Source organism: Ranitomeya imitator, chromosome 4 (genome assembly GCF_032444005.1).
Source record: "Ranitomeya imitator isolate aRanImi1 chromosome 4, aRanImi1.pri, whole genome shotgun sequence".
In the NCBI taxonomy this organism is placed as follows: Eukaryota; Metazoa; Chordata; class Amphibia; order Anura; family Dendrobatidae; genus Ranitomeya; species Ranitomeya imitator.
The window spans coordinates 646641206-646713294 of NC_091285.1; the positions used below are offsets into that span (position 1 = coordinate 646641206).

General features: G+C 44.5%; 1 protein-coding gene across 1 annotated transcript; it reads left to right on the plus strand.

Moving 5' to 3' along the window:
• Positions 1-4450: 4450 nt before the first annotated feature.
• Positions 4451-53144, plus strand: DOK2 (docking protein 2). The gene is made up of 5 exons (XM_069767002.1): positions 4451-4972; positions 23957-24244; positions 32850-32949; positions 38644-38816; positions 50055-53144. The coding sequence occupies exons 1-5, from the start codon at positions 4910-4912 to the stop codon at positions 50703-50705; spliced, it is 1275 nt and encodes a 424-aa protein (XP_069623103.1). The 5' UTR covers positions 4451-4909; the 3' UTR covers positions 50706-53144.
• The last annotated feature ends 18945 nt before the right edge of the window (positions 53145-72089 follow it).

Genomic DNA, 72089 nt, shown 5'->3' on the forward strand with positions numbered 1-72089 from the left:
TTGTTGTGGCGTGACCCACAGATGATGTTGCACTAATCAAAAGCCGCAACAGGGATCCTGGAAGGTATTTGATTCATGAGCCTCTCTTCCAGTGGCCAGAGACTACTGACTTTGCAGATGGACTTGTGTCCCGTGAATCAATCCCCCATCTCTAGTGAAAATGATGAGAAATCAAGTTTTGAAGCCTTTTAGTTAAGATCAAGTATAGTATCTGTTCTTACCAGAACTAAATCTACATCTCATGCTATAAATACTGAAGACCTCCAGGAAGAGTTTTTCAGACTAACAATCATCCAGAAAGTCTTTCAAGATCAAGCCTTCGAAGAAGATGTCTAGCCAATAAGAAGAGCTTTGGTGAAGAAGAAAAACTAGAGTTAATGAAGATCTCAAGGAAGATGAAAAAAGCCTTCAAAAAAATTTAGACAACATACGCCAAAGCTTAATGAAGACCTCCTCCAGGATCTTCGCCAAACAAGAGCAGAAAATTTGTCTGAAGGCATGTCAATGCAGTTGGAACACATGACACCCCCTGAATGCACTTTCAGGGTAGTTTACATCTGGCTTCAAAGCTTGACTTGTCAGCGACGGCACATCAAATTATTATAAAACATGAATCATTGTTATTGTTGTTCTACGACCTGCACAGCCATAGCTTGATTAATAAAACCGTCCTGACAGGTTCCCCTCAAGCAATGCTTCACGTAATCGGTGCAGCTAGAAATTTGTAGCTAGCACCTAAAGTTCTGTAGGATTCATGAGCTGCTCAGCATTGTAAACAGTGAGGGCAACACTTCAAAGGCCAACATGAGGCGGGCCTGCATTTCAATGCAGTGTTTATTTCATATTTGTTCTTCAGTCTTCATTGTGTGCACTAATAGAGTCAGGTAGGTTGCAGACGATGTGCTGCTTTCGGCAGGAGACATTCATCATGTTGCTGTCCAGCATGAATGCGCCAGGTTTCTGGGGCATCGTAGACAGTCTTCTCGATTAATCATCTGTGTATGTAAGTTTCTATCCTTGTGTCTATTTCAGAAAGTTCTCTTTTCTTTGTCTATTTATAGCCTACATACATATCTATATGTGTAACGGAAGTAGGCTTTCTGCTAGATAACGGGGAAGTCACCCCTCCTCTTGGTTTGCATGTTCTACATCTGGCACTCATAGTGTTAGTATGGGAGTGGTGTGCAGAGATGGTCACCTTTTGTCGTGCAAGAAGATACATCTAAAACGTATGCGGTCAACCATCTAACAAGTCCTGTATAACCACGTACAAGCCTAAATTTTGCCTACATTTTGCGTTTTCATTTAGCATAGGCTTGATGTATCATAATAATAATAATTTTATTTATATAGCGCCAACATATTCCGCAGCGCTTTACAAATTATAGAGGGGACTTGTACAGACAATAAACATTACAGCATAACAGAAATACAGTTCAAGACAGATACCAGGAGGAGTGAGGGCCCTGCTCGCAAGCTTATCATATTTACTTTTATTCATCCCCTATTTCATGGTGACGTACATAAGGTGGATCAGCCATAAGTAGAGGACAGATGGAAGGAAGAATGACTTCAGGATCCGACTACAAAGAATTGTCATTATTGAAAGCGCCAGACAAAGCACTCAAATAGGCCACTTTAAATTGTGTAGACAAAACCCTCATCTTTATTGGTCTGTGTACCAGTATGGTGAAGATAACTAGTCTTGATTCCTTCCAATTGGCAACAGTAAAGGTAAACCATCACTTCTTCCCCAGACTTTCTCTGAAGAAGAGTTGGCAAATCTCCCATGGCGCTACAGTAGCCTCTGAGGTCCTGGAACACATTGCCTCCCTGCTGTGTTTCGCTTCAAAATGCTTCTTCCTGAGAGTAAGCTGCTTCATCCAGATGCACATTATGGGGTTGGAAACGTAACAGAAGGTGCATGGGTTTGCAAAGAACCATAGGTATGCTCAAAAAAACCTCAACTCTCCTCCAGAGGTATTTTAAAAAGTTGGCAAAAAAAGGTTTTATATGGCAAACAACAGGAATACCCATATATTTATGTCTGGAACCCATCTCAGGCCAATTTTAATAGAACTGGAGTCCACTAGGGCGATTTTTCTATGGTAACTGTTTATATGGGCAACCTGCTCTTCTTTATCATTTCCTGCAGATTTCACCTGTCAACCTTATAACTTAATTGTGTAAATATTCTGCTTTGTCCAGTTTTTTTTTTAATTACCAAAAGGAAGAGGAACTTAAAATCATCTGAATTCCCAGACTCACATTTCACTTATCCCCAGACTCCAGTTATTGAGAGAATTCTCCATACTTAACTATTGTCCTTTTTTTCAACTAATGAAAGCCAATGGAGGTATGGACAAATGGTACATTTACCTGATTTAGAAGATGCTCAATATTTACTTTAAAATCAACATACTCCATAATGTCTTACTTCCACGCTTTGCCCATTTTTTTTCTGAACTCTGCCATCCGTACTGCCCAAATTTATATAAAAAACACCAAAAACGGAAAAATTCAAGAAAACACACCAAAAACAGGCAGAGATGCTTACCTGTCTGAATGGGCCTCAATACAATTGCACAGACAGGGTGCAGCGGACCCAAGTAAAATGGCAAATTGCACAGGTGCAATACCTAATGAAACAGCCAGCCTTCAATCAGGGATTGGCCGTGTGGCACACCAATGCACTAAGATATATACTCTGTATGTGTACGCCACATACACGGTGTACCACACGGCCAATCCCTGATTAAAGGCTGGCTGTTTCATTAGGTATTGCACCTGTGCAATTTGCCATTTTACTTGGGTCCGCTGCACGTTGTCTGTGCAATTGTATTGAGGCCCATTCAGACAGGTAAGCATCTCTGCCAAATTTATATGGGCAGGAAGACTTCACTCCATTGGATTGTTGGCTGAGGCAGACGTAGGGAAATTAAACAATTAGAAAATGTGCAATAGAATTTTCACCAAACTCCACTGCAAGACTTTGACTGAACTAGTGATCCCCAATGGACACATTTACTGTATATATCCTACTATTGGATCCACACTGAAAGTGGCTTCCCATGGCTATCATTTATCTAACTCAATTATTCTCCCATGGAAATCCATCCATTCCAACCCACAATGGAAATTGGCACATTTCGAGACTGGATATTAGCTAATCGATGCAGGAATAAGCATTTTGTGAAAATTGGACACCTACTGAAATTATCTAAACAACATCACATCTTCAGCTCCTCACTGGTTGATACACCATTTCTATCTCACCTGTGTGAGACATCGGGTATCTTCCACCTTGATCTTTTCAAACCTATTTGATTTTGGTTTCCCACAACTGATTCTCCAACCTCATCGTACTCTACATGCTCAATTGGGGGAGAGACTTAGGGATTTCTTTTTTAGCTCATGGATCATTTATACACTTTAACACAATTCTTATACTGCAGCTAGGCTACAGGAGGCACAATAGTTTAAGGTAGCCTCCAGACTACACACTCCCATGCTCTCCTCTATGTTGGAGATGTGAACGATGAGTTGGGCAAACGTTCCCTACTTTCTGACATCTGATATTAGAAAATTTTGGTTAGACGGATGGCAGAAAACTTCATCGATCAGGAGACTTGGGCCATGTCTTTTGATCTGACCATGGTCCATGTTTCATGAATGAATGAAACTGGCCTTAACCTAAAACCGATTTTTTATTTATGTTTGTATTTGTCTTCCATAATTTTGCTCTCCCGGGTCCTCTAACTTTCTAACAGATGACACTTTTCCTTATCTCTGCACAGGCCACCTTCTTAACTTCCAAATTCTGGTTTTCCATTTCCACAAACATCAGTCTCCATCGCTTCTCTGCAGAAGGACACTCTAGCCTTCAACAAGTGAACAGATCCTGGCCTAATAAATGTATAGACCCTTTAGGAATTCATATTGTTAGTTCACACTTCCTTAATTAGTCTCTCCAAAGCACTCCCTTGACAATGTGGTAATGCAGTACATTGGCATCTCCTTGCTCTGCCACTAATTTGCGTAGGGCTTTTCCTTGGCTTCGCGAGTTGTTATCTGTAATGTGACTGTCACCTAGAAGACTCTCATTGTTTGTCCAGTTACAGCATCAGTGCCCATCATCCAGCCAAACCTGCAAAATAAAACATATGCAGTGCAACATAATGTATATACATGACAACCAGTAACATCTCAATTGGCTTTGGTCATTTACAATGCTGCCCAGCATGAGAACACTGCAGATACCCAGCAAAGAAAGCCGCTTAGTAGAAAATCAGTGTTAACTCATTTTATAGTATGAATAGGTAAGCAGCCAATATGCATACATACATATTGTAGAAACACACTTGTCACCAAATACAGCATAGGTTTTAAAGCGGAAGTGTGTTCAATAGAGGGAGGAACTGAGAGACAACAAAAAGGCAGAAAGACAAGCCTTGCACAAGAGATACTGCAAACAAGAAGAAGGGAACAGTGGAAAAATGCAGAAAGAGTCTGCAAAGTAAGCTTCGTATTGAAGGGCAAGAAACGGTCAAGAAAGAAAGAGACATTAGACGGGCGGTGCAAAGCAGTAGAGACCGCGCAAGATATGGGCTCAAGGATTGATGCTCTCAGGAGGGAGCAAGTGTAGAAGTAGAAGAACAGAACAGTGCACCATAAAGTAGCAGTGTTGACGTTTGCGGGAATAATGAGAGAAAATCATCAGAGATGATGCGGAAGCCTTAAATGTTACGTAGAGGAAGAGGGACTGAGGAGTAGAGGTAGAGTAGATAGTAGTGTTAGTGGTGCCGACTGTGAAGAGACAGCTGTCACATTGCAAGACGGTGGGTAACACTGCTCTAAAGAGAGGAGGCGAGAGTGTTCCCTGAAATACGCAAGCCAATTGGAATAGGTGATGGATGGCGGTTTGGTGAAACAGGGGTCTCTGTATGTACAGCATCAGCAACGGTTTGGAAAGGTGAGTGCACCACCATGTTCTTCAGATACCCTCTTTCCACTTTACTGCTTTGCTTTGTGTCTCCATCCTATGTATTAGTGTACATGGACCCCTCTGTTTATCAATGTTCCATGTTGTTTTGGTACACATTTCAGGATAATGTACCACATAGTAGCCCAGTGACTTGAATAGTTGTCATGTAAATTGTGCCTTTTGGGCTGAGTTCACATGACTGCATAAGAAAATCTACTGATTTTTATCCAGAAAATAATTTTGTATCTGTATTCTCATCCACATGCCATGTGTGTGTCCATTTGCACATCCATATGGAATCCGTTTTTATACATCGGCAGCGAATAAGACCAAATACAGTTTCCCATGTTAAGAATTCTAATGTATCCCTAAAAATCGGATGCTATACAGGTTGATCCGTATTAGATCTGATTTTTTTTTTCCCCACCCATATGCTTGAATGGGCGAATGGTCAAAAGACACTACTGCATGCTGCTTTTTGGTTTAATACAGACATTCGGTCATCTGAACATCCCTATGGAATAACAATGGGTTCAAGTGCCGTCTGCGCGAGGTCAATTTTCTTTCACGTACAACAATGAGACCTAAAATACTGTAGTGTGAACGTTGCCTAAAAATGAGGATTGATGTTCACAGCCCCTTTAAACGAAGCCCCACCTTTGTAGCTGTGTTAATGAATTAATAATGCAGTTGTATAACTAGTAATTCCCTGGTTTATGTTATGCCTATTAGATCACTCTCAGCTGTACTCACTGATTTCGGCAGCATCGGTCAATGATCTAAGGACTCATGCGGCTTGCAGACTTCCATGCGTCATGGTCCGAGCATGGACCACAATGCAAGCACTGGCCGCGGGACTCCAGACCTCAGTGACAGCTTCATATAATTTTAAGAGTTCTTGTTCTTGTAATCGCTAGGAATCCTAGCGTTTTTTTCCCCCCAGCGATCAATAAGTTATCCCCAATCCATAAGATCAACTCTAACTGGAAGTTCTAGGAATAACCCAAGAAGGTGCCACTGCCTACACACATTAGAGCCAAGTAGACCAACCATGCCAATTTTGGCAGGACTTGGCAAATATGTGTATAAGGAGCTTTCTACATCTCTCGGAAAGATGAGCAGTAAAGACAGATGGGTCATGTTGAATTTTATTGCCTGACCCTTGGGTATATTGAAGCCAGCGTGAATTGGTCACTTGGACTAGTCACTTCTGCCATAACCCAAGTCCATTGTATTTTAATAGTAAAGATTTGTATTTTTCTAGTAATATGGACCTCAGTATCATCTGTTTTGTTTGGTATGCTAATACCAGATACAGATAAAATATGTATTTGTTCGTTTTTGTGCTGCATGTAATTGCTGAGCACCTTGTGTGTTGTAGAGTGAAGGAATGATGCACTGCCATGCTCTGGCAAAGTCGCCGGGCAGGAGGGATGGTAATTTGTCTTAATTCCAGCTTCTAAAGCTGTGCGCAAACAGAGCTTTTCGAGGAGCTGTTGGAGTAGAAACGGAGTGGAAACTCTGCAAATCTGTCTCTAAATCTCAAAACTCCTCAAAAATGTCAGCTTAGTTTACACTCTCAAAACTATGCAAAAAGGCTCAATGTGCACATACCCATAGAGGAGGTTTGTGCATCACTGTAGGCCTAGGAGGGCCCTGATAGAAGATTTAGTGCAAAAATACTGGATAGCAGCACTGATCAGATGGGGATAACAGGACATTATGTGGGGGAAGGGTTGGGCACCAGGGAGTGATTCTTTACTGCGGAACACCTGCAGTGCCATATGGGAGAGCGTGAGCCTGAACCTGTCCATTGAGAAGCCACAGTTGGGCTGAAAGCTTTGTGAAATCTGGGCCTGCTCCCGATTTATGTGGGCCTTTGAGTGACAGAGTCCTAGTGGTCCCCTTTATCCTTTTTTCCCCCTCTCCCGTTGTACCACGGCTTGTTTTTTTGCAATGTGAGCTGTAGTTTTCATCTATACCATTTTGGGGTCCATATACCTTTTAGATCTCTCTTTAATACTTTTTTTGAGAGTAAAAGTGACCCAAAAACAGCGATTAAGCCATTTTTTATTTCAACGTTCACCCTGTGGGAGAAATATTATGATAATTTATTGGTTTGTACAGTTTGCCTGGAGTGATACTGGATATGCTTTTTTTTAATTTTTAAAAATTTTTTCTTTTTATTGGTCCTCTAAGGCAGAGGTCCCCAACTCCAGTCCTCAAGGCCCACCAACAGGTCATGTTTTCAGGATTTCCTTTGCATTGCACAGGTGATGCAATTATTACCTGGGCAAGACTAAGGAAATCCTGAAAACATGACATGTTGGTGGGCCTTGAGGACTGGAGTTGGGGACCCCTGCTCTAAGGGACTTAAACCTGTGATCACTAGAGGTCTAGAACACTGCACTGCAATACTGTAATAGTGCAGTGTTTTGGAAAATTACCTACAGTTGAAACCAGAAGTTTACATACACTACCCTGTTTCCCCGAAAATAGGGCACCCCCCCAAAAGTAAGGCATGCTAGGGGGAGCACTGTGCCTGCTAATATAAGGCACCCCCCGAAAATAAGGCATACCTTGTTCTGTGCATGGCGCATGCAGTTGTGTCTCGCTCCCACTGTCCGGTGCCCGCCAATGTTCGCAGGAGTTAATCACAGCCTCGGAGCTGTGTGCCGATCTCTGCCCATGAGCCCTGCACCAATCACAGCGCAGGAAACATGGGCCAGCTGACATCATCCATAGCCTCTGATTGTTCCTGCGCTCTGATTGGCCCAGGGCTCATTCAAGGACATGACATGAGCGATATGGGCCAATGATTCTGAAAGAAATGGAGTCACAAGAAATTCCACAGGAACTTCAGAGTTTGGATTGTTATGATGATGTTCCAGAAGATGATGACATGGTTGTCATTGAATAAATCTTGTTTTGTGTTATTAAATATTGAGATCAGTAAATGAACCACTGTTCGTTGTTTTACATGTTGTACTTGGAAATACCGTAATTATACGGTAGTAATAAGAAATTCTTGGTACGATTCACAGTTTATTTGATTCTACTGTTTTGTGATGACTACTTTTCAGCATACGCTGGTATGTTAATAAATGTTAATTTTTTTGTTCAAAAATAATTTCTCAATTCTTTTTCTTGAGAAAATAAGACACCCCCCTGAAAATAAGACATGGTGCAACTTTCGGAGCAAAAATTAATATAAGACGGTGTCTTATTTTCGGGGAAACAGGGTATATAAAAAGACACATCTGCATGTTTTTCTCAATATCTGACATGAAATCAGAATAAACCTTTCCCGTTTAAGGTCAATTAGGATTACCATAATTATTAATATTGGCCAAATGACATAAGAGTGAGAGAGAGAGAGAATGTTTGAAGGCATTTTTATCACATACTGCAAAGTTGATGGCTACCAATAACAACCAGCAGAATTGTGAAGGCAGTTCTGGAGTGTAGTACAGGCTGTAAGGCTGTGTGCACACGTTGAGGTTTTTTCGCGTTTTTTTCACGGTTTTTCCTGATAAAAACGCTATAAAACCGCATACAATAAGCATCCCATCATTTAGAATGAATTCCGCATGTTTTGTGCACATGATGTGTTTTTTTTCCGCGAAAAAAACGCATCGCGGTAAAAACCGCAGCATGTTCATTAATTTTGCTTTTTTTTTGCGGATTTCCCACTACAAAATGCATTCGGAAATCTCCGTAAAAAAACGCGGCAAAACCGCATGCAGATTTTTTTTTGGATTTCTTGCAGAAAATGTCCGGTTTTTCTCAGGAATTTTCAGCGAGAAATCCTGAACGTGTGCGCACAGCCTCAATCAGGTTAAGTAACATAATGTAATGTATGTACCCAGTGACTCCACCAGTAGAGTAGGGAGTGCAACTGTACTCGGCTTTTACGCATGGTAGGTAATTACCACTATGGTCTCTTCTGAAGCCACTGTGTGTTCCTGTGAAGCAAGACCTCTTGATGTGAGAGCTTATACTCTGTCTTTCCCAGGGAGGGAGTGGGTCTATGGATATGAGTAAAGAACCCAAGGTCATGTTCTCCAAACCAACCTGACGGGGGAGGCAAGAGAAACAAGCAACCGTCCCGAACACCAGGGAACTCGGGTGAGATGTTCACGGTAAGGCCGGGATCACACATACGCGTGATACGGCCGAGTCTCGCAGGTGAAATCCCTCCTCTGGCGCCGGCACTCCGGAGAGGAGCGTGCAGCCACACAGCAACACATGGAGCTGCACGCTCCGCTCCCAAGTGCCGGCGCCAGAGGAGGGATTTCACCTGCGAGACTCTGCCGTATCACGCGTATGTGTGATCCCGGCCTAATGTGGCTACTACTGTTCAGGGTCTGTGAAGACCCAGGGAAGCCACATGGCTTCCAACATGGAGGATAAGCTACCAAGTGATCATTAGAGTGACTATTCTGAAGGAAAGCTGAGGCCAAACACATGAAGAAAGGCTGTGGCGTGCAGAGGCCCCAGAAGTGTATTTCCACCTATGGCTACCAGGACATGAGCCACCTTGGTGAGTATTGTCAGGAGGCTCGAGTAGGAGTCATGATACAACAGTGCCAATGTTGATGGGGCCTGTAAGCAGAGGGAGACGCAACTCCTCTCTGAGGTAAAGAGGAAGAACACAGAAGGTGGTGAATGGGACGCAAGGAAGGAGTTACTCCAAGAATAAAGTGGACCTTTTCTGGAAAAAACTACTGAATGAGGACAGATTCAGAGAGATGGCTAATAACAAAGAGAAACAAGAACCACACTGGATGCAGAATGAAAAAAAAAAAAAAAAAATGAATTGCATAATTTGTGCCAAAATCCTCATCGAACCTTCAATGTGCCAATTTGAACTGAGTTGTAACACCAGTCCAAACTCAAGGAGGAACCTCCGAGCCTGGCCATTTAACCTTTTAAATGCCGTCGTTATAAATCACCACGGCATCTAAGGCGCAAGACCAAAGGAGGTGGTCCCCTGTTTTGGCACATTAGCTCTCCACCGTTCCACCGTGTGTGGAGCAGTTTCTTTCTTTGGCCCCTATACATAAGGCATTGTGCCCATGACCAGTGAAACAAGCAATGACTAGGAACCTCCTGTACCTCATATTTCGGCTTCTTTACATCATTCTGCAAATTTCAGTTATTTATATTGTGATCACTGACGCATCAGTTTTCACTTCCTGTGCAGACTGGTGTATGGCATCAGATGTGGATGTTGCCTTTCTAATAAATTATTTTATAAGATTATATTATAGGGAACAATAATAGATATTGGTTGCAATTTAGAATTTTCAGATACAGAGGAATCTTTTGGGTGGCTTACCTTTGTTCGGTTTGGTAATATTGTGTAGAGTGAAAATCGTGCGAGGGATGGATCACCCGACATATGGGGAAAACAGGCGCAGACAATTTTAGCTATTCCCCTCAAGATGATTTATGACCCTGCAGAGCTGGTATTCCGGTTGGTTTCTGTGCTTTGAAAAGTCGCAAAATTTTGGCGCAAATGGAAGCTGCGGTAAAAGTTTGCAATTTTTCGAGTTTTCACTCCACTTTGACCAAGTTATTTGCAGCGACCAACAGATAAAACAGAAGTTCAGCTGCAGCCCGAAACTCGTCATGTTAAGCCCCTACTTGTGGACATCACTTATTTTCTTTAATCTGATTCCTGGCCACTGTATTTTTAGCTTTACTTTCTGAAAGGAACTAACAGTTGGTGCAGACTGGGCCAGGGGTCTGCGTAGATGGGAGACAGAGCATGTGAATTACGTAAGCGCTACTTCCCCAACAATGTGAGCAACTCCTACCCGAGCAGATTCTTCACTTCCTCAGTAGCCGAATTTCAGTACCAGAATTTAATTAAGTCTTCCAAGAATATTCTGCATGTGATCAGGACATTGTTATTTTCTTTTATAAATAAAAAGTGATTTCATGATTTTTCAAAATAGGGGCTAAAAGTAGGAAATGTGATAAAGCAATAAATAAAATTACGTACTTAAAGACAACATTACATACAACAATAAAAACTGAATATTGAATATTCCGGGGAACAATGGGAATAAAATAAGAAAAAAAAACCGAATCACTTTTGGCCTGGTGACAGTTTTTTTTTTTTTCAATTTTTTTTTAACATTCTATGATCATTTTTTTTTTCTTATTTTATTCTCACTGTTCCCCAGAGTATTCAGTTTTTTATTTCTTTTAAATCCTCCATATGGTTTCAGAGATATGGACCTTTTTATTTAGTGTTGATTTTATGGTATTTCCTAAGGGGGCGTAACTCACAGGATCCTCTGGGGCTTGTCTTTAGATTGCTCTGCTTAATTACCCTGTAAGCAATGCCTTCTTGGTAAAAACCATAAAAATGAACAGTAAATAAAAAGATCCATGTCTCTGGAACCATATGGCAGGTTTAAAAGAAATAAAAAGCAGAATATTTAGGAAAGCTGCGGGACTAAAATAGGAGCAAAAACTGGCACTTTTGATTTCATGATAGATTCTCTTTAATTGCTAAATAATTTCATTTCTTTGGGATTTTTTATACTGATGAATAATCTGTTTTTTAAAGAAAACAGAGAAAGTAATTACTTCAGTCTTGGTGTCATGATCCAGTCCGGGTTGTGAGTCCTGTCTGCCCTTTTCCCAGGCTGATCATGTCAAGGGTTAACTTTGCTCTGCCTCATTCTTGGTTCAGGTTTGCTATTTAACTCTGCTGCATCCTGCAGCCGATGTCAGTTATAGTTTCTGCCTACGGCTTGTGTAGCTGACTCTGCATACCCTGATTCGTCTTCTGCTTTGCTGACTGTACCCATGTCTGTTTATTTCCTTCTTCCCGTCCTGACTCTGTGTTTGGATTCCCTCCGTGTTTGGATTCCCTGGTACCTGACCTGGCTTGTACTCTGACCTGCTGGCTTGTTTCTTGTCTTTGGCATATCTGCTCCTGGTATTGACCCATTTGGCTTGTTTCTGAATCTGTGCTTGGTTATTCCTTTGGTACTGCGCTACACACTAATATCGACCCCGCTTGTTTTACTATTCCGCTGCCACCTAGTGGTGGCCTCTCTGCTGCGCTGCAGGTCTGCTCCTGATGTGTGCAGTACACCCTCCACTCTATTGCCATCTAGTAGAGCAGCAGTGTGACATTTGGTGCATGAATGAATGTAGGAATGTTGACAGTTAAGCTATGCAAATAACATATGAGAAATTATCACATAGATTATCTATGATAATATCGAGTCATCAGGAAAGATGCAATAATATATCCAAACTAATTATTACTTTAGATATTTAATTTTAAGATACAGAAAGAAAGGTAGGAACAATAGAAAAAAGAAAATGTGGATTAAGGGTATGATTATCCTAAATAAGTGTCAAGTGCCTCTGTTACTCACCTGTCCCAACTCTAGCCTCTCTGCTCTCATTCTGCCTCGTTCGGCTTCTTCTGTGCATCAGGGTGGCATGGTACCCTGCCGCGCTCCACTGAGGTCACGCTTTCAGGACACGCAGGCTGGCTCTAGTGGTGCATACTGCCTATCATCACTAAATTCTGCCACCTGATGTACCCAATTCTGCTACATCCCTGGGCTCTGCTACCTTGCATAACTCTGCTGATCGTCTCTACATTGAGTCTCCTCACATACCCAGTTCTGCTACATCTCTGGGCTCTGCTACTTTGTGCAATTCTGCTGATTACCTGTATATTGAGTCTCCTCACATACCCAGTTCTGCTACATCTCTGGGCTCTGCTACTTTGTACAATCCTGCTGATTACCTGTATATTGAGTCTCCTCACATACCCAGTTCTGCTACATCTCTGGGCTCTGCTACTTTGTGCAATCCTGCTGATTACCTGTATATTGAGTCTCCTGACATACCCAGTTCTGCTACATCTCTGGGCTCTGCTACTTTGTGTAATCCTGCTGATTACCTGTATATTGAGTCTCCTCACATACCCAGCTCTGCTGCATCTCTAGGCTCTGCTATACTTCTTACACATGATGCATAATATTCCAGTATATACTCTGCTTAGCCTCACCGCTGGGCAAATAGCTAGATTCTGCTAACTAATCTGCTCCTCTGGTTGTTGCCCAGTCTCTACATCTGAAAAAACTAGATTACACTTCTGCGAAGCGTCATCTGTCCGTGCTGCATTACAACTGCTCATCCAGACCAAGGGCTTTCATTGATCCACCTCACAACTTGAGGCATAACAATATCTAGTCTCACAAGGAGGATGGTACCATCAGATAGAGATGTATGGAGTGTGGCAGAAGATGCGTGTCATGTCCCTCTTGGTGAGGTGGATTCTCAAAGCCCTTGGTGTGGATGAGCAGTTGCTATGCGGCACAGACCAATGACGTTGGTGCAGCAGGGATATCCAAATGGAATGATGGAAGGTGTTCTGGCAGAACGGCAACAGGAGGAGCAAATGGCAGCCAAAGAAGCAGAGTAGACTCATCAATGAGGAGCTGAGCAGCACAGAGATATGGCAGAGTTGACTCGACTTTCTAGCAGAGTTGAGTGCATCACAAAATCCAAAATAAAATTTACCAGCAGTATAGCAAAGAACCCAGCAATGTAGCAAAGTTGGGTTTGTCACTAGATCTATGGAAAGCAGGACTATGTAGTGAATTGGGACCATGGCAGCCAAGAGGTCAAGTTGACCAGTAGTCTTCTGTTGTAATCTCCTCCATTCACATGTTTGCATCCAGAGCAGCAGCCCACATTAACCAAAGTGGTTCAGTTGAAAATTTCCAAAGCCTGGATGTGATTTATCCCACATTTAGGCTTCATTCACTCATCCTATCTTCACATACGAGTGCTATCCGTGTGATGGTTTATAAGGCTGTTCACATGTCTATGATTTTACGCGAAAATCGCGGAGACATGTTCGATTTTTGGATCAAAATTAGGAATACAAGTCTATGGGTCCTTGAAAAAAATCAGACCGCACTCGAATGCCACCCAAGTGTGGTTCAACTTTCACAGCCTGTTACATAAGAGATGAAGATGGAGAAACTTCTTTTTAATTTCTCCACGTACGAGAAAAATTGATGACATTCAAACCACACTATGGTCAAAGTCTAATCAAAAATTTTCACCAAAGTGGAAAATTCACACTTATGATTGAGCCCCAAAGCCTCATGCAGATGGCAGGTTTTTTCACATACAAGAAAAACAGACCAAATTTCATCAATGATTTTTATAATGGCCATAGTTTTGTCAGATTTTCATCAGTTTTTCTCATATGTGAAAAAAAATAAAAACGTTTCTCTGCCTTCTCTTATGTAATGGTCAGAGAAAAATGGACAGCAATTGTATGTTATCGGAGTGGTGTTTGATTTTTTTCATGGACCCATAGACTTGTATTGCTGAGTTTAATCAACATTCGGATCAATATTGGCTGAGGTCTGAGAGCTAGAGCCCCGAAACGTGGATAAAAGAGCCGTTCAGGTGCAATGTGGACATGCAGACAGCCAACTACATGGGGAGCCTTGTGTTGGGGGCTGAAGAGCATTTCCAGCACAGCTGTAAAATTGTACGGTATAGTTTGTGTCCTTTGTCAGGAGTTACCAGCGTGAGACAATTTTATAGTTGAGCTCCTGAAGTCTACAAGATATCAAGAGGATAGAACCAAAAACACATGGGCTACTTGCACAGTAAACAAGTCTGTAGAAACCTGTTCACACCACCAAAGGACTTGAAGACACAAAAGCGCACAGAGAGGTCAAAAAATACTCTGTTGTAAAAAAAGTCACAGTAAATAAGCAAGTGCCAGTCAAAAAATGAAAAAATACAAAAATACAGGGTATTTAGTTAATACGTTTTTTTGCAAAAAAAGTATGTTAAGCTGCTCCACCAATCACCAAGGTATACCCTAATAGAGAAGTCCTATCTAATGTATATAATCCCTATCTGATGTATTTAAAAACGTGATCATCTGTATAGTACCTGTATGAGCAGGGTTCAGAGAGAAAATATCCATGTGGAACTTGCAGGATGGAACAGCTACAATGCAAATGACCCACAGAGGAGTGGGTGGACTCCCCAGTCTTGTAGAAACAAGAGAACAATTATAAAACCAAAAACACATGGGCTACTTGCACAGTGAACAAGACTGTAGAAACCTGTTCACACCACCAAAGAACTTGAAGACACAAAAGCGCACAGTGAGGTAAAAAAATACTCTTTTGTAAAATACATCAGATAGGGATTATATACATTAGATAGGACTGCTCTATTATGGGTATACCTTGGCTATTGGTGGAGCAGCTTAACATACTTTTCTTGCAAAAAAAGTATTAACTAAATACCCTGTATTTTTGTATTTTTTCATTTTTTGACTAGCACTTGCTTATTTACTGTGACTTTTTTACAACAGAGTATTTTTTGACCTCTCTGTGTGCTTTTGGGTCTTCAAGATATCGAGAGTATGTGTCAGGAGCAGGAATTTATTCCATAATATTCCGGGTCAGAGTTCCATCGGAATGAAGATTCTGACCCAATTTCCTCTCTTGTTTCTGGATGAAATGGATAGGAGCTTTCCACCCCTTTGGCAATCAACAATCTGTAAACTAATGATCCGGAATGAGTCCAAGCAGTGCAAGAAAAACACAACTTCTCCAAGGCTTTAAGAGGCAGTACGTTCAGGCTCCAGAGCTGAAACCAATAACTGCTTGCCTGAAAATATTACATCCATGTCCCTGAAAGAGACCGTGATTTTCATGGAAAACTTTATTTTATTTTTTTTTATAAACCTGACCTATATTCCTCCACAACGTTGACCTATTTGGTTATACTGTATGTTTTTATTTAATACAGAAATCAAGTGACAATGTGATTATACTCTAATTATGTGATTTTTCTTGCTCATGGGAGAGTTTTCATTTTTGTGCTACCGTTAGTTTCCTCCCCTTTTTACAAGAGTCGAAATGAGTTGTAATTTTAAACTAAGCCATTTACATCTCTTTGCTGAATTCTGACTATTTTTTTCTTGGGTTTTGCTTTTATTACGGTAATAATGATCAGGCAACATGGTTCTTCCGTTCAGTACGATTACGCCGATACCAATGTTATGAGCATTGTTAAGGACCGTAGATGCATTTATTGGAAAGGTGCAGCGGATGAAAGACACATCATGCTTAGTTTTCTTAGAAATTAGAAGATGCCCAGCAGTGGCATCAGCTCAGAAATGGCAGCAACCAGTGGGACTCAGATGAAAGACACATCATGCTTACTTTATTCAGAAATCAGAAGATGGCAGCAGTGGCATCAGCTCAGAAATGGCAGCAACACGTGGGTCTCAGATGAAAGACACATCATGCTTACTTTCCTTAGAAATCAGAAGATGGCAGCAGTGGCATCAGCTCAGAAATGGCAGCAACCCGTGGGACTCAGATGAAAGACACATCATGCTTACTTTCCTTAGAAATCAGAAGATGGCAGCAGTGGCATCAGCTCAGAAATGGCAGCAACCCGTGGGACTCAGATGAAAAACACATCATGCTTACTTTCTTTAGAAATCAGAAGATGGCAGCAGTGGCATCAGCTCAGAAATGGCAGCAACCAGTGGGACTCAGATGAAAGACACATCATGCTTACTTTCCTTAGAAATAAGAAGATATCCAGCAGTGGCATCAGCTCAGAAATGGCAGCAACATCTGTCTATTGTTTGGAGAAGTCTGGCCAAAAGTGGTCTTCATGTAAGAATTGCGGCCAAAAAAAACCATAGGAACTGTGTTGCAGAAAAATGGCGGCATGTACTCTGGACTGATGAGATGAAATGTGAAATATTTGGCTGTAGCAGAAGTCAGTTTGTTCACTGAAGGGTTGGAAAGAGGCACAATAATGATATTCTGCAAGAAAAGTGAAGCATGGTTGTTATGGCTGGCAATCAGGCAACACAGCGTGCAGTAATCAGCGCACATACAGAGATCTGGCAATAACCAAAAACAATAGGACGAGCTCTGAGACGTGGAATCTCTGTAGACTGCAGTACCTGATCTATCCTCACACAACTATAAGCAGCAGTGGATTGCGCCTATCACTACCTATGCAACTCGGCACTGCCTGAGGAGCTGACTAGCCTGAAGATAGAAATACAAGCCTGACTTACCTCAGAGAAATACCCCAAAGGAATAGGCAGCCCCCCACATATAATGACTGTTAGCAAGATGAAAAGACAAACGTAGGAATGAAATAGATTCAGCAAAGTGAGGCCCGATATTCTAGACAGAGCGAGGATAGCAAAGAGAACTATGCAGTCTACAAAAAACCCTAAAACGAAAACCACGCACAGGGGCAAAAAGACCCACCGTGCCGAACTAACAGCACGGCGGTGCACCCCTCTGCTTCTCAGAGCTTCCAGCAAAAGACAATAGCAAGCTGGACAGAAAAAAACAGAAAACAAACTAGAAGCACTTATCTAGCAGAGCAGCAGGCCCAAGGAAAGATGCAGTAGCTCAGATCCAACACTGGAACATTGACAAGGAGCAAGGAAGACAGACTCAGGTGGAGCTAAATAGCAAGGCAGCCAACGAGCTCACCAAAACACCTGAGGGAGGAAGCCCAGAGACTGCAATACCACTTGTGACCACAGAAGTGAACTCAGCCACAGAATTCACAACAGTACCCCCCCCTTGAGGAGGGGTCACCGAACCCTCACCAGAACCCCCAGGCCGACCAGGATGAGCCACATGAAAGGCACGAACAAGATCTGGGGCATGGACATCAGAGGCAAAAACCCAGGAATTATCTTCCTGAGCATAACCCTTCCATTTGACCAGATACTGGAGTTTCCGTCTAGAGACACGAGAATCCAAAATCTTCTCCACAATATACTCCAATTCCCCCTCCACCAAAACAGGGGCAGGAGGCTCCACAGATGGAACCATAGGTGCCACGTATCTCCTCAACAACGACCTATGGAATACATTATGTATGGAAAAGGAGTCTGGGAGGGTCAGACGAAAAGACACCGGATTGAGAATCTCAGAAATCCTATACGGACCAATAAATCGAGGTTTAAATTTAGGAGAGGAAACCTTCATAGGAATATGACGAGAAGATAACCAAACCAGATCCCCAACACGAAGTCGGAGTCCCACACGGCGTCTGCGATTAGCGAAAAGCTGAGCCTTCTCCTGGGACAAGGTCAAATTGTCCACTACCTGAGTCCAGATCTGCTGCAACCTGTCCACCACAGAATCCACACCAGGACAGTCCGAAGACTCAACCTGTCCTGAAGAGAAACGAGGATGGAACCCAGAATTGCAGAAAAATGGAGAGACCAAGGTAGCCGAGCTGGCCCGATTATTAAGGGCGAACTCAGCCAACGGCAAAAATGACACCCAATCATCCTGGTCAGCGGAAACAAAACATCTCAAATATGTTTCCAAGGTCTGATTGGTTCGTTCGGTCTGGCCATTAGTCTGAGGATGGAAGGCCGAGGAGAAAGATAGGTCAATGCCCATCCTACCACAAAAGGCTCGCCAGAACCTCGAGACAAACTGGGAACCTCTGTCAGAAACAATATTCTCAGGAATGCCATGTAAACGAACCACATGCTGGAAGAACAAAGGCACCAAATCAGAGGAGGAAGGCAATTTAACCAAGGGCACCAGATGGACCATTTTAGAAAAGCGATCACAGACCACCCAAATGACCGACATTTTTTGAGAAACGGGAAGGTCAGAAATGAAATCCATCGAAATATGTGTCCAAGGCCTCTTCGGGACCGGCAAGGGCAAAAGCAACCCACTGGCACGTGAACAGCAGGGCTTAGCCCTAGCACAAATTCCACAGGACTGCACAAAAGCACGCACATCCCGTGACAGAGATGGCCACCAGAAGGATCTAGCAACCAACTCCCTGGTACCAAAGATTCCTGGATGACCGGCCAGCACCGAACAATGAAGTTCAGAGATAACTTTACTAGTCCACCTATCAGGGACGAACAGTTTCTCGGCCGGACAACGATCAGGTTTATTAGCCTGAAATTTCTGCAACACTCTCCGCAAATCAGGGGAGATGGCAGACACAATGACTCCTTCCTTGAGGATACTCGCCGGCTCAGATAACCCCGGAGAGTCGGGCACAAAACTCCTAGACAGAGCATCCGCCTTCACATTTTTAGAGCCCGGAAGGTATGAAATCACAAAATCAAAACGAGCAAAAAATAACGACCAACGGGCCTGTCTAGGATTCAAGCGCTTGGCAGACTCGAGATAAGTCAAGTTCTTATGATCAGTCAATACCACCACGCGATGCTTAGCACCCTCAAGCCAATGACGCCACTCCCCGAATGCCCACTTCATGGCCAGCAACTCTCGGTTGCCCACATCATAATTACGCTCAGCAGCAGAAAATTTCCTGGAAAAGAAAGCACATGGTTTGAACACTGAGCAACCAGAACCTCTCTGTGACAAAACCGCCCCTGCACCAATCTCAGAAGCATCAACCTCGACCTGGAACGGAAGAGAAACATCAGGTTGACACAACACAGGGGCACAGCAAAAACGACGCTTCAACTCCTGAAAAGCTTCCACGGCAGCAGAAGACCAATTAACCAAATCAGCACCCTTCTTGGTCAAATCGGTCAATGGTCTGGCAATGCTAGAAAAATTACAGATGAAGCGACGATAAAAATTAGCAAAGCCCAGGAATTTCTGCAGACTTTTTAGAGATGTCGGCTGAGTCCAATCCTGGATGGCCTGAACCTTAACCGGATCCATCTCGATAGTAGAAGGGGAAAAGATGAACCCCAAAAATGAAACTTTCTGCACACCGAAGAGACACTTTGATCCCTTCACGAACAAGGAATTAGCACGCAGTACCTGAAAAACCATTCTGACTTGCTTCACATGAGACTCCCAATCATCTGAGAAGATCAAAATGTCATCCAAGTAAACAATCAGGAATTTATCCAGATACTCACGGAAAATGTCATGCATAAAAGACTGAAAAACAGATGGAGCATTGGCAAGTCCGAACGGCATCACCAGATACTCAAAATGACCCTCGGGCGTATTAAATGCCGTTTTCCATTCATCTCCCTGCCTGATTCTCACCAGATTATACGCACCACGAAGATCAATCTTAGTAAACCAACTAGCCCCCTTAATCCGAGCAAACAAGTCAGAAATCAATGGCAAGGGATACTGAAACTTAACAGTGATCTTATTAAGAAGGCGGTAATCAATACACGGTCTTAGCGAACCATCCTTCTTGGCTACAAAAAAGAACCCTGCTCCCAATGGTGACGACGATGGGCGAATATGTCCCTTCTCCAGGGACTCCTTCACATAACTGCGCATAGCGGTGTGTTCAGGTACGGACAAATTAAATAAACGACCCTTAGGGAATTTACTACCAGGAATCAAATCGATAGCACAATCACAATTCCTATGCGGAGGTAGGGCATCAGACTTGGACACTTCAAATACATCCTGAAAGTCCGACAAGAACTCTGGGATGTCAGAAGGAATGGATGACGAAATAGACAAAAATGGAACATCACCATGTACTCCCTGACAACCCCAGCTGGTTACCGACATAGAGTTCCAATCCAATACTGGATTATGGGTTTGTAGCCATGGCAACCCCAACACGACCACATCATGCAAATTATGCAGTACCAGAAAGCGAATAACTTCCTGATGTGCAGGAGCCATGCACATGGTCAGCTGGGCCCAGTACTGAGGCTTATTCTTGGCCAAAGGTGTAGCATCAATTCCTCTCAACGGAATAGGACACCGCAAAGGCTCCAAGAAAAATCCACAACGTTTAGCATAATCCAAATCCATCAGATTCAGGGCAGCGCCTGAATCCACAAACGCCATGACAGAATACGATGACAAAGAGCACATTAAGGTAATGGACAAAAGGAACTTGGACTGTACAGTACCAATAACGGCAGAGCTATCGAACCGCCTAGTGCGTTTAGGACAATTAGAAATAGCATGAGTAGAATCACCACAATAGAAACACAGTCTGTTCAGACGTCTGTGTTCTTGCCGTTCTACTTTAGTCATAGTCCTGTCGCACTGCATAGGCTCAGGTTTACTCTCAGGCAGTACCGCCAGATGGTGCACAGATTTACGCTCGCGCAAGCGACGACCGATCTGAATGGCCAAGGACATAGACTCATTCAAACCAGCAGGCATAGGAAATCCCACCATTACATCCTTAAGAGCTTCAGAGAGACCCTTTCTGAACAAAGCCGCTAGTGCAGATTCATTCCACAGAGTGAGTACTGACCATTTCCTAAATTTCTGACAATATACTTCTACATCATCCTGACCCTGGCATAAAGCCAGCAGATTTTTCTCAGCCTGATCCACTGAATTAGGCTCATCGTAAAGCAATCCGAGCGCCAGGAAAAATGCATCAACATTACTCAATGCAGAATCTCCTGGTGCAAGAGAAAACGCCCAGTCCTGTGGGTCGCCGCGCAAAAAAGAAATAATAATCAAAACCTGTTGAATAGGATTACCAGAAGAATGAGGTTTCAAGGCCAAAAATAGCTTACAATTATTTCTGAAGCTCAGGAACTTAGTTCTGTCACCAAAAAACAAATCAGGAATCGGAATTCTTGGTTCTAGCATCGATTTCTGATCAATAGTATCTTGAATCTTTTGTACATTTACAACGAGATTATCCATTGAGGAGCACAGAGCCTGAATATCCATGTCCACAGCTGTGTCCTGAAGCACTCTAATGTCTAGGGGAAAAAAAAGACTGAAGACAGAGCTAAGAAAAAAAATGCTGTCAGGATTTCTTTTTTCCCTCTATTGGGAATCATTGGTGTGGCTCCTTGTACTGTTATGGCTGGCAATCAGGCAACACAGCGTGCAGTAATCAGCGCACATACAGAGATCTGGCAATAACCAAAAACAATAGGACGAGCTCTGAGACGTGGAATCTCTGTAGACTGCAGTACCTGATCTATCCTCACACAACTATAAGCAGCAGTGGATTGCGCCTATCACTACCTATGCAACTCGGCACTGCCTGAGGAGCTGACTAGCCTGAAGATAGAAATACAAGCCTGACTTACCTCAGAGAAATACCCCAAAGGAATAGGCAGCCCCCCACATATAATGACTGTTAGCAAGATGAAAAGACAAACGTAGGAATGAAATAGATTCAGCAAAGTGAGGCCCGATATTCTAGACAGAGCGAGGATAGCAAAGAGAACTATGCAGTCTACAAAAAACCCTAAAACGAAAACCACGCAAAGGGGCAAAAAGACCCACCGTGCCGAACTAACAGCACGGCGGTGCACCCCTCTGCTTCTCAGAGCTTCCAGCAAAAGACAATAGCAAGCTGGACAGAAAAAAACAGAAAACAAACTAGAAGCACTTATCTAGCAGAGCAGCAGGCCCAAGGAAAGATGCAGTAGCTCAGATCCAACACTGGAACATTGACAAGGAGCAAGGAAGACAGACTCAGGTGGAGCTAAATAGCAAGGCAGCCAACGAGCTCACCAAAACACCTGAGGGAGGAAGCCCAGAGACTGCAATACCACTTGTGACCACAGAAGTGAACTCAGCCACAGAATTCACAACACATGGTGGAAGGTCCTGCAATTATGGAGCTGCATTTCAGGATATAGAGATGGGGATTTGGTCAGGATTAATGGTGTCCTTAATGAGGAGAAATACAGGCAGATACTGATCCAACATGTGATACCATCAGGGAGGTGTCTGCTTGGTTCTAACATTATTCTGCAGCAGGAAAATGACAACGTCCAGCCAAAGTCATTAATGACTATCTACTAATGACTTATAACAAATGTGAAAATGACAAATGTACAAAAAAAGTACAAACTACCACCTTTCTACCCCAATAAATAAAAGTAAATAAAACCCTAAAAAATAAAATAAACATATTAGTCATCGATGTGTGCATAAATGTCGCAAGTAATAAACTATACAATATTTATCCAATCAAGTGAGAAGCAAAATGGGAAAAGCTGCTGTTTGGTCACTTGGACTCTCTTACTTTTATTGTATCATTTAACCAGTGGTACGGTAATTTCTCTAAAGTGTCCCAAAAAACATTTTTCAACACGACAACGCCAGGCCGCATGTTGTTGATGCTACTGTGAGCAGACTGTGAGGCCTGAATGTGCTACCATGGCCTCCAGAGTCTCCGGACTTTTCTCCCTCATCGAGCACATCTGGAACATTATTCCTGAGCAATTGCACAGGAGCTGCCAGCAGCGGATCTTGATGATTTGCCCATGTGCATTCAGTGCAGCAGAACATTCCTGAGACAACCATTAATAACCTTGTTGATAGGCTGTAAGTGTGGAGATTTCTGCACGTGGCGCTCATACCCCATACTGAATAAAACAAGGTGATTTGAAAATGTTGTTTTCATTTTTTCACCATTTGCAGATCATGGCTATCTATCTTCTGATTTCCATAATTCCATGACTTTTTCTTTTTGGTATTGCCATTTTTAAGTTGAGGAGTGTTGGTGGAAGGCAAGGAGGAAAGATCAAAAGCGAAGAGAAGCCCAATGGAACTCAACGGCCACCCAGAAACACCTGGTTTGAGCCTTCCTCTTAGCAAAGAAGTTGCTTTGCTGACAATTAAATGGGTTTTCCCGTGACAAAACATTTATTCCCTATCCACAGGATAACGATTAATGACTTATTTCTGGGGTCCGACTGTAAGCTGAGACCTGACTACCTTGCATATGTGAACGAGCTGTAAGGTGTCTGCAAAACTGAGGCAGGGAAAGAGTACCTTTCTCCAGTTATACAATACTGTAGCACTGTGATCTCTAGCCTTAATAAAAAATTGTACTAATGTCTCCTCCAATCATATTTTATGTGTTTCACGTTAATTAAATTATTTGAACTGAAGGCACTGACCGGTGATAAGACCCAGGAATTCATGTCATCAGGTAACACCACCCTATTAAATCTCCTTTTTTCCCCTCCCACAGAAATGGAAGAAAGTATGGGCACTGTTATACGAAGCTACTTCCAGCGGCCTGGCACGCCTGGAGATGTACGAGGGCACCCAACCCCCTGAAACAGGACGTAAGCAAGAATGCTGGAAACTGTTACAACTCAGTGAATGTGTGAGTTTATCAGATCGTTGTGGAGAGAGTTGTCCAAAGGATACTCGGGCATTCAGCATCGAGACGGCACAGAGGGTCTACCTGATCGCTAGTGAGATCCCCGAACAGCCAAACTGGGTGAGGGCCCTCTGCGGTTTGGCATTTCCACAGGTAAGTTTCCTGAGTAGCTTGTGCTTATTGACGCTGGCTTGTGCAACACCAAGAGTGAAGAGTGGAGACCAGAGGAGGCAGATACTAGCAGTCAGTGACCACCAGAGGGTCTAGACCTAATCAGGTAGTCACTGTCCCAAAACTGAGGGTTCCGGCTTGTGTATATTATCCCAACTCACACTATAATCCCGGGAGTAAATGTGACTTTCCCTCGTGATGGCCAATTCATGCAGTTTCACATGTGGAAGGATGGTCTGAAGCAATAGAGCTTGGAGCGGAGGTTTATCTTCCGCAATGAGTCCCGATTTTGTCTTGGATGCAGTGATAGCTGAAGATTGGTCTGGAGATCATGTGGGCAATGCTATGAAGAGGCCTTCACTGGATAACCTCATACTGCTCCTCCCAGGATTACAGTGTGTGGTGGCATAATGTGTGGTAGCCGAATCCTTATAGTCTTCATTCTAGGTACAATAACATTGATTTGGTGGTGGAATCAGGTTTAGGGCCATTTCTCCAAATTGTCCTAGGAGCTTTTTAAAGATAAGAACACCAGGTCGCGTGTTGCTCATGCTACTGTGACCAGCCTGTGTGATCTAAACATGCTACCATGGCCTGCAGCATCTCCAGGCTTGTCTTCCATTGAGCACATCTGGGATGTCATTGATCGGCAATTTTAAAAGGAGCTGCCAGTGGCGGATCTTGATGATTTTTGTGCCAAAGTGCATTCAGCTCAGCAGAATATTCCTAAAAGCAACCATAAAACAGCCTCATTGATATCATGCCAATATTTATTAAATTATGTTGGGCAGCCTGAAGATAGGTAAGTGCCCATCGAAGAGGAAGGTATTTCCAACTCACAATCCTCAGTAGGAAACCAGAACACCTTTGATGCTCTTCAGATTGCTTTTATTAACAATTCAGTCCAGCAATACTTCGTATTTTCAGGAATCCATTGTGTTATTACAGATGTATATTGACAGAATACTTGAGTACACCACCGTTTCGTCCTAAGACCGGACATTCAGCACCGTGGTATTCTGTATGTAGAAAATGGAGAAAAGGTAGATCGGAACATCCAACGCTTAGGAATGTCTTCTGCCCACATTTATAAATGTTGGATGCAGCTCATGATCAAGGTCCAGGAGGACCTTGGCTTACTTATAACGATAACATGCCAAGGTGTGTTTCTGCATGTGGCGCTAATACTCGATTCTGAATAAATCGAGATGTTTTTAAAATTTTGTTTCCATTATTTCATCATTTGCAGAAAATTAACACGTCTACCCGACCTGTAATTTCCATAATTCCACGACTTTTCTCTCTTGGTGCTACAATTCCAATGTTAAGGAGTCTGGATATGTATGTATTGCAGTATATAGTACAAGCAATCAATCACAAGTTCAGGTCCTCTAGTGGTATTACAGAAATAAGTAAAAGTTTCTAAAAATATAACAAAAATAAATAAAAAGCATAAAAGTTTGAATCACCCACACTTTTTCAAGTAAAAAAAAAAACAAACAGAAAAAATCCTTATACAGTATTGCACCATCCGTTAAAATCTGATCTATGAAAATATAAAATTAATTGATCCATGCGCCAAATGATCTACAGAAAAAGAAAATGGAATCACCCAAATTGGAATTTTTTCAGAACTTAAAATTCTCCCCAAAAAATGGAATAAAAATCAATTAAAGTGGAAGGACCAAAAAAGCCTTTAGCTCATCACGCAACAAAAGCCAAGCCCTTACATAGCTCCATCAACGGAAAAATGAGAATATTACGGGGTTCAGAAAATGGTGACACAAACCAATTTTTTTTTAACAAACCTCAGAATATTTTTGAATCACTAAAATGTTAAAAAATGCACAAGATTGGTTTCGCCGAAATCTGACATGAAGAATCCTGTTGCTAGGTCGTTTTTACAGCACAACAAATTTAGTAAAAATTAAGCACAAAAACAGAGATTAAATTAAAATTTTTCACCATTTTATCCATGTTGCATTTTTTCCCCTTTTTTCAGTTTATTATATGTTGTCAGTAAAAATTAGAACTCATCCCACAAAAAACAAGACTTGATATTGATGGAAAAAAAACACACAAAAAAGTTAATGCTCATGGAAGAGAGGGTAAAATAAACAAAAATGGAAAAATAAAAATTTGCCTGTTCAGGACGAGGTTAATGTTATTAATGATTGATGTAATTGCTGAGTGACATATATATTTGGTAGAAGAAAAGCTATGGATATTACATAGGAAGATTTATATTTATTGTGTTGCGTTTCTCTCATATCTGTGATCAATGACTACATTGCATTTTGCTGCACAGTAAAAATGTCATTTTTACAAATGGCAGACTTGGAATATGGACACTACATATAGACTGAATCAATACAAGCGCTTTTTTGTCTATAGGCTTGATGTTCTCCATAACCATAAAAACGTTCTGTGCTAAGAAAAACATTGGATCAATCAAAATATGATGGAATCATATCCATATCTGTCGTGTCAACAAACGTTTAATCAATAGTGTAAGAATATATAGCCAAATTTGTAATATAGTTGTGCTCAAAAGTTTACATACCCCGGCAGAATTTATGCTTTCTTGGCCTTTTTTCAGAGAATATGAATCATAACACCAAAACCTTTTCTCCACTCATGGTTAGTGGTTGGGTGCAGAGTGGAATAAAACTTTTTTTTTAAAATTTTCTCTCTTTGCTGAGATATTAGCAAACAAAGTATTTGGCACCAAATGAGTTAACTTTTTTTTAACCCCTTCATGACCCAGCCTATTTTGACCTTAAAGACCTTGCCGTTTTTTGCAATTCTGACCAGTGTCCCTTTATGAGGTAATAACTCAGGAACGCTTCAACGGATCCTAGCGGTTCTGAGATTGTTTTTTCATGACATATTGGGCTTCATGTTAGTGGTAAATTTAGGTCAATAAATTCTGCGTTTATTTGTGATAAAAACGGAAATTTTTCACATTTTGAATTTTTATTCTGTTAAACCAGAGAGATATGTGACACAAAATAGTTAATAAATAACATTTCCCACATATCTACTTTACATCAGCACAATTTTGGAAACAAAATTTTTTTTTGCTAGGAAGTTATAAGGGTTAAAATTTGACCAGCGATTTCTCATTTTTACAACGAAATTTACAAAACCATTTTTTTAGGGACCACCTCACATTTGAAGTCAGTTTGAGGGGTCTATATGGCTGAAAATACCCAAAAGTGACACCATTCTAAAAACTGCACCCCTCAAGGTACTCAAAACCACATTCAAGAAGTTTATTAACCCTTCAGGTGCTTCACAGCAGCAGAAGCAACATGGAAGGAAAAAATGAACATTTAACTTTTTAGTCACAAAAATTATCTTTTAGCAACAATTTTTTTTATTTTCCCAATGGTAAAAGGAGAAACTGAACCACGAAAGTTGTTGTCCAATTTGTCCTGAGTACGCTGATACCTCATATGTGGGGGTAAACCACTGTTTGGGCGCACGGCAGGGCTTGGAAGGGAAGGAGCGCCATTTGACTTTTTGAATGAAAAATTGGCTCCACTCTTTAGCGGACACCATGTCGCGTTTGGAGAGCCCCTGTGTGCCTAAACATTGGCGCTCCCCCACAAGTGACCCCATTTTGGAAACTAGACCCCCCAAGGAACTTATCTAGATGCCCAGTGAGCACTTTAAACCCTCAGGTGCTTCACAAATTGATCTCTAAAAATGAAAAAGTACTTTTTTTTCCACAAAAAAATTCTTTTCGTCTCAATTTTTTCATTTTCACATGGGCAGTAGGATAAAATGGATCATAAAATTTGTTGGGCAATTTCTCCCGAGTACGCCAATACCTCATATGTGGGTGTAAACCACTGTTTGGGCACTCGGCAGGGCTCGGAAGGGAAGGCGCGCCATTTGACTTTTTTGAATGGAAAATTAGCTCCAATTGTTAGCGGACACCATGTCGCGTTTGGAGAGCCCCTGTGTGCCTAAACATTGGAGCTCCCCCACAAGTGACCCCATTTTGGAAACTAGACCCCCCAAGGAACTTATCTAGATGCATATTGAGCACTTTAAACCCCCAGGTGCTTCACAGAAGTTTATAACGCAGAGCCATGAAAATAAAAAATAATTTTTCTTTCCTCAAAAATGATTTTTTAGCCTGGAATTTCCTATTTTGCCAAGGGTAATAGGAGAAATTGGACCCCAAATGTTGTTGTCCAGTTTGTCCTGAGTACGCTGATACCCCATATGTGGGGGTAAACCACTGTTTGGGCGCACGGCAGGGCTCGGAAGGGAAGGCACGCCATTTGGCTTTTTAAATGGAAAATTAGCGCCAATCATTAGCGGACACCATGTCACGTTTGGAGAGCCCCTGTGTGCCTAAGCATTTGAGATCCCCCAGAAATGACCCCATTTTGGAAACTAGACCCCCAAAGGAACTAATCTAGATGTGTTGTGAGGACTTTGAACCCCCAAGTGCTTCACAGAAGTTTATAACGCAGAGCCATGAAAAAAAAAAAAAAATTATTTTCTCAAAAATGATTTTTTAGCCTGCAATTTTTTATTTTCCCAAGGGTAACAGGAGAAATTTGACCCCAAAAGTTGTTGTCCAGTTTCTCCTGAGTACGCTGATACCCCATATGTGGGGGTAAACCACTGTTTGGGCACATGCCGGGGCTCGGAAGTGAAGTAGTGACGTTTTGAAATGCAGACTTTGATGGAATGCTCTGTGGGCATCACGTTGCGTTTGCAGAGCCCCTGATGTGGCTTAACAGTAGAAACCCCCCACAAGTGACCCCATTTTGGAAACTAGACCCCGAAAGGAACTTATCTAGATGTGTGGTGAGCACTTTGAACCCCCAAGTGCTTCACAGAAGTTTATAATGCAGAGCCGTGAAAATAATAAATACGTTTTCTTTCCTCAAAAATAATTATTTAGCCCAGAATTTTTTAATTTTCCCAAGGGTAACAGGAGAAATTTGACCCCAATATTTGTTGTCCAGTTTCTCCTGAGTATGGTGATACCCCATATGTGGGGGTAAACTACTGTTTGGGCACATGCCGGGGCTCGGAATTGAAGTAGTGACGTTTTGAAATGCAGACTTTGATGGAATGCTCTGCGGGCGTCACGTTGCGTTTGCAGAGCCCCTGGTGTGCCTAAACAGTAGAAACCCCCCACAAGTGACCCTATTTTAGAAACTAGACCCCCCAAGGAACTTATCTAGATATGTGGTGAGCACTTTGAACCCCCAAGTGCTTCACAGACGTTTACAACGCAGAGCCGTGAAAATAAAAAATCATTTTTCTTTCCTCAAAAATGATGTTTTAGCAAGCAATTTTTTATTTTCACAAGGGTAACAGGAGAAATTGGACCCCAGTAATTGTTGCGCAGTTTATCCTGAGTATGCTGGTACCCCACATGTGGGGGTAAACCACTGTTTGGGCACACGTCGTGGCTCAGAAGTGAGGGAGCACCATTTGACTTTTTGAATACGAGATTGGCTGGAATCAATGGTGGCGCCATGTTGCGTTTGGAGACCCCTGATGTGCCTAAGCAGTGGAAACCCCTCAATTCTACCTCCAACACTAACCCCAACACACCCCTAACTCTAATCCCAACTGTAGCCATAACCCTAATCACACCCCTAACCACAACCCTAACCCCAACACACCCCTAACCCTAACCACAACCCTAATTCCAACCCTAACCCTAAGGCTATGTGCCCACGTTGCGGATTCGTGAGAGATTTTTCAGCATCATTTTTTAAAAATCCGCGGGTAAAAGGCACTGCGTTTTACCTGCGGATTTTCCGCGGATTTCCAGTGTTTTTTGTGCGGATTTCACCTGCGGATTCCTATTGAGGAACAGGTGTAAAACGCTGCGGAATCCGCACAAAGAATTGACATGCTGCGGAAAATACAACGCAGCGTTTCCGCGCGGTATTTTCCGCACCATGGGCACAGCGGATTTGGTTTTTCATATGTTTACATGGTACTGTAAACCTGATGGAACACTGCTGCGAATCCGCAGCGGCCAATCCGCTGCGGATCCGCAGCCAAATCCGCACCGTGTGCACATAGCCTAATTCTAAAGGTATGTGCACACGCTGCGGAAAACGCTGTGGATCCGTAGCAGTTTCCCATGAGTTTACAGTTCAATGTAAACCTATGGAAAACAAAAATCGCTGTACACATACTGCGGAAAAACTGCACGGAAACGCAGCGGTTTACATTCCGCAGCATGTCACTTCTTTGTGCGGATTCCGCAGCGGTTTTACAACTGCTCAAATAGAAAATCGCAGTTGTAAAACCGCAGTGAAATGCGCAGAAAAAACGCGGTAAATCCGCCATAAATCCGCGGCGGTTTAGCACTGCGGATTTATCAAATCCGCAGCGGAAAAATCCGCAGAGGAACAGAATACGTGTGCACATACCGAAACCCTAACCCTAGCCCTAACCCTACACCTAACACTAGCCCTAACCCTACCCCTAACCCTAGCCCTAGCCCTAACCCTAACCCCATTCTAACATTAGTGGAAAAAAAAAATTCTTTATTTTTTTATTGTCCCTACCTATGGGGGTGACAAAGGGGGGGGTTGATTTATTATTTTTTTTATTTTGATCACTGAGATAGATTATATCTCAGTGATCAAAATGCACTTTGGAACGAATCTGCTGGCCGGCAGATTCGGCGGGCGCACTGCGCATGCGCCCACCGTTTTGGAAGATGGTTGCGCCCAGGGAGAAGACGGACGGACCCCGGCAGGATCGGTAAGTATGATGGGGTGGGGGGAGCATGGGGGGGGATCGGAGCATGGGGGGGTGGATCGGAGCACGGCAGGGGTGGAACGGAGCACGGGGGGGGTGGAACGGAGCACGGGGGCTGGAGCGGAGCACGGGGGCTGGAACGGAGCACGGGGGAGTGGAACGGAGCACGGGGGGGGGGGTGGATCGGAGTGCAGGGGGGTGATTGGAGCACGGGGGAGGGTGATTGGAGCACAGGGGACCGGACAAGAGCACGGGGGGGAGCGGAGCACAGGACGGAGGGGAGCCGGAGCAGTGTACCGGACAGATCGGGGGGCGATGGGTGGGGTGGGGGCACATTAGTGTTTCCAGCCATGGCCGATGATATTGCAGCATCGGCCATGGCTGAATTGTAATATTTCACCAGTTATAATAGGTGAAATATTACAAATCGCTCTGATTGGCAGTTTCACTTTCAACAGCCAATCAGAGCGATCGTAGCCACGGGGGGGTGAAGCCACCCCACCGGGCTAAACTACCACTCCCCCTGTCCCTGCAGATCGGGTGAAATGGGAGTTAACCCTTTCACCCGATCTGCAGTGACGCGATTGTTCCATGACGCCACATAGGCGTCATGGGTCGGATTGGCACCGACTTTCATGACGCCTACGTGGCGTCAAAGGTCGGGAAGGGGTTAAGTCAACTTTTTTTTTATATCAGCTCTCCTGATTACTGAGAGTGTTAGTAATCACACTTATATCTGCAGTGAGCTACCCCCCACATTGACTTATGCAGGATGTTAGACCTGGAGATCAGGGCTGTATTATTACATCTCACACACCGAGAAACCTGCTCTAAGCTATGATGGGGGCGTATTCTTCTTTCCTTAGTGTGTTGCTGTCCGCTTATGATTGGTCAGCATCATACAGGGGGAAGAAGGACACACCCCCAGTTAAAACTGTCTGATAACACCCACTTGAATTTAAAGAAAATTAACTCATTAAGTGCCTAATACTCTAGATGCTAATATCAGCAATGTATCCTAATATCAACAGATTATCACTATAGGATCAGCATTGATTGAAAGCTTTCTGTGTACACAGGCAGAAAGCTGTTAATCCGTGGTGTGGTTGCAGCTATACAGCGGTCAGCATTCAGATTACTGGTAGATATGCAGCATATAAAACAGTGATTTTATCAGTAGCCTAATAAGTGATATTGCTGGAATCAGGGTCTCTGCCCCTACATCTTTCTGCTTTCAGATCGGCCAGTAAATACCTGGTGACAGATTCTCTTTAAGGCAAGAACCTCAAGATGAATTAGGGTTTCCACTTGTTTATTTTATTTATGACGTTCACTATGAGAGACAATAAGAGATGAGTAAATGCATTTTCTGGATCTTGCTAAAGCGGACGGGTCAGTAATCTGTCCCACTGGACATCAGCGTTGCACACACGACATCGTGCCGAGATGGCTAATCAACAGCGGAGCTGCGAATGCCGTCAGGCAGGAGGCTTCTGCCCGGCACCCACCTTGACGTTAGACAAGGGCCCTCAGATTGATTTGCTTATATGTAGAGACAAAAGTACTAAAGTCCTAAAAACAATGTTTTTTTCAGATTTTTCTCAATTTATCAAATGGCAAAAAATTTTTTGGAATTTTTCTTTTTTTTTTTTTTAATTTTTTTATATTTTGATACTACTTTTTTAAACTCTTTTGAGGAACTTCAATCTGTGATCTCTTGAATGCTGGTTGTTAGTTGTAAAGAGACGAGTCTCTCCCAAGCCTAGAATGATTGAATTACAAAAATAAAAGTTTTTGGCTACAGATTGAGTGTGCTTGTGTTTATGTTCAGGAACGCCGACCTTTGGAGAGGACAGCCAGTCAGCCGCTCATCTCAAATCTCCAACTACAGGAGAACTCTCTATACAGCACCAGCATGGAGGCCTCAGCAGGTGAGGAGACCTAGCGGGTGACGTGGCCACAATATCTTATGACATGGAAACGGGTCAAGAAGACAGTACCAGGGGCACGCTTTTGCAAATCTAGAAAACTAATGAGATGAGAGGTCTTCGATGAGGAAGCTTTGTGCCGGAGATGAGAAGCTGCATTCAGCAGGTGCAGAGGAAAACTCTGTGCCGGCCATCCATAATAAGCAGGCGCTATAGACGAAGCATCTGCAGATGATGGCACGGCGGGGGGCGAGATAATTATGGGGCAGGAGATGGGGGGTTTAAGCTGAATCATGTTATAATTTCCTCTGGTCTCAGATCTTAAAGGACAATGACCTGATTTGAAGAGCGTCAGAGGCGTAGCTAGGGTTTTGGCTCGGGGGGGGGGGGGGGGGGCGAAGCTTCTGAGTGGGCCCCTAACCAGGTAACCTTGATTGCAACTGGGTGACGCGCCCTAATAATGGAGGAGAACCTCAGCAGATGACCGTGCTGTTACTGAAGATAATCTCTATAGAAAGACCAACATGGATATTACCGCCATATGGTCAGTGGTAGATACCAGTCCAAGGAACATATAGAGATCACAGCAAAGTTACAGATAATGACGTACCGCTGACGTTCTTTCTGAAGGAATCGATCACTTTTCCCGTCTTTTCTATCTGGCCCAGACCAACACGACAACTTCTTCCAGCCAGGACTCGTCTGCAGAGAATACAACAAAGACACATTTCACTTCTCATATTCCAGTCCCATCACCATCTATTCCCAACCTGCACAACCTCTTCATCCTACTGATACCCCAATACTGAGCCGCTGCTGCCGTATGTCCCTATTACTGCACCAGATACCCCGATACTGAGCCGCTGCTGCCGTATGTGTCCCTATTACTGCCCCTGATACCCCAATACTGAGCCGCTGCTGCCGTATGTGTCCTTATTACTGCCCCTGATACCCCAATACTGAGCCGCTGCTGCCGTATGTGTCCTTATTACTGCCCCTGATACCCCAATACTGAGCCGCTGCTGCCGTATGTGTCCTTATTACTGCCCCTGCTGTGTGGTTCTCTGTGCCTTTCAAATTCTAAAGCAGCCCTATACAATATAGTAATGCCGGGTGCAAGTGCCCTAGAAAACAGTGCCCATATTTTGCCCCCTAGAAAATAATATTGCCCTGTTTGCCCCTTTGATAGTCACAGTAACCTGAGTTCCCCTATAAAAATAAGTGCCCACTTTACATTTAATAATGTCCCGAGTCTCCCCCTGCACAGCTCCCCTATACACAGTATAATGCTCTCTTATACACAGTATACTGACCCCTTAATAGCCTCCAAACTGTTTGATGGCTCCAACACTGTAATCCCCACACTGTATGATGCCACACTACATAGCCTCCATATAGTATAATGCACCAGATCGTCCCCAATATAGTATAATGCACCAGATAGTCCCCAATATAGTATAATGCACCAGATAGTCCTCAATATAGTATAATGCACCAGATAGTTCTCAATATAGTATAATGCACCAGATAGTCTTCAATATAATGCACTCCCCATAGGCCTACTCTATAGCACAAGGCAGCACCCATATTCAGACCCTGTAGTATAAGGTAGCACCCCGCAGGCAGATCCTGTAGTATAAGGTAGCACCCCGCAGGCAGACCCTGTACTATAAGGCAACACCCCCATAGGCAGACCCTGTAGTATAAGGCAGATCCCCAAAGGCAGACCCTGTAGTATAAGGCAGATCCCCAAAGGCAGACCCTGTAGTATAAGGCAGACCCCCCCATGGGCAGATCCTGTAGTATTAGGCAGACCCCCATAGGCAGATCCTGTACTATTAGGCAGACCCCCCCCCCATAGGCAGATCCTGTAGCATAAGGAAGCTCCCCCCATAGGCAGATCCTATAGCATTAGGCAGCTCCCCCCATAGGCAGATCCCCCCCATAGGCAGATCCTGTAGCATTAGGCAGCTCCCCCATAGGCAGATCCTGTAGCATTAGATAGCTCCCCCATAGGCAGATCCTGTAGCATTAGGCAGCTCCCCCCATAGGCAGATCCTGTAGCATTAGGCAGCTCCCCCATAGGCAGATCCTGTAGCATTAGATAGCTCCCCCCATAGGCAGATCCTGTAGCATTAGGCAGCTCCCCCCATAGACAGATCCTGTAGCATTAGGCAGCTCCCCCCATAGGCAGATCCCCCCATAGGCAGATCCTGTAGCATTAGGCAGCTCCCCCATAGGCAGATCCTGTAGCATTAGATAGCTCCCCCATAGGCAGATCCTGTAGCATTAGGCAGCTCCCCCCATAGGCAGATCCTGTAGCATTAGGCAGCTCCCCCATAGGCAGATCCTGTAGCATTAGATAGCTCCCCCCATAGGCAGATCCTGTAGCATTAGGCAGCTCCCCCCATAGGCAGATCCTGTAGCATTAGGCAGCTGCCCCATAGGCAGATCCTGTAGCATTAGATAGCTCCCCCATAGGCAGATCCTTTAGCATTAGGCAGCTCCCCCATACGCAGATCCTGTAGCATTAGGCAGCTCCCCCCATAGGCAGATCCTGTAGCATTAGGCAGCTCCCCCCATAGGCAGATCCTGTAGCATTAGGCAGCTCCCCCCATAGGCAGATCCCCCCGTATGCAGATCCTGTAGCATTAGGCAGCTCCCCCATAGGCAGATCCTGTAGCATTAGATAGCTCCCCCATAGGCAGATCCTGTAGCATTAGGCAGCTCCCCCATAGGCAGATCCTGTAGCATTAGATAGCTCCCTACATAGGCAGATCCTGTAGCATTAGGCAGCTCCCCCCATAGGCAGATCCTGTAGCATTAGGCAGCTGCCCCATAGGCAGATCCTGTAGCATTAGATAGCTCCCCCATAGGCAGATCCTGTAGCATTAGATAGCTCCCCCCATAGGCAGATCCTGTAGCATTAGGCAGCTCCCCCATAGGCAGATCCTGTAGCATTAGGCAGCTCCCCCATACGCAGATCCTGTAGCATTAGGCAGCTCCCCCCCATAGGCAGATCCTGTAGCATTAGGCAGCTCCCCCATAGGCAGATCCTGTAGCATTAGGCAGCTCCCCCATAGGCAGATCCTGTAGCATTAGGCAGCTCCCCCATAGGCAGATCCTGTAGCATTAGGCAGCTCCCCTAAAAGAAATAAATATACGGTACTCACCTCTCTTCTTCCTGGTTCCTGCGCTGCTGTGAGCTCCAGCTCATCTCCTGAGCGGGCGCCGGGCAGTGACTCATCGCGCCCCCTGTCAGCGTCGCCGACATCAGATGCTGACGGGGTTGATGGGGGAAGGAGCGCTGCGCTCTTTCCCTCATCATTGCGGTCAGCTGTATCGGCTAAATGCTGGTTCAGCTGACCTTGCGATGAGAGGCGGGGGGGCCCACTGCTGGCACCGGGCCCTCCCGCCTGCTCAGGGGCCCCATAGCGGCCGGCGGCAGAGCAGGGAGACCGATTCTCCCTGTTCTGCCGCAGAATGTAACTGTATCGTAGCTCCAGGTGGGCCCCCTCTGAGCACAGGGCCCGGGGCGACCGCACCCTGTGCCCCCCCGGTAGCTACGCTACTGAAGAGCGTCTCCGCCCAAGTGCTAGACAAATGTTATGAATTTGGCTGGAAAACTGTCCACCGTAATATTAGATATAGAAACAAGCATCCAGCTACCGCCAAAGTGAAAAGTTATGCTTGAAATGTCATTTATTGATATGGTCTGAAAACTTGTAGAAAGTATAGACATCTACTATATAATTGTCTAAGGGTCACTTCCGTCTGTCTTTCTTTCTTTCTTTCTTTCTTTCTTTCTTTCTGTCACGGATATTCATTCGCTGATTGGTCTCTGCAGCTGCCTGTCATGGCTGCCGCGACCAATCAGCGACGGCCACAGTCCGATTAGTTCCTCCCTAATCCCCTGCAGTCAGTGCCCAAGCTCGCAGTCAGTCTCACCCTCCGCAGTCGCCGTACATGCCCTTCATCATCCCCGGAGCTGTCTGACCACCGGTAATCACCGATCACTGCCCGATTTTCCCTCTCTCCTGCTATTCATTACATGGTATAATGTCACCGCCAGTGATGATGTCACCAGTGATGACGTCACTCCCCGCAGGCGCCGCACACGCTGTCAGCTCACCTGTACGTATGCGGTCAGCGCGGCCGCAGGCTCCCGGGGCAGGGCGGGGACATGGTGACCTCCTAACGGTACCGGAGCCGGTGTCTCGGGCTCTCCTGCAGCGGCAGCTGTGGCGGAGACCCGGAGCATGAGCGGCGCCCGGTGATTGGCTGACATTGCTGTTGCTTTGCTGAGAAGGAGCAGGGAAGAGGGAAGCACCGGCCGGAGAAGGAGGCTCCGGGGCTGGAGGCTGCTTCTTCCTTACTACTGTGTATTGCACCTTACTGTCCTATATTCCAGCCCATAGTTCTAAATTTGGGAACTACAAGTCCCAGCAGTCTGTCCAGAAGGATGATGGGCATTATAGACTCACACCATACCTTCGTGTTGTGGTTTTTTTTTGCTGGGCAATATACTACATGGCTGGGCAATATACTACGTGGCTGGGCAATATACTACGTGGCTGGGCAATATACTACGTGGCTGGACAATATACTACGTGGCTGTGCTATATACTACGTGGCTGTGCTATATACTATGTGGCTGGGCAATATACTACATGGCTGGGCAATATACTACGTGGCTGGACAATATACTACGTGGCTGGACAATATACTACGTGGCTGTGCTATATACTATGTGGCTGGGCAATATACTACATGGCTGGGCAATATACTACGTGGCTGGACAATATACTACGTGGCTGGGCAATATACTACGTGGATGGGCAATATACTACATGGCTGTGCTATATACTACGTGGCTGGACAATATACTACGTGGCTGGGCAATATACTACGTGGCTGGGCAATATACTACGTGTCTGTGCTGTATACTACGTGGCTCTGTGCTATATACTATGTGGCTAGGCAATATACTACGTGGCTGGGCAATATACTACATGGCTGGGCAATATACTGGTGGCTGGGCAATATACTACGCGGCTGGGCAATATACTACGTGGCTGGGCAATATACTACGTGGCTGGGCAATATACTACGTGTCTGTGCTGTATACTACGTGGCTCTGTGCTATATACTATGTGGCTAGGCAATATACTACGTGGCTGGGCAATATACTGGTGGCTGGGCAATATACTACGCGGCTGGGCAATATACTATGTGGCTGGGCAATATACTATGTGGCTGGGCAATATACTACGTGGCTGGGCAATATACTACATGGGATGTGCAATATACTACGTGGACATGCATATTCTAGAATACCCGATGCGTTAGAATCGGGCCACAATCTAGTATATATATATTGGCATAATCCACAGCGTGATGTCCCACATTTATAACACCCCTTAAGAGATCACCGTGTGTCCTTACCTGTGTCCGGACTACAGTACATGTTCAGACAAATTAGATAGCGCTCTCCCATGGCTGCTTTCTTCCACAAACACCTAGTCACGGGTTCTGTCCAGTAAAGCAGCTTGCGCCATAATGTGGATAGAGCCGAACTGCAGTACCCAACACAATCTGTGGGAAAGTGTGATGCTGTTGGATGAAAGCAGCCATAATATAACAAACTAGACCCGGACACACATCTATATTACTCATGTGGCTTCTTCTTATTTCTAGGTGGCCAGTTTGCAGTGCGGGTGAGACAGACAGACGCTTCGTCTCGCTGCGGACTGTCCGGTACATACACACTCCTAGCTGAAGGCAAATGTCTTTCTCTGAGAGATCGCCAAGCTGGAAATGTGATCTTCAGCTGGCCTTATCCATACCTGAGGAGGTTCGGACGAGACAAGGTGAGAAGAGCTTTTCTTAAAAGACTCTGTCAGCACAAAATGACTGTTCAAACCAAGCATAGGTGCTCATTGCACCCCAGCATTGGCCAAACAGTTCAGTGCAACGTCCCAGCTATTGGTTTTACGTCTGTCCCCACCATCCTCTTCCAACCTTCATTGACAGATATGGCTTTACAGGAGCCAGGGATAATGGGGAGACATGGAAAAGAAGTAGGTGGGAAGGTGCTCTAAGCAAGGTTGCACTGAGCACTAATGCTTGGTTTGAACAGTCATGTTGTCCTGACAAACTCTTCTTAATGAGATATTAAAAAGGTTTTCTGTCATTAGTATAATCGGAAAAGTTGATTAAAGTGTCCTGGAATTAGTGGTAGGAAGACCGGACAAATGTCTTCCGATATGTTTGAAATTAGACAGGTCCAAACTACTATCCTATTGGGTTGATCTACAGTAGAGATGGGCAGTTAATATGGCCCAGGGGTCACATGAAAGGCTTTGACTGTTGTGGAGGCCAAACCAATAGGCTGAAATAAGTTCTGCTCATTATTATTATTTACATATTAATTATACTTATTATTTTATACTAATATTACTTGGATCACATAATATTGAGCAGAATTAAGTATGCAGACCCCCATGTACCGCATGAGCCCAAACACAGCTCTCTATATACAATATGAGCCCCCATCAGCCCTCTACATATAGTGTGAGCCCCCAATCAGTGTCCCTATATACAGTATGAACCATCACATAGCCCCTATATAGACTGAGCCCCCACACAGCCACTTTATATACAGTATAAGATCCCACATAGCCTCCTATATACACTATGAGCCCTCACACAGCCTGTGTATATACAGTATGAGCTGCCACACAGCCTCTCTATATATAGTATGAGATCCCACATAGCCTCACATGGCCCCCTGTATACAGTATGGGCCTTCACTCAGCCTCCCTTTACACAGTATGAGCCCCCACACATTATCCCTATAAACAGTATGAGCCCCCACATAGCCTCCTATATACAGTATGAGCCCCCGCAAAGCCTCCGATATACAGTATGAGCCCCCACATAGCACTCCCATATACAGTGTGAGTCCCCACATAGCCCCCTATATACAGCATGAGCCCCCACATAGCCTCCTATATACAGTATGAGCCCCCACATAGCCTGCTATATACAGTATGAGCCCCCACATAGCACTCCTATGTACAGTGTGAGTCCCCACATAGACCCTATATACATTATGAGCCCCCCCACATAGCCTCCTATATACAGTATGAGCCCCCACATAGCCTCCTATATACAGTATGAGCCCCCCCCACATAGACCCTATATACATTATGAGCCCCCCCACATAGTCTCCTATATATATATATACACTTAGGTCCATGTATATTTGGACAGAGACAACATTTTTCTAATTTTGGTTATAGACATCACCACAATGAATTTTAAACAAAACAATTCAGATGCAGTTGAAGTTCAGACTTTCAGCTTTCATTTGAGAGTATCCACATTAAAATTGGATGAAGGGTTTAGGAGTTTCAGCTCCTTAACATGTGCCACCCTGTTTTTAAAGGGACCAAAAGTAATTGGACAGATTCAATAATTTTAAATAAAATGTTCATTTTTAGTACTTGTTTGAAAACCCTTTGTGGGCAATGACTGCCTGAAGTCTTGAACTCATGGACACCACCAGACGCTGTGTTTCCTCCTTTTTGATGCTCTGCCAGGCCTTCACTGCGGTGGTTTTCAGTTGCTGTTTGTTTGTGGGTCTTTCTGTAGGAAGTTTAGTCTTTAACAAGTGAAATGCTGCTCAATTGGGTTGAGATCAGGTGACTGACTTGGCCATTCAAGAATATTCCACATCTTTGCTTTAATAAACTCCTGGGTTGCTTTGGCTTTATGTTTTGGGTCATTGTCCATCTGTAGTATGAAACGATGACCAATCAGTTTGGCTGCATTTGGCTGGATCTGAGCGCACAGTATGGCGGCTCTGAATACCTCAGAATTCATTCAGCTGCTTCTGTCCTGTGTCACATCATCAATAAACACTAGTGACCCAGTGCCACTGGCAGCCATGCATGCCCAAGCCATCACACTGCCACCGCCGGATTTTACAGATGATGTGGTATGCTTTGGATCATGAGCTGTACCACGCCTTCGCCATACTTTTCTCTTTGCATCATTCTGGCAGAGGTTGATCTTGGTTTCATCTGTCCAAAGAATGTTCTTCCAGAACTGTGCTGGCTTTTTCTCCTTCGCCTCATTGGGGGACACAGGACTGTTGGGGACACAGGACTGTGGGTGTATGCTTCTGCCGCCAGGAGGCTGACACTAAGTAAACTTAAAAAAAAAAAGTTAGCTCCTCCTACATCGTATACACCCTGACACTGGCTGCCAGAGACCCCAGTTTATGCTTAGTGTCTCAAGGAGGCACATCTCTGGGTCCTGGTTTTTTTGGACCCGACTTTCAACTCTTGGATTGAGGGGGCGACGGACCTTTTTGAGGGTCCGATCTCCCCAAATCATCAACGGGCAAGCACGTGTGATATTGCTCCACGTATCCTTCCCCGCTACGTGGGATCTTTCTCTGGACTTGGCCCTGACCACCCTGAGGTATCTAGACCCCAGGCTGTACAGGTGCTCCTGGATATCCGTATGTTCCCCCTGATGTCTACACCCCTGCCGGGGGTGTTAGCTGGGGTAGAGGACGGTCCCTCTCCTTATCCTGGAAAATGGAGTTTTGGGTGCCTGCACCGTCGTTCTTTCCACCCCGCGCTGAGTGTGGTGTGGGGGGGGAGGGGGCTCCTGTGTACCTGTGGTGCTGGAGTGCGGTGGTCCGGCTCTGGCTGGCGTCCACTTTTTCTGTGGATCGACGGTGATCCGGCGCTGAGGCGCCTGCGGCTCTGCGGGCGGCGCCACGGCGCTAGTTATCAGCGGCGCCGTGGCGTTCGGTCTGGAGGCTGCAGGCGTGGGCTGTTCCTGGAGCCCGGGACTTCCGGGCGGCAGGACGCGCTGCGGGGCTCCGCCCCTTCCGGCGCGTCACGTCCGGTTCCGGTTTCTCCGGTCTCAGAGGGGGAAAATTGAGGCCGCGGCTTCAGGCCTGCTCTAGGCGGCGGCTTAGATGGCGGGCCCTCCCTCTCTATAGCCTGCGGGACATATAAGACAGCACATTTGGAGCTTCGTGCTGTCAGGATCCTCTGTATTCGTGGGGACACAGGACTTTAAGTTCCTTCCTCAGCAGAGGGCCAGACAGCCTTTTCGGCGCCATTTTCAGGCTCGCTTTAAAACCTTTCGCTATGTCAGATGGGCCCCAGCATCAGGTTCTCCTGCGCAGGGTCGGCCCAATCAGGACAGAGACGGTCGGACCCCTTATACTGCCAGCCAGGGGGGAAGAATGCGTCCCCAGTCCTCTAGATCTAGAGGATCTAGGACGCAAAGATTTTCGGCCAAGTGACTGGAGGCCTCTTTCGGGCATCTCCAAAAAGGTAGGCGGACGTCTACTTTTATTTCGCCAGGTCTGGCTTCAGGTAATCCACGACCAGTGGGTGACAGAGCTCATATCTTCAGGTTACAAAATAGAGCTGGTCTGTCTACCTCCTACTCGGTTCTTTCCATCCCGTCTTCCCAAGTGCAAATCTCTTCGTCAAAGCTTGTTCAAAGCCATAGAGTCTCTCCGTATCAGCGGTGTCATATCTCCTGTTCCAAAGGTAGAAAGATTCCAGGGTTTTTATTCCAATCTTTTTGTAGTTCCCAAAAAGGACGGAGCAGTGAGGCCTATCTTAGATCTCAAACTCTTAAACAAGTTTGTCCGCGTTCGACACTTTCGGATGGAGTCTCTGCGGTCGGTCATCGCCTCTCTGGAAAAAGGAAAATTTTTGGCCTCAGTAGACATTCAGGATGCTTATCTTCATATTCCCATCTTTCCGCTCCATCAAAGATTTCTCCGGTTTGCCGTAAACAATCTACATTTCCAGTTCACGGCATTACCTTTCGGACTGGCTTCCGCTCCCAGGGTGTTCACAAAAGTCATGTCAACTGTGGTGTCCATTCTGCACTCCCGAGGTATTGTCATCTTGCCATACCTAGACGATCTACTGATCAAGGGACCGACTTTTCAGTCTTGCAAGGAAAATGTCGACATCACTCTGGACACCCTGTCCCGTCTAGGTTGGTTGGTAAATTTAAGGAAGTCATCTCTACGGCCGTCTCGAAAAATCTCTTTTTTAGGCATGATCTTCGACACCTCTCAAGCCTTAACTATCCTTCCCCAGGACAAGGTCCTAGCCCTTCGGCGGGAAGTGAGGAACCTTCTACAACCATACCCTCATACAATTCGGTCCGGGATGAGGGTGTTAGGAAAGATGGTTGCAACCATAGAGGCGGTTCCGTTTGCACAGTTTCATCTTCGACCCCTCCAACGTGCAATCCTATCAGCATGGAACAGAAATCCTCTTTCTCTCAACCGCAAATTTCGGTTGTCTTTCCAGACCAGACAGGCCCTCGCTTGGTGGCAAAACAGCTCATCTCTACTCAGGGGGAAGTCCTTTCCCCCAACCAATTGGCTCGTGGTCACAACAGATGCCAGTCTCCTGGGTTGGGGAGCAGTGTTCTTCCATCACACAGCTCAGGGACGCTGGTCTCCTCGGGAATCAGATCTCCCCATCAATATCTTAGAGATTCGAGCGGTCCGGCTAGCCTTGTTACGTTTTCACCATCTTCTGGCGGGTCGCCCTGTCCGGATTCAATCGGACAACGCTACAGCAGTAGCTTACATAAATCACCAGGGGGGCACCCGCAGCAAGGCAGCCATGTAGGAGGTAAAACTGATTCTACTCTGGGCGGAGAGAAATCACTCTGTGATCTCAGCGGTCCACATTCCGGGCGAAGAAAACTGGGCGGCAGATTTCCTAAGCCGTCAGGGTCTAGCCTCCGGGGAATGGTCTCTACACCCCGAGGTGTTTTTGCAGATATGCCATCTTTGGGGAACTCCAGATGTGGATCTAATGGCGTCCAAGGTGAATGCCAAGGTGCCCAGTTTTGTCTCTCGGTACCGAGATCCCCAGGCTATCGCCGTGGATGCGCTGGTACTGTCGTGGAACCAATTTCGTCTCTCTTATCTGTTCCCTCCTCTGGCACTGCTCCCGAGAGTAATCAAGAAGATCAAATCAGAGAGAGTGCCGGCCATCCTGATCGCTCCGGATTGGCCACGACGGACCTGGTATGCAGACCTGGTACAACTTCTAGCCGGGGTTCCTTGGCGGCTCCCCGATCGGCCAGATCTTCTATCTCAAGGGCCGATCTACCACCAGAACTCAGAGGTCCTACGTTTAACGGCCTGGCCGTTGAATCTTGGGTTTTAACTCAGGCTGGTTTTTCTCAAAAAGTGGCTGATACCATGATCAGTGCACGTAAGTCCGTTTCGGCTAGGATCTATTATCACACTTGGAAGGTGTTTCTTTCCTGGTGTAGAGATCGCGGGCTGCCCCCTCTGCGTTTCTCCGTTGCTAACATTCTAGCCTTCCTTCAAGCAGGCCTGGATTCTGGGCTTGCTCCGAGTACCCTTAAAAGGCAGGTTTCGGCTTTATCGGTCCTTTTTCAGCGCAGGATTGCTCCTAATCGTCAAGTCAGGACTTTTTTCCAGGGAGTCGCTCATAGGGTCCCTCCTTATAGGACTCCTTTGGAAGCTTGGGACCTTAATCTGGTCTTAAGGGCTTTACAGGACGCTCCTTTTGAGCCTCTTCAAGAGGTTTCTTTGATGTTTCTCTCTTGGAAAGTCGTATTTTTAGTGGCCATAACATCCATAAGACGGGTATCGGAGCTGGCAGCTCTTTCTTGTCGTCCTCCTTTTTTGCGATTTCATCAGGACAAGGTGGTGCTCAGACCAGCACCGTCCTTCTTGCCGAAGGTTGTTTCATCATTTCACATTAATGAAGATATTGTTCTGCCCTCTTTTTGCCCGGCTCCTATGCACCGTGTAGAAAAAGCGCTCCATACGTTGGATCTGGTGAGAGCTCTGAGGAGGTACGTTTCCCGTACGGCCCCCTTTCGCCAGACGGATGCTCTGTTTGTCCTTCCGCAGGGTCGCAGGAAGGGATGCGCGGCTTCAAAATCTACCCTGGCCAGATGGATAAGGGCGACCATTCAGGAGGCTTATCGCTCCTTGGGCATGATGGTGCCGGCCGGAATCAAGGCTCATTCGACTAGAGCAGTGGGGGCTTCCTGGGCTGTTCGACACCAGGCCTCAGCAGAACAGGTTTGCAAGGCTGCGACCTGGTCTAGTCTGCATACATTTGTTAAACATTATAATGTCCATTCCCAGACCTCTGCAGATGCAAGTCTGGGTAGAAGAATTCTTCAAGCGGCAGTGGCGCATTTATAGACAAACTTTATCTGGATGTCGTTTTCTGGTGAGTGATTTTCCCACCCAGGGACTGCTTTAGGACATCCCACAGTCCTGTGTCCCCCAATGAGGCGAAGGAGAAATAGGGATTTTTGTGTTACTCACCGTAAAATCCTTTTCTCCGAGACGCTCATTGGGGGACACAGCTCCCTCCCTGGTAGCCTTATGGCTGCTTTGGTTTTATCTGATTACATTAGTCAGTAGGATCTTTTCTAGACATAAAGTTTCTGTACTTATGCTGTTATATTATTTTTTGAGTTTTTTGTTCTCCTACTGCTTTTTGCACCAAACTGGAGTCTCTGGCAGCCAGTGTCAGGGTGTATACGATGTAGGAGGAGCTAACTTTTTTTTTTTTAAGTTTACTTAGTGTCAGCCTCCTGGCGGCAGAAGCATACACCCACAGTCCTGTGTCCCCCACAGTCCTGTGTCCCCCAATGAGCGTCTCGGAGAAAAGGATTTTACGGTGAGTAACACAAAAATCCCTATTTTAGATGTTTTTTAGCAAAGTCCAGTCTAGCCTTTTTCTTCTTGATGCTTATGAGTTGCTTGCACCGTGCAGTGAACCCTCTGTATTTACTTTCATGCAGTCTTCTCTTTATGGTAGATTTGGATATTGATACGCCGACCTCCTGGAGAGTGTTGCTCACTTGGTTGGCTGTTGTGAAGGGGTTTCTCTTCACCATGGAGATTATTCTGTGATCATCCACCACTGTTGTCTTCCGTGGGCGCCCAAGTCTTCTTGCATTGATGAGTTCACCAGTGCTTTCTTTCTTTTTCAGAATGTACCACACTGTAGATTTTGCCACTCCTAATGTAAAAATTTCTCGGATGGGTTTTTTCTGTTTTCGAAGCTTAAGGATGGCTTGTTTCACCTGCATGGAGAGCTCCTTTGACCGCATGTTTACTTCACAGCAACACCTTCCAAATGCAAGCATCACACCTCAAATCAAATCCAGGCCTTTTATCTGCTTAATTGAGAATGATATAATGAAGGGATTGCCCACACCTGTCCATGAAATAGCCTTGGAGTCAATTGTCCAATTACTTTTGGTCCCTTTAAAAACAGGGTGGCACATGTTAAGGAGCTGAAACTCCTAAACCCTTCATCCAATTTTAATGTGGATACCCTCAAATGAAAGCTGAAAGTCTGAGCTTCATCTGCATCTGAATTGTTTTGTTTAAAATTCATTGTGGTAATCTCTTTAACCAAAATTAGAAATATGTTGTCATTGTCCAAATATATATGGACCTAACTGTATATAGCAGTATGGTAGTCTATGTAATACTGTACAGTGGTGATCTGGGTCCACCGGAGAGAGAATTCCACTTTATAGCCTCTCTCTGGCTAATATAAGGGTGAGGTATACGGTAACTGGGGAGCCCTTCTCTAAGGCCGGCTTCACACTTGCGAGTTTTACGGACGTAAGAGCGCAGAAACTACGTCCGTAAAACTCGCAAAAAATACGGCACAATTATTCTCTATGCCTCTGCTCCTATCTGCCGTATTTTACTGATCAGTATTATACGGCTTTCTACGGCCGTACAAAATCGCAGCATGCTGCGTTTGTCACCGTACTGCGCAAGAAATACGCCAATGAAAGTCTATGGAAGCGTGAAAAATACGGATTACACACGGACCAGCAGTGTGACTTGCGAGAAATACGCAGCGCTGTTAGAGAGAAAAGCCGGCAATTCAGTGCGGTGTACAGTAAAATCACACTGACAGCTTACAGTAGAATAGGTAGAATAAATGTGTACACATAGAATAGGTATATATATATATATATATATATATATATATATATATATATATATATATATGTCAGTGAGACACATATATGTATATATATTAATATTTATTCCAGCGCTATACAGCTTGAAAGCCGGTAATTCAATTACCGGCTTTTTCTTTCTCCTTCCTAAAACCCGACATGATTTGAGACATGGTTTACATACAGTAAACCATGTCTTCTCTCCATTTTTTTTGCAGATTCCACACTACTAATGTCAGTAGAGTGTATCTGCAAAATTTGGCCGTTCTAGCTCTTAAAATAAAGGGTTAAATGGCGGAAAAAATTGGCGTGGGCTCCCGCGCAATTTTCTCCGCCAGAGTAGTAAAGCCAGTGACTGAGGGCAGATATTAATAGCCTGGAGAGGGTCCATGGTTATTGGCCCCCCCTGGCTAAAAATATCTGCCCCCAGCCACCCCAGAAAAGGCACATCTGGAAGATGCGCCTATTCTGGCACTTGGCCACTCTCTTCCCATTCCCGTGTAGCGGTGGGATATGGGGTAATGAAGGGTTAATGCCACCTTGCTATTGTAAGGTGACATTAAGCCTAATTAATAATGGAGAGGCGTCAATTATGACACCTATCCATTATTAATCCAATTGTAGTAAAGGGTTAAATAAAACACAAACACATTATTTAAAATTATTTTAATGAAATAAAAACAATGGTTGTTGGAGTATTTTATTCTACGCCCAATCCAGTCACTGAAGACCCTCGTTCTGTGAAAGAAAAAACATAATAAACCAACAATATACTTACCCTCCGCAGATCTGTAACGTCCAACGATGTAAATCCTTCTGAAGGGGTTAAAACATTTTGCAGCAAGGAGCTTTGCTAATGCAATGCTACTCCTCGCTGCAAAACCCCGGGGAATGAGGCTAAATATAGATCAATGAGCTATATTTAGCTTCATTTGCGGTGAGGCGCCCTCTGCTGGCTGTTCATAGATCGTGGGAACTTTCCTAGAAAGCCTGGGACGTTACAGATCTGCGGAGGGTAAGTATATTGTTGGTTTATTATGTTTTTTCTTTCACAGAACGAGGGTCTTCAGTGATTGGATTGGGCGTAGAATAAAATACTCCAACAACCATTGTTTTTATTTCATTAAAATAATTTTAAATAATGTGTTTGTGTTTTATTTAACCCTTTACTACAATTGGATTAATAATGGATAGGTGTCATAATTGACGCCTCTCCATTATTAATTAGGCTTAATGTCACCTTACAATAGCAAGGTGGCATTAACCCTTCATTACCCAATATCCCACCGCTACACGGGAATGGGAAGAGAGTGGCCAAGTGCCAGAATAGGCGCATCTTCCAGATGTGCCTTTTCTGGGGTGGCTGGGGGCAGATATTTTTAGCCAGGGGGGGGGCCAATAACCATGGACCCTCTCCAGGCTATTAATATCTGCCCTCAGTCACTGGCTTTACTACTCTGGCGGAGAAAATTGCGCGGGAGCCCACGCCAATTTTTTCCGCCATTTAACCCTTTATTTTAAGAGCTAGAACGGCCAAATTTTGCAGATACACTCTACTGACATTAGTAGTGTGGAATCTGCAAAAAAAATGGAGAGAAGACATGGTTTACTGTATGTAAACCATGTCTCAAATCATGTCGGGTTTTAGGAAGGAGAAAGAAAAAGCCGGTAATTGAATTACCGGCTTTCAAGCTGTATAGCGCTGGAAAAAATAGTAATATATATACATATATGTGTCTACTGACATATATATATATATATATATATATATATATATATATATATAGACAGTATATATATATATATATATATATCTTTTTTCTTTTTGGGACACATGGATCATTTCTATAGCGGTATGTTGGTTTTGCAAGCCTGCGAGAAAACCACGCAGTACGGATGCCATACGGATTACATACGGAGGATGCCATGCGCAAAAAACGCTGACATACCCTGCCTACGGAGGAGCTACGGACCACTATTTTCGGGACATTTCAGCGTATTACGGCCGTAATATACGGACCGTATTTTCATACTCTGAGTGTGAAGCCGGCCTTAGATGTCTGTTGGCCAATAAAGAAAGATAAGTCTATTTATTTCACATCCCGACAAACAGATCAATTGCTGAACGTTTTCGGTCCTATACGGACCTTCCTCAGAGCAATTTAGTTTATCTGGAGTAATGAAACAATATGTATGGTCTGACTGAATATCCATCTAATAGATAATGCGGTCGCCAATAGTATGCGGTGAGGGAGAATATTGGCTCTGGGTATGTTGGTGCCGCTTTGGGAAGCGGTCTGCCTTTGCTGTGCACGGTAAGAAGCTCCAGCGCTGGTGGCCTCCTAAGTCGCTTGGGAGTATGCGCATTGGAGTTTCATTAATCCAGATAAACTAAATTGCTCTGAGGAAGGTCCGTATAGGACCGAAAATATTCAGCAATTGATCTGTCTGTCAGGATGTGAGATAAATAGACTTATCCTTCTTCAGAAACTATTGAGTGCCGAGTTTTTCTACATATTTGTTGACGCGGGTTGGAGACCCTACTTGAGCACCTACTTCCATTTTTCGCAGAGTGCCGTGCATTTTTCATTTACTGTTGGCCAATAAAGATCCTACTGAAAGAGGTTGTCTCATTGATACAATCCATTGCACCATGCTATGGTGACTGGGAGTTGGGGTAGTGTGCTGTTACAAAACGGCACTGTGTGGTAAGAGTTTAAAGGGTAATATCTGGGAGATGAGGGTCCCACCTCAAGAATTAGTGTCCATACAAGATAGGTCCCCCATTCTTGAGAAAGCCGTGGTTCGTTTATGCCACATGCTTCCATAAATGTCTAAGGTAGGAATAGGCTTTTATTCGTTGCCACCGTCACATGCTTTCTGATCTTGGGTCTATGACAGAGCTGTGAGGACTTTGCTCTTCTAGAAGGTTTCCCGTGTCCATACATCACCAGTGGCTTCCGAGTAGATCATAAACAGCAGTTTTACATTAGTATGTTACCGTCTCTCTTCTTGGGTATGGACTTGTCTTCATCGTTCTCATTTCTCCCCACCAACAGACCATGTTTTCCTTCGAGGCCGGCCGCCGTTGTACTTCAGGAGAAGGCAACTTTGAATTTGAGACAGCCCACGGAAGTCACATTTTCAATGCCATTGAATCCGCCATCAAAGCAAGTCGCAACGAGTCCTCGGCCAGCTATGACCACTGTCACGAGGAAGCCTCCATTCTACCTCGTCAACCCGTTCGTTCAGCTTCTCTAGCGGTGCCTCCTTCACACTCAACCATGCCTTTGAAGAACAATGTGCCTGCCAAACAACCCGAGAGTGAATATGCCGTGCCGTTCGATAAAGTGGTGCAAAATCTTTTGGCTACAGGCTTCGGAGGTCTTCTTGGACCGAATGTTCCTCCACAGGCAAAATCAAGGAAGGTTCGCAAACCCGAGCATATTTATGACGAGCCAGAACTGACTCCGGTGTATGACGAGCCAGAGGAAATAAGGGTGGATGCCTGGAAAAGTCAAGCAACTGACGCCCATGAAATTGGCTATGAATATCCTTATTTACCAGGATGGGATGATTATGCAGTGCCCAGGGGAAAGGGAAAGGCCTGTCCAGAAGGGTCACAAAAACAAGAGGAGGAGTGGGGAACACAGGGTACGAATGAAAGGGAATATGACAATATTACATTACGGGGGACAAAGGAAAGTTGAAAACCATTTACCAAATTCTCTAGACAACCTATATTTTCCCCTAGTGTTAGGTACAGAAAATTAATGTACATATGTTTTTCTGTTTTTAAAAGAAATCTGTCAACATGTTGTTGCTATTTATTCTGAGAGCAACATAATGTAGGGCAGAGACCCTGATTCCAGCGATGTGTCACTTGTTCAGCAGCTTGCTGTAGTTGAAATATAATTAGTGTTTTATTAGCAGCTGATTATCACTAGCGGACTAGTTGTAGCATGCAGACAAGTCAGGCTAATCTATGTAACCCCGCCCCCACCACTCATTGGCAGCTTGCTGACACTGTACACAAAAAGCTGCCAATCAGTGGTGTGGGCGGGGTTATACAGAGCTCAGCATTCTGAACACTGATAGATGTGCAGCAGAGAAAACAGGGATTCTATCAAAACTATGGCAAGTAGCCCAGTAAGTGACACATCACTGGAATCGGGGTCTTATCCCTTACATTATGCTGCTTTTGGATTAAATAGCAAAAACCTGATGACAAATTCGCTTTAATTAGTCAGTACATTATTTATTGGGTACTCTTACTTATCTTCAAGATTAGCCAAGTCAACATATGAACTACCAGTGTTGGATTAAGTTTAGCTGCACTTACTATTATTTATGCTTTCATGTATTTAGCATTTACTTGCAGGGTAGAAAATTTTCTTATTCTACCGTGGAAACTGTCAACAAGCAGACTAGTTACTAGGAAAGGATATTATTACGGTTCATGTTTGTATGTACTTAGTACTAAAAGTCACTTGTGGGAACCCGATTTGCCAAACTACACAACTTATTAAACCCCATACATATCAGAGACATCTGTACTATGGGCTGATGAACTCTACTACATAGTATTAAGGAGTCAAATTGCCTGCCCCAACTGGACAACCCCTGCCCCTTTTTCTCTTTATACCATATAGTCATAGAGGGGGTAACCTTCCGGAGACCCTTGCTAATTAGTTATGGTGGAGAGCCCAAAAAAGCTTTCTTCCCTTGGGTGTAACTGCAAGGTTAGCAGCCATAGCCGCTGCTATAGGGCCCTCTCGCACATAAGGTGCAGTCACTGATGACTATGGTCGATGGATGGGCATGGCTATCTGCATTATTTCTGTGCTGTGACATCATCATGTTGTTTCCAGTGCTCTGAAGTCATTGTGTACATGGGGATCTTCTTATGTGCTGTTCTATGATCATGACTTTTGGATATGGGATGGACCCCACTCCTTCTTAAAACCACCATAACTACTGTAAACCTAGGTACTAAAATAAATACACAAAACACATTATTTTGGTTGTCAAAATGGCCACAGTTTTTAAATCACAGGATTAAATAATCACAGTAGGAGTCAGGTGGAGTGCTAGTACATTGGGATTCACAAGTACTGCGATATCCCCAGCTGCCTGACATACAGCACCAGGACAGACAGCCATAAAGGGGCGGCACGCACTGGCTTGCCATTCAAGCAGAGCCAGTAAACTTTCAGGGCACCAATAACCCTATTATCCTCACCCTGTGCTTAACCACTGTGCCCGCTCCTGATTGATGTTACCATTACAACGTCCTTGAGGCTGGCCACCAAAGCCAAGCCTGCTCACCACCGTGAGGTTTTACATCCTCTATTAGTTAAAATGAGTCCACCTTAACTTGTCTGCAACTTCCACCTGACTCCTAAACCGCAAAGCCGTGACGGGTTATAAATTCCAAGCCTCATTTGACATTTTTCTTTTTTTTTTTAATAATTAAATCATTTTTGTAAACTTAAAAACTAGAAGTCCCTGCAAAAGCATTAATGGGACTAAACTTGGCAAACCTCCGAGTCACAAAGAGTCATCCTACAGCGCTCAGGAGAGGAAAAAACCCCTGTGGAGGAAACCTCCAGGGAACCATGGCTTGCCCTTCTCTTGGGCTTAGAAGGTTACCGCAAATAATAACTCTTTATAGCCAATATACAATTGAACCTGGTACAAGATATACAATGACAAATTCAAAAATACAATAAAGCATCTATCATTATACAAGCAATAATTAAAAAGTTTAAGGACAGAGATTATAAACAGGGCGGGAGGGCGGGTAATGTTTCCTCCTGTCCATCCTGTGAGAGAAAGAGGAAGAGTCAGAGTTGCCTCTCCTATATAAGCCCCACCCTCCTCACAGTAATACACCAGGCACAAACATCTAAACTTCCTCTTAAAGCAACAACTCTCTTGTGTAAAATCTACACCGCAATACAAACAAAAGCTGCAGGAGTTCTCAGTCCACCCATCCCCAAGTCATGTCCACCTCCGTCTAGTCTCCGGTGATTTCTTTATTAACTGGATTATGTATACACAGGACTTCACTGTGTTCATTATGCCTGAGCTGTGACGTTACTGTGTGCTCCATCAAAAAACACCATTTACAAAAAATTAAACTTGTTATACACAATAAAACTTAACATTTAATAGTATATCTAAAATATTCAGACCGCACACAACCTTTGACTATCATCAGTTGTTTGACTAAAAGGTACAGGGTGCACAGCGTCCCTGATCTATAAACTATCTATCCCCTGCCTTGCTGAGGAGGTTGGCACCCTAATTAAATAGGTGTACAATATAATACAGTACATATCAGTGCACCCGGGCTTGTGCAATAATGTAGCACAGGATACCAAACACTAATTTAAAGCTATCTAGAATGAATGATCGGTTGTTTGCTCTAGTCTTTCCTGCACGGTAGGACCCATTAGGGCTGCTCAGTGAGAGACTGCGTTGAGCTGGGGCGCCATTGCGCAGGATAAGGGGGGGGGGGGGCAACCTCCGCAGCAAGGCAGGGGATAGATAGTTTATAGAACAGGGACACTGTGCACCCTATACCTTATAGTCATATACAATGACAACTGTTTAACTGGGAAACAGAAACCTGTGAAACCCATAAAGGCAACAGGTTTCTGCTAATAACCAAGAAAAATTATCTTTCACAATTGGTGCAGAATCCAACCAGAGGAGCAGCACTTTTAGACCTAATACTATCTAATAGACCTGACAGAATAACAAATCTGCAGGTGGTTGGGCATTTAGGAAATAGCGACCACAATATTGTGCAGTTTCACCTGTCTTTCACTAGGGGGACTTGTCAGGGAGTCACAAAAACATTGAACTTTAGGAAGGCAAAGTTTGAACAGCTTAGAGATGCCCTTAATCTGGTAGACTGGGACAATATCCTCAGAAATGAGAATACAGATAATAAATGGGAAATGTTTAAGAACATCCTAAATAGGCAGTGTAAGCGGTTTATACCTTGTGGGAATAAAAGGACTAGAAATAGGAAAAACCCAATGTGGCTAAACAAAGAAGTAAGACAGGCAATTAACAGTAAAAAGAAAGCATTTGCACTACTAAAGCAGGATGGCACCATTGAAGCTCTAAAAAACTATAGGGAGAAAAATACTTTATCTAAAAAACTAATTAAAGCTGCCAAAAAGGAAACAGAGAAGCACATTGCTAAGGAGAGTAAAACTAATCCCAAACTGTTCTTCAACTATATCAATAGTAAAAGAATAAAAACTGAAAATGTAGACCACTTAAAAAATAGTGAGGAAAGAATGGTTGTAGATGACGAGGAAAAAGCTAACATATTAAACACCTTCTTCTCCACGGTATTCACGGTGGAAAATGAAATGCTAGGTGAAATCCCAAGAAACAATGAAAACCCTATATTAAGGGTCACCAATCTAACCCAAGAAGAGGTGCGAAACCGGCTAAATAAGATTAAAATAGATAAATCTCCGGGTCCGGATGGCATACACCCACGAGTACTAAGAGAACTAAGTAATGTAATAGATAAACCATTATTTCTTATTTTTAGTGACTCTATAGCGACAGGGTCTGTTCCGCAGGACTGGCGCACAGCAAATGTGGTGCCAATATTCAAAAAGGGCTCTAAAAGTGAACCTGGAAATTATAGGCCAGTAAGTCTAACCTCTATTGTTGGTAAAATATTTGAAGGGTTTCTGAGGGATGTTATTCTGGATTATCTCAATGAGAATAACTGTTTAACTCCATATCAGCATGGGTTTATGAGAAATCGCTCCTGTCAAACCAATCTAATCAGTTTTTATGAAGAGGTAAGCTATAGGCTGGACCACGGTGAGTCATTGGACGTGGTATATCTCGATTTTTCCAAAGCGTTTGATACCGTGCCGCACAAGAGGTTGGTACACAAAATGAGAATGCTTGGTCTGGGGGAAAATGTGTGTAAATGGGTTAGTAACTGGCTTAGTGATAGAAAGCAGAGGGTGGTTATAAATGGTATAGTCTCTAACTGGGTCGCTGTGACCAGTGGGGTACCGCAGGGGTCAGTATTGGGACCTGTTCTCTTCAACTTATTCATTAATGATCTGGTAGAAGGTTTACACAGTAAAATATCGATATTTGCAGATGATACAAAACTATGTAAAGCAGTTAATACAAGAGAAGATAGTATTCTGCTACAGATGGATCTGGATAAGTTGGAAACTTGGGCTGAAAGGTGGCAGATGAGGTTTAACAATGATAAATGTAAGGTTATACACATGGGAAGAGGGAATCAATATCACCATTACACACTGAACGGGAAACCACTGGGTAAATCTGACAGGGAGAAGGACTTGGGGATCCTAGTTAATGATAAACTTACCTGGAGCAGCCAGTGCCAGGCAGCAGCTGCCAAGGCAAACAGGATCATGGGGTGCATTAAAAGAGGTCTGGATACACATGATGAGAGCATTATACTGCCTCTGTACAAATCCCTAGTTAGACCGCACATGGAGTACTGTGTCCAGTTTTGGGCACCGGTGCTCAGGAAGGATATAATGGAACTAGAGAGAGTACAAAGGAGGGCAACAAAATTAATAAAGGGGATGGGAGAACTACAATACCCAGATAGATTAGCGAAATTAGGATTATTTAGTCTAGAAAAAAGACAACTGAGGGGCGATCTAATAACCATGTATAAGTACCGTATATACTCGAGTATAAGCCGACCCGAGTATAAGCCGACCCCCCTAATTTTGCCACAAAAAACTGGGAAAACTTATTGACTCGAGTATAAGCCTAGGGTGGAAATGCAGCATTTACCGGTGAATTTCAAAAATAAAAATAGATCATTATTTCCCCATAGCTGTGCCATATAGTGCTCTGCACCGTTCATATTTCCCCATAGGTGTGAACCATATAGTGCTCTGCACCGTTCATTGTGCCCCCTAGCTGTGCCATATACGGTGCTCTGCACCGTTCATTGTGCCCCATAGATGTGCCATATACGGTGCTCTGCACCGTTCACTGTGCCCCATAGCTGTGCCATATACGGTGCTCTGCACCGTTCACTGTGCCCCATAGCTGTGCTGTGCCATATACGGTGCTCTGCACCGTTCACTGTGCCCCATAGCTGTGCCATATACGGTGCTCTGCACCGTTCACTGTGCCCCATAGCTGTGCTGTGCCATATACGGTGCTCTGCACCGTTCACTGTGCCCCATACATAGCTGTGCTGTGCCATATACGGTGCTCCGCACCGTTCACTGTGCCCTATAGCTGTGCTGTGCCATATACGGTGCTCTGCACCGTTCACTGTGCCCCATAGCTGTGCCATATACGGTGCTCTGCACCGTTCACTGTGCCCCATAGCTGTGCTGTGCCATATACGGTGCTCTGCACCGTTCACTGTGCCCCATACATAGCTGTGCTGTGCCATATACGGTGCTCTGCACCGTTCACTGTGCCCTATAGCTGTGCTGTGCCATATACGGTGCTCTGCACCGTTCACTGTGCCCCATAGCTGTGCTGTGCCATATACGGTGCTCCGCACCGTTCACTGTGCCCTATAGCTGTGCTGTGCCATATACGGTGCTCTGCACCGTTCACTGTGCCCCATAGCTGTGCCATATACGGTGCTCTGCACCGTTCACTGTGCCCCATAGCTGTGCTGTGCCATATACGGTGCTCTGCACCGTTCACTGTGCCCCATACATAGCTGTGCTGTGCCATATACGGTGCTCTGCACCGTTCACTGTGCCCTATAGCTGTGCTGTGCCATATACGGTGCTCTGCACCGTTCACTGTGCCCCATAGCTGTGCTGTGCCATATACGGTGCTCCGCACCGTTCACTGTGCCCTATAGCTGTGCTGTGCCATATACGGTGCTCTGCACCGTTCACTGTGCCCTATAGCTGTGCTGTGCCATATACGGTGCTCTGCACCGTTCACTGTGCCCCATAGCTGTGCTGTGCCATATACGGTGCTCCGCACCGTTCACTGTGCCCTATAGCTGTGCTGTGCCATATACGGTGCTCTGCACCGTTCACTGTGCCCCATAGCTGTGCCATATACGGTGCTGTGCACCGTTCACTGTGCCCCATAGCTGTGCTGTGCCATATACGGTGCTCTGCACCGTTCACTGTGCCCCATACATAGCTGTGCTGTGCCATATACGGTGCTCTGCACCGTTCACTGTGCCCTATAGCTGTGCTGTGCCATATACGGTGCTCTGCACCGTTCACTGTGCCCCATAGCTGTGCTGTGCCATATACGGTGCTCCGCACCGTTCACTGTGCCCTATAGCTGTGCTGTGCCATATACGGTGCTCTGCACCGTTCACTGTGCCCCATAGCTGTGCCATATACGGTGCTCTGCACCGTTCACTGTGCCCCATAGCTGTGCTGTGCCATATACGGTGCTCTGCACCGTTCACTGTGCCCCATACATAGCTGTGCTGTGCCATATACGGTGCTCTGCACCGTTCACTGTGCCCTATAGCTGTGCTGTGCCATATACGGTGCTCTGCACCGTTCACTGTGCCCCATAGCTGTGCTGTGCCATATACGGTGCTCTGCACCGTTCACTGTGCCCCATAGATGTTCCACATAAATTTGTGCCGCCGCTGCCGCAATAAAGAAAAAAAAACACATACTCACCTCCCTTGATTGCAGCTCCCAGCGTCTCGTTCCGGCGCCTCCATCTTCCCGGCGTCTCTGCTCTGACTGATCAGGCAGAGGGCGCCGCGCACACTGTATGCGTCATCGCGCCCTCTGCCTGAACAGTCAGAGAGCAGAGACGCCGGGAAGATGGAGGCGCCGGCCGGGAAGATGGATCGGCGCCCGGCGGCTGGAACGAGGACAGGTGAATATAACATACTCACCTAGTCCTGGCGATCCTCGCGCTGTCCCCTCCTGTCTTCGGTGCCGCAGCTTCTTTCTCTATCAGCGGTCACCGGCACCGCTGATTAGAGAAATGAATAAGCGGCTCCGCCCCTATGGGAGGTGGAGCCGCTTATTCATTTCTGTAATGAGCGGTCCCACGTGACCGCTGAAGAGAGGAAGAAACTGCAGCGCCGAAGCCCGTGGGACGGCAGGGACAGCGCGAGGATCGCTGGGACTAGGTAAGTATACCCCAGCGCCCTCACCCCCTCACCCGCCGACCCCACCGCTACCGTGACTCGAGTATAAGCCGAGGGGGGCACTTTCAGCCCAAAAATTTGGGCTGAAAATCTCGGCTTATACTCGAGTATATACGGTATATAAGGGGACAATACAAATATCTCGCTGAGGATCTGTTTATACCAAGGAAGGTGACGGGCACAAGGGGGCATTCTTTGCGTCTGGAGGAGAGAAGGTTTTTCCACCAACATAGAAGAGGATTCTTTACTGTTAGGGCAGTGAGAATCTGGAATTGCTTGCCTGAGGAGGTGGTGATGGCGAACTCAGTCGAGGGGTTCAAGAGAGGCCTGGATGTCTTCCTGGAGCAGAACAATATTGTATCATACAATTATTAGGTTCTGTAGAAGGACGTAGATCTGGGTATTTATTATGATGGAATATAGGCTGAACTGGATGGACAAATGTCTTTTTTCGGCCTTACTAACTATGTTACTATGTTACTATGTATGTTAAACAACTGATGATAGTCCAAGGTTGTGTGTGGTCTGATTTTTTTAGATATACTATTAAATGTTAAGTTTTATTGTGTATAACAAGTTTAATTTTTTGTAAATGGTGTTTTTTGATGGTGAATTGTAAAAATTGTAGCACTTTAATCTTAAGGTGTGTGAAATTATACGATTTCTGTGTGCTCCATCCCACTATTATGACATCACTTTGTGCATCATTGCATTACTGTGAAATCATGTGTGTATCATCCCACTATTGTGACCTGACTGTGTGCATTATCCTACTAATATGACTTCACTATGTGCATCATCCCACCACTGTAACATCACTATGTGCATCATCCCAGTATTGTGACATTACTGAGTGCATTATCCTACTAATATGGCCTCACTTTGTGCATTATCCAACTACTGTAACATCACTGTGCGCATCATGCCACTGCTGTAGCATCCCTGTGCACATCATCCCACTACTGTAACATCACTGTGCGCATCATCCCACTGCTGTAAATCACTGTGCACATCATCCCTCTGGTGTAACGTCACTGTGTGCATCATCCCTCTTCTGTAACATCACTGTGCGCATCATGCCACTGCTGTTACATCACTGTGTGCATCATCCCACTACTGTAACATCACTGTGTGCATCATCCCACTACTGTAACATCACTGTGTGCATCATCCCACTGCTGTAACATCACTGTGTGCATCATCCCACTGCTGTAACATAACTGTGCACATCATCCCACTGCTGTAACATCACTGTGTGCATCATCCTACTGCTGTAACATCAGTGTGTGCATCGTCCCACTGCTGTAACATCACTGTGTGCATCATCCCACTACTGTAACATCACTGTGCCCATCATCCCACTGCTGTAACATCACTCTGTGCATCATCCCACCGGTGTAACCTCACTGTGTGCATCATCCCACTGGTGTAGCATCACTGTGTTCCGCTGTGTGTACTTTGGCTCACCGCCTGTGGGAGTACTGTGCCAAAAATCCACTGTGTGTATTCTGTACCCTCCACCTGTAGGAGTACTGTGCCTTTAAGCCACTGTTTGTGCTCTTCCCCTCCCCTCGCCTGTGGGAGTACTGTGCCAAAAAGCCGTTATGTGTTTTCTAGTATTCTGGGAAATAAATAATTTGCATCAGCCATCTTGTTGCCATTAGTAAGCTAAATAAATAATTTTTCAGGGCCGCTGTGTTTTCTAGTAGTGTTGCAAATAAATAATTGTCATGAGCCGTCTTGGTGCCATTTATAGGCCAAATAAATATTTTTTTTATGACCTCTGTGTGTTGGTCTTGTTGTTTTGTAAATAAATAATTGCATCAGCAACATCTCGTTACCATTAGTAGGCCAAAAGAAATCATTTTTCTTGGCCGCTGTGTTTTTTTCTGGTAGGGTTGCAAATAAGTGGCATCGGCCATCTTGTTGCCATCAGTATGCCAAAGAAATAAGTTGTGTGGACCAGTGTATTTTCTAGTGCTGTTTCAAACAAATCTACTCTCCCGCTATCTTTTTGTGAGTAGAGTTTAGAAAAACCACTTCCAAAAATAAGGAGAGCATCGCACCTTCTACACGCAGAATGACCCGACACAGACAACGGCAGCCCTGGCACACTATGCAAACTCGCTTTCTTCAGCGTTGCTCAAGGTGTGCAGAGCGGCAGTGGAGAAAATCTCTCTTAGCAGAAGACTTCATCCACTATAAGTTCATGCTCAAAACCTATAACTCTGCCCTTTCTCTGGCCAAACAATCCTACTTCACCATCCTCATCACTATCCAACAACCCAAAACAACTTTTTGAAACCTTAACCCCTTAAGCCCCGAGGGTGGTTTGCACGTTAATGACCGGGCCAATTTTTACAATTCTGACCACTGTCCCTTTATGAGGTTATAACTCTGGAACGCTTCAACGGATCTTGGCGATTCTGACATTGTTTTCTCGTGACATATTGTACTTCATGTTAGTGGTAAAATTTATTCGATATAACTTGCGTTTATTTGTGAAAAAAACAAAAATTTGACGAAAATTTTGAAAATTTCGCAATTTTCCAACTTTGAATTTTTATACCCTTAAATCACAGAGATATGTCATGCAAAATACTTAATAAGTAACATTTCCCACATGTCTACTTTACATCAGCACAATTTTGGAACCAAAATTTTTTTTTGTTAGGGAGTTATAAGGGTTAAAAGTTGACCAGCAATTTCTCATTTTTGCAACACCATTTTTTTTTTAGGGACCACATCTCATTTGAAGTCATTTTGAGGGGTCTATATGATAGAAAATACCCAAGTGTGACACCATTCTAAAAACTGCACCCCTCAAGGTACTCAAAACCACATTCAAAAAGTTTATTAACCCTTCAGGTGTTTTACAGGAATTTTTGGAAAGTTTAAATAAAAATGAACATTTAACTTTTTTTCACATAAAATTTATTTCAGCTCCAATTTGTTTTATTTTACCAAGGGTAACAGGAGAAAATGGACCCCAAAAGTTGTTGTACAATTTTTCCTGAGTACGTTGATACCCCATATGTGGGGATAAACCACTGTTTGGGCGCATGGCAGAGCTCGGAAGGAAAGGAGCGCCATTTGACTTTTCAATGCAAAATTTACTGGAATTGAGATGGGACGCCATGTTGCATTTGGAGAGCCCCTGATGTGCCTAAACATTGAAACCCCCCACAAGTGACACCATTTTGGAAAGTAGACCCCTTAAGGAACTTATCTAGATGTGTGGTGAGCACTTTGACCCACCAAGTGCTTCATAGAAGTTTATAATGCAGAGCCGTAAAAATAAAAAATCATATTTTTTCACAAAAATGATCTTTTTGCCCCCAATTTTTTATTTTCCTAAGGGTAAGAGAAGAAATTAGACCACAAAAGTTGTGCAATTGGTCCTGAGTACGCTGATACCCGATATGTGGGTGTAAACCATTGTTTGGGCGCATGGCAGAGCTCGGAAGGGAAGGAGCGCCATTTGACTTTTCAATGCAAAATTGACTGGAATTGAAATGGGACGCCATGTTGCATTTGGAGAGCCCCTGATGTGCCTAAACATTGAAACCACCCAAAAGTGACACCATTTTGGAAAGTAGACCCCCTATGTAACTTATCTAGATGTGTTTTGAGAGCTTTGAGCCCCCAAGTGTTTCACTACAGTTTATAACGCAGAGCCGTGAAAATAAAAATTATTTTTTTTTTTCACAAAAATGATTTTTAGTCCCCAGTTTTGTATTTTCACAAGGGTAACAGGATAAATTGGACCCCAAAAGTTGTTGTCCAATTTGTCCTGAGTATGCTGATACCCCATATGTGGGGGGGAAGCACTGTTTGGGTGCATGGCAGAGCTCGGAAGGGAAGGAGCGCCATTTGGAATACAGACTTAGATGGATTGGTCTGCAGGCGTCACGTTGCATTTGCAGAGCCCCTGATGTACCCAAACAGTAGAAACCCCCCACAAGTGACCCCATATTGGAAACTAGACCCCCCAAGGAACTTATCTAGATGTGTTGTGAGAACTTTGAACCCCCAAGTGTTTCACTGCAGTTTAGAACGCAGAGCCGCGAAAATAAAAAAAATCTTATTTTTCCCACAAAAATGATTTTTAGCCCCCCACATTTTTATTTTCCCAAGGATAACAAGAGAACTTGGACCCCAAAAGTTGTTGTCCAATTTGTCCTGAATACGCTGATACCCCATATGTTGGGGTAAACCCCTGTTTGGGCGCACCGGAGAGCTCGGAAGGGAAGGAGCACTGTTTTACTTTTTCAATGCAGAATTGTCTGGAATTGAGATCGGACGCCATGTCGCGTTTGGAGAGCCCCTGATGTGCCTAAACAGTGGAAACTCCCCAATTCTACCTGAAACCCTAACACACCCCTAACCCTAATCCCAACGGTAACCCTAACCACACCCCTAACCCTGACACACCCCTAATTCTAATCCCAACCCTAATCCCAACCGTAAATATAATCCAAACCCTAACCGTAACTTTAGCCCCAACCCTAACCCTAACTTTAGCCCCAACCCTAACTTTAGCCCCAACCCTAACCATAACTTTAGCTCCAACCCTAAACCCAACCCTAACCCTAGCCCCAACCCTAGCCCTAGCCCTAACCCTAGCCCCAACCCTATCCCCAACCGTAGCCCCAACCCTAGCCCTAACCCTAACCCTGATGGGAAAATGGAAATAAATACATTTTTTTAATTTTATTATTTTTCCCTAACTAAGGGGGTGATGAAGGGGGGTTTGATTTACTTTTATAGCGTTTTTTATATCGGGTTTTTATGATTGGCAGCCGTCACACACTAAAATACGCTTTTTTTATAGCAAAAAAGTTTTTGCGTCTCCACATTTTGAGACCTATAATTTTTCCATATTTTGGTCCACAGAGTCATGTGAGGTTTTGTTTTTTGCGGGACGAGTTGACGTTTTTATTGGTAACATTTTTGGACACGTGACAGTTTTTGATCACTTTTTATTCCGATATTTGTGAGGCAGAATGACCAAAAACCAGCTATTCATGAATTTCTTTTGGGGGAGGCGTTTATACCGTTCTGCGTTTGGTAAAGTGGATGAAGCAGTTTTATTCGTCGGGTCAGTACGATTACAGCGATACCTCATTTATATCATTTTTATATGTTTTGGCGCTTTTATATGATAAAAGCTATTTTATAGAACAAATAATTATTTTGGCATCGCTTTATTCTCAGAACTATAACTTTTTTATTTTTTTGCTTATTATGCTTTGTGGTGGATCTTTTTTGCGGGACAAGATGACGTTTTCAGCGGTATCATGGTTATTTATATCCGTCTTTTTGATCGCGTGTTATTCCACTTTTTGTTCGGCGGTATGATAATAAAGCGTTGTTTTTTGGCTCGTTTTTTTTTTTTTCTTACGGTGTTCACTGAAGGGGTTAACTAGTGGGACAGTTTTATAGGTCGGGTTGTTACGGACGCGGCGATACTAAATATGTGTACTTTTATTGTTTTTTTTTTTAGATAAAGAAATGTATTTATGGGAATAATATTTTTTTTTTAATTTATTTATTTAGTAATTTTTTTTTTTTTTACACATGTGGAAATTTTTTTTAAAACTTTTTTACTTTGTCCCAGGGGGGGACATCACAGATCGCCGATCTTACAGTTTGCACAGCACTCTGTAAGATCGGCGATCTCACTGACATCGCTGCAGGCTTACAGAGCTGCAGGCGACCCGGAAGTACTCCCTGCAGGACCCGGATGCAGCCCCGCGGCCATTTTGGATCCGGGGACTGCAGGGAGAAGACGCTCGGTACACGGTGAGTACATCACCGTGTACCGATCGTCTCAGGGAAGCACGCAGGGAGCCCCCTCCCTGCGCGATGCTTCCCTGTACCGCCGGCACATCGCGATCATGTTTGATCGCGGTGTGCCGGGGGTTAATGTGCCGGGAGCGGTCCGTGACCGCTCCTGGCACATAGTGCCGGATGTCAGCTGCGATAGTCAGCTGACACTCGGCCGCGCTCCCCCCGTGAGCGCGGCCGATCGCATATGACGTACTATCCCGTCACTGGGAATTAAGTCCCAGGTCACCTGGATGGGATAGTACGTCATATGGGATTAAGGGGTTAAACTCCCTCCTGAAACTTAAAGTACAGGCCCCCATCTCCAATCTCAGTGGTGAGGATCTGGCCACTTATTTCCTAGAAAAAATCAACCACATCCATCAGGATATCTCAGCCCAATCTCCTCAGTGCCTGGATCCCCTTCCCTGCCGCACCTCAAGCTCACTAGACATCTTTGAGCCTGTTTCAGAAGAAGTTTCCAAGCTCCTCGCTTCTGCTCGGCCTACAACCTGCAATAGTGACCCCATTCCTTCACCTCTCCTGCAGTCTCTCTCACCAGTGGTCACCACTCACCTGACTAAAATATTTAACCTCTCTCTTTCCTCGGGCATCTTTCCCTCCTCATTTAAACATGCCATCATTACCCCTTTACTTAAAAAGCCATCCCTGGACCAGAACTGCACTGCTAACTACAGACCTGTCTCTAACCTTTCCTTCATCTCTAAACTCCTAGAACGCTTGGTCCACTCCCGTCTAATCCGCTATCTCTCGGTAACTCTCTTCTTGACCCCCTACAATCTGGTTTCCGCTCTTTACACTCCACTGAAACTGCCCTCACTAAAGTCTCTAATGATCTAATAACAGCTAAATCCAAAGGTCATTGCTCCCTGCTGATTCTTCTGGATCTCTCTGCCGCATTTGACACTGTGGATCACCAGCTCCTCCTCACTATGCTCCGCTCCATAGGCCTCAAGGACACAGCCCTCTCCTGGTTCTCCTCCTACCTCTCTGACCGCTCCTTCACTGTATCTTTTGCCGGCTTCTCTTCCTCTCCTCGTCCCCTTACTATCGGGGTTCTGCAAGGCTCAGTCCTGGGCCCCCTCCTCTTCTCTCTTTACACGGCCCCTATTGGACAAACAATCAGCAGATTTGGGTTCCAGTACCATCTCTATGCTGACGACAACCCATTATACACTTCTTCCCCCGACATCACCCCCACTCTAATTCAAAATACCAATGATTGTCTGCTGTCTCTAACATCATGTCCTCCCTCTATCTGAAACTAAATCTCTCCAAAACTGAACTACTTGTGTTTCTCCCCTCTACTAAACTCACTTTACCCAACATCGAAATTACCCTGGAGGGTTCAACCAGAACTCCCAAGCAGCATGCCCGCTGTCTTGAGGTCATATTCGACACCGAACTTTCCTTTACTCCCTATATCCGTTCACTCACTCGCTCTTGTCACCTGCATCTTAAAAACATCTCCAGAATCCGACCTTTTCTCACCGTTGAAACTGCTAAGACTCTTACTGTCGCTCTTATTCATTCTCGTCTGGACTACTGCAACTCTCTTCTGATCGGTCTCCCTCTTTCCAAACTTTCTCCTCTCCAATCCATCTTGAATGCGGCAGCCAGGGTCATATTTCTGTCCAGCCGCTTCACTGATGCCTCCATCTTGTGCCAGTCATTACACTGGCTACCCATTCGCTACAGGGTCCAGTATAAACTCATCTCTCTCACCCACAAAGCTCTCCACAGTTCTGCACCGCCTTATATCTCCTCTCTCATTTCCGTCTATCGCCCTACACGTGCCCTCCGTTCTACAAATGACCTAAAGGTACCGTCACACTAGACGATATCGCTAGCGATCCGTGACGTTGCAGCGTCCTGGCTAGCGATATCGTCCAGTGTGACAGGCAGCAGCGATCAGGCCCCTGCTGGGAGATCGCTGGTCGGGGAAGAAAGTCCAGAACTTTATTTCGTCGCTGGACTCCCCGCAGACATCGCTGAATCGGCGTGTGTGACACCGATTCAGCGATGTCTTTGCTGGTAACCAGGGTAAACATCGGGTAACTAAGCGCAGGGCCGCGCTTAGTAACCCGATGTTTACCCTGGTTACCATCCTAAAAGTAAAAAAACAAACACTACATACTTACCTACAGCCGTCTGTCCTCCAGCGCTGTGCTCTGCACTCCTCCTGCTCTGGCTGTGAGCGTCGGTCAGCCGGAAAGCAGAGCGGTGACGTCACCGCTCTGCTTTCTGGCTGCCCGGAGCTCACAGCCAGACCAGAGAAGCAGAGCGCCGAGGACAGACAGCGGTAGGTAAGTATGTAGCGTTTGTTTTTTTACTTTTTAGGATGGTAACCAGGGTAAACATCGGGTTACTAAGCGTGGCCCTGCGCTTAGTTACCCGATGTTTACCCTGGTTACCGGGGACCTCGGGATCGTTGGTCGCTGGAGAGCGGTCTGTGTGACAGCTCTCCAGCGACCAAACAGCGACGCTGCAGCGATCCGGATCGTTGTCGGTATCGCTGCAGCGTCGCTATGTGTGACGGTACCTTAAGACTAACATCCCCTGTAATCCGAACCTCGCACCTCCGTCTCCAAGACTTCTCTCGTGCTGCGCCAGCTCTCTGGAATGCACTTCCCTAGACGATCAGACTGATACCTAGCCCCGACCTATTCAAGCGCGCTTTAAAAACCCATCTCTTCAAACAAGCCTACCAAATCAACTACTCAGTAAACGAACTTTGTCCTGTTCCCTCCTTCTAAATATTATTCTGAATCTGCACCCTACTATTCATCTGTCTCCACACCCTCCATGCATATGATAACTGCACTTGATACTTGACTATTGCACTTAAACACACGGGCTGATGACCGGATCATGCAGCTTTATATGAAAATCCCTATTTATTATAATTGCCAGACCTGAAATAACAAGCTCTTTTCACCTATTGTGTCCCCCCATTTCCTTGTAGATTGTAAGCTTGCGAGCAGGGACCTCACCCCTAATGTCACTGTTTAATTGTCTTAACCTGTACTGAATTTATTGTCTGTACATGTCCCCGCTTAATTGTAAAGTGCTGCGGAATATGTTGGCGCTATATAAATAAAAATTATTATTATTATTATATAGGGGACGTGGCCATGGTGGTGCTGGTGGAGCTGCTGATGGTGGTGGTGTAGCTGATGCAGGGAGAGGACGTGGTAATTCTGTATCTGTTCCATGCCCAAATACAGCACCTTCCTGTGGTGCACGCAGGCAACAAAGTCATGCGTCCTTTCGTAAACCCCAATAATGCCTCACGAATCCTGAGGCCACAAGATGTTGAAAAAGTGTTAGATTGGATGGCTGAGAGTGGCTCCAGTTCCACCTGGTACACTGCAGGAAGTGCACAGTTGGCACCGGAGGACCATGGCCATCTGGCTTCCACCTCACCCCCTTACAAACCAGCCAAGCAATTTGAGCCCAAAGTCATGCAGCAGTCTCTTCTCCTTTTTGATGACTCCACTGGCTGTGACTTCGTGGCCCATCCACTTGGCCCTACCCCAGAAGTGGAAGAGACTGAGTTCACTGATGCCCAACCACTTGTTATGTTGTAGGATGAGTACGTGGCAGGGCCAGTGCCCACGATCAATAGACCATCACAGGACATGTCGTATGACGACGAAACTCAGTTGCCAACTGCAGCGTCCTTCTGAAGTTTGCAGACCAGCAAAGAGGGCAGGGTTGAGGATTCGGTGGAAGATGATGCGAAGGATGATGAGGTCCTTGACCCCACATGGAGCGGAGGCCTCCAGTTTGGAGGGAGAGGAGGTGGCCAAGCAGCACAGCAAAGTAGGGAGCAGGGTGGAAAGGCCCCTAGCCAGTATGCCGGCTGCTACTGCTCACCACGGTGCTAAAATCAGCACACCAAAGACAGCTCAAAAGAGCTCCCGAGCATGGCGTTCCATCATGGAATGTGCTGCCGATAACCGCCAGGTGGTTTGCACACTATGCCATCAAAAACCAATATGAATGGATTCAAAGAGGGGTAGCATGTGCCAATCAATAACCAGAAAGAAGAATTACCCCTTAAAAAATATCCAAGAAGTATCGTTTCTCCTTGCGGAGATTGACATGCTAAGCACGACATTGACTTGTAGAATTGCTGCCTTCCAATAGGTGGCACTAGAGCTCTAGTTCTCTTCCACTCTGGAGAGACAATTTGCATAATTAGCATATTTCTCTTTAATATACATTTATTAAACATCAAAAATACAAAAAGATATTACAAAATATATATAAAAGACACCCCTATAGGGATATAAAGGGAATCAAGGCAGGGGTCTCGGGGAGGTGGCGCAATAAACCTAACGTTCTATCTAGTAGGCCATAGAGTCTGAAATATCCAAAGTTTGGTCATTTTAGTTTGCTTTACGCACAGAGATATTGTATTTTTTTTTGCTCGGTTGGGACTGACATTTTTATGAATGTGACTACGGGAAGTTCGGCCATAGTTTCGAAGTTTCCATTAAATTAGCTGCTTAAATTCTGATGGCAATTTTTTTTACTATGTTATTGATAGAACATGTATTAAAACAAATGACTGTATATACTAGGATGTAGGAAACTGAGCAGGACACAAGAAAAAACATAAAAATGAATTAAAAAAAAAAGCTTATTAAAGTCTGGCTGCTTGAAATTCAGTCTAACTTATGGGTACTCTAGGGAGGTTTGACAACTAATATTTCATGTTTTTTATTTTTTTTAATTATTTATTTATTGGTCTGTGAAGCATCGTAACCTGCTGCACCAGTCTACTAATATTTTTTACACGCAAGCATTTAGCACACGTAGGATTTAGTAATATTATTCAGGTATTTAAGTATGTGCACCATTATTTTGGAGCAATCATATTAATAAATCTTTTTACCAGAAGTGTTGTCATGGGGACGTTGGGTCTGTTACTAGTGATAATCTGCTAACATGTAAAAACTAGTGTTATGTGTTTTCATATCACTTTACAGCTCTTCGTGTGCTGCCACTGGTGTCCAGCAGATGGCACTCTGCATTCATCACTTGTCAGTTTGACAATCATCTCCCCTGTTGTTTGTTAAATAAAGCTGACTGATGGTGCGGTCATGTTCTACACGGCGGAGTCATACTTATGCTCCATGGGAAAATGTCACAGGATTTTGTTATGGGGCAAAAGAGTTGCATTCTCCTTTAAGGTGGTCTCCTGTTGGATGGTTGACAAGGCACATGGGAGAATCAGAGATGCTGCTGGGAGTCTATTATCAGGGGCTCACATGGGAGCTGTGACATCACCTATTGTGAATGGTGGTTCCTGTGTTATCTACTGTATATAGAGGTGTTATCAGTCATTGTACAGGAGGAGGAGGTGAGCTGTGACATCACCTATTGTGAATGATGGATCCTGTGTTATCTACTGTATATAGAGGTGTTATCAGTCATTGTACAGGAGGAGGAGGTGAGCTGTGACATCACCTATTGTGAATGGTGGATCCTGTGTTATCTACTGTATATAGAGGTGTTATCAGTCATTGTACAGGAGGAGGAGGTGAGCTGTGACATCACCTATTGTGAATGATGGATCCTGTGTTATCTACTGTATATAGAGGTGTTATCAGTCATTGTACAGGAGGAGGAGGTGAGCTGTGATATAATCTATTGTGAATGCTGGACCCTGTGTTATGTACTGTACATAGAGGTGTTATAAGTCATTGTACAGGAGGAGGTGAGCTGTGACATCACCTACTGTGAATGGTGGATCCTGTGTTATCTACTGTATAAAGGTGTTACATAGTAACATAGTAACATAGTTAGTAAGGCCGAAAAAAGACATTTGTCCATCCAGTTCAGCCTATATTCCATCATAATAAATACCTAGATCTACGTCCTTCTACAGAACCTAATAATTGTATGATACAATATTGTTCTGCTCCAGGAAGACATCAAGGCCTCTCTTGAACCCCTCGACTGAGTTCGCCATCACCACCTCCTCAGGCAAGCAATTCCAGATTCTCACTGCCCTAACAGTAAAGAATCCTCTTCTATGTTGGTGGAAAAACCTTCTCTCCTCCAGACGCAAAGAATGCCCCCTTGTGCCCGTCACCTTCCTTGGTATAAACAGATCCTCAGCGAGATATTTGTATTGTCCCCTTATATACTTATACATGGTTATTAGATCGCCCCTCAGTCGTCTTTTTTCTAGACTAAATAATCCTAATTTCGCTAATCTATCTGGGTATTGTAGTTCTCCCATCCCCTTTATTAATTTTGTTGCCCTCCTTTGTACTCTCTCTAGTTCCATTATATCCTTCCTGAGCACCGGTGCCCAAAACTGGACACAGTACTCCATGTGCGGTCTAACTAGGGATTTGTACAGAGGCAGTATAATGCTCTCATCATGTGTATCCAGACCTCTTTTAATGCACCCCATGATCCTGTTTGCCTTGGCAGCTGCTGCCTGGCACTGGCTGCTCCAGGTAAGTTTATCATTAACTAGGATCCCCAAGTCCTTCTCCCTGTCAGATTTACCCAGTGGTTTCCCGTTCAGTGTGTAATGGTGATATTGATTCCCTCTTCCCATGTGTATAACCTTACATTTATCATTGTTAAACCTCATCTGCCACCTTTCAGCCCAAGTTTCCAACTTATCCAGATCCATCTGTAGCAGAATACTATCTTCTCTTGTATTAACTGCTTTACATAGTTTTGTATCATCTGCAAATATCGATATTTTACTGTGTAAACCTTCTACCAGATCATTAATGAATATGTTGAAGAGAACAGGTCCCAATACTGACCCCTGCGGTACCCCACTGGTCACAGCGACCCAGTTAGAGACTATACCATTTATAACCACCCTCTGCTTTCTATCACTAAGCCAGTTACTAACCCATTTACACACATTTTCCCCCAGACCAAGCATTCTCATTTTGTGTACCAACCTCTTGTGCGGCACGGTATCAAACGCTTTGGAAAAATCGAGATATACCACGTCCAATGACTCACCGTGGTCCAGCCTATAGCTTACCTCTTCATAAAAACTGATTAGATTGGTTTGACAGGAGCGATTTCTCATAAACCCATGCTGATATGGAGTTAAACAGTTATTCTCATTGAGATAATCCAGAATAACATCCCTCAGAAACCCTTCAAATATTTTACCAACAATAGAGGTTAGACTTACTGGCCTATAATTTCCAGGTTCACTTTTAGAGCCCTTTTTGAATATTGGCACCACATTTGCTGTGCGCCAGTCCTGCGGAACAGACCCTGTCGCTATAGAGGCACTAAAAATAAGAAATAATGGTTTATCTATTACATTACTTAGTTCTCTTAGTACTCGTGGGTGTATGCCATCCGGACCCGGAGATTTATCTATTTTAATCTTATTTAGCCGGTTTCGCACCTCTTCTTGGGTTAGATTGGTGACCCTTAATATAGGGTTTTCATTGTTTCTTGGGATTTCACCTAGCATTTCATTTTCCACCGTGAATACCGTGGAGAAGAAGGTGTTTAATATGTTAGCTTTTTCCTCGTCATCTACAACCATTCTTTCCTCACTATTTTTTAAGGGGCCTACATTTTCAGTTTTTATTCTTTTACTATTGATATAGTTGAAGAACAGTTTGGGATTAGTTTTACTCTCCTTAGCAATGTGCTTCTCTGTTTCCTTTTTGGCAGCTTTAATTAGTTTTTTAGATAAAGTATTTTTCTCCCTATAGTTTTTTAGAGCTTCAATGGTGCCATCCTGCTTTAGTAGTGCAAATGCTTTCTTTTTACTGTTAATTGCCTGTCTTACTTCTTTGTTTAGCCACATTGGGTTTTTCCTATTTCTAGTCCTTTTATTCCCACAAGGTATAAACCGCTTACACTGCCTATTTAGGATGTTCTTAAACATTTCCCATTTATTATCTGTATTCTCATTTCTGAGGATATTGTCCCAGTCTACCAGATTAAGGGCATCTCTAAGCTGGTCAAACTTTGCCTTCCTAAAGTTCAGTGTTTTTGTGACTCCCTGACAAGTCCCCCTAGTGAAAGACAGGTGAAACTGCACAATATTGTGGTCGCTATTTCCTAAATGCCCGACCACCTGCAG

Bases quoted from the DNA above. Each gene is read 5' to 3' on its own strand.
- DOK2 (XM_069767002.1), top strand. From the start codon at position 4,910: ATGGATGGCGGTTTGGTGAAACAGGGGTCTCTGTATGTACAGCATCAG. The intron at 24,245-32,849 runs GTAAGTTTCCTG...GTTTATGTTCAG, and splicing joins GCGGTTTGGCATTTCCACAG to GAACGCCGACCTTTGGAGAG. The intron at 38,817-50,054 runs GTGAGAAGAGCT...CCCCACCAACAG, and splicing joins GGAGGTTCGGACGAGACAAG to ACCATGTTTTCCTTCGAGGC.